General features: G+C 42.0%; 2 protein-coding genes across 2 annotated transcripts; one reads left to right on the forward strand and one right to left on the reverse strand.

The window, feature by feature from the left end:
- Nucleotides 1–24,113: 24,113 nt before the first annotated feature.
- LLPH (LLP homolog, long-term synaptic facilitation factor) lies at nucleotides 24,114–34,052 on the reverse strand. The gene is made up of 3 exons (XM_063447079.1): nucleotides 33,966–34,052; nucleotides 32,436–32,646; nucleotides 24,114–24,622 (listed from the first exon to the last, which is right to left on the reverse strand). The coding sequence occupies exons 2-3, from the start codon at nucleotides 32,641–32,643 to the stop codon at nucleotides 24,465–24,467; spliced, it is 366 nt and encodes a 121-aa protein (XP_063303149.1). The 5' UTR covers nucleotides 32,644–32,646; nucleotides 33,966–34,052; the 3' UTR covers nucleotides 24,114–24,464.
- A 593-nt stretch (nucleotides 34,053–34,645) lies between these two features.
- Nucleotides 34,646–50,939, forward strand: TMBIM4 (transmembrane BAX inhibitor motif containing 4). Its single transcript, XM_063447074.1, has 7 exons — nucleotides 34,646–34,773; nucleotides 41,016–41,124; nucleotides 44,049–44,154; nucleotides 47,471–47,504; nucleotides 47,970–48,087; nucleotides 48,854–48,899; nucleotides 50,714–50,939. Exons 1-7 carry the CDS (start codon nucleotides 34,680–34,682, stop codon nucleotides 50,918–50,920), a joined length of 714 nt encoding a protein of 237 aa, XP_063303144.1. The 5' UTR covers nucleotides 34,646–34,679; the 3' UTR covers nucleotides 50,921–50,939.
- Nucleotides 50,940–63,578: the final 12,639 nt, after the last annotated feature.

Genomic DNA, 63,578 nt, shown 5'->3' on the forward strand with positions numbered 1-63,578 from the left:
ACACTGCAGCCCCAGTAGTCAAAGCTTGACTGTGGTCTCTCTGGAGCTCTTTCCTTCCAGGTGGGTATCATCTACTCTGCCTATTCTTCCAGGTAGGTATGCACCTCTGCCTGCAATGTGATAGCTTCTGTCTTTATAAAGATACTTACAGCTTTCAGGCCTAGCTCTCTTTTTGCCCCCTGGCTAGAAGGATTGTGTGGCCAGCAAACAGGTCAGAAGACTCTGTTACTGGGATCCCTAAAAATCAATACAGGACACACAGTTCCAAAAGGAACTAACATGCACAGCTTTATTTTTAACTCAGGACTAGCCCATATGCTTATTACACTTTGATTGCTGCAACAACTTCAATAAAATGAAATGACCAAATCATATCAGACAGCATAGAGCAACTTATAATAACACAATGACATATTTTCCTGTCGCTGTAGAATCCTGCAGTGCCCCTTTCCTTCCCGCCCCCATCCCACGTCATTGAAGGGGTTAAAACCCCTTCTCTTACTTACCTGAAACCAGCACCAATGTCCCTCAGCGCTGGGTTAGACTCCACCCACGCTCCTCCGCGTAATTAGACCTCCCCATAGGAAAGCATTATTCAATGCTTTCCTACGGGGATTCTGGCCACGCTAGAGGTCCTCATGCATAGCGTGAGGACGTCCAGCGTCGTTTAGATGACCAAAAGTCGTCTAAGAACCCGGAAGTCCCTCTAGTGGCTGTCTGGTAGGAGGACTTAACCCTGCAGGGTAATTATTGCAGTTTATAAAACTATAAATGAGCCGTGTCTTGAGACTACGAGTGATCTTTGATAATTATCCAAGTCTATATAATGTGATGAAATGTGATCGATAAGATACCTATACAATCCAATATGTTACACCAATAATTTCAGATTTGATTTGGTCCTCACGGTGTTGTGTCTAAGTCAATTCTCAAGGCTTGTAGGTTGGTGTGCTGATTGGAATTCCTGAAGTATGGACTGCATCCATTAGGATCCACAGGGGAAAGATAAATAGCCCTAACAGTTTTGGTTGGTCGCCCATAAATAAAAGTAGACCTTTTTCTTCTTCTGCTTCTTCTGGATAAATTAGAGACTAGATTTTGGCAGTGGTAGATGTTGTAGGTCCCACATTGCTAGGCTTCGGTTGGTAGGTCCCACATTGCTAGGCTTCGGTTGGTAGGTCCCAAGTGTTAAATTCCAGTCAGTCACACATCAAAACTATGTGCTGCTAGCAGGGGCGGACTGACCAGTCGGGCACTTCGGACATGGTCCGAGGGCCCGGCTGGGAGGGGGGCCCGCCGCCAGAGCCGCCATCAGGGGGCACGGCGGCAGGGCCGGATTGCCCCACCGCGGCCTCGGCATCTGTGCATGTAAGTGCCACCGGGTGGCCGGTCCGGTGGCACACTGAAGGGGCCGGCCGCGGTACATGCTGGAGCCGCCGGGCCGGGTGGCAGCCTCGCCGGTCCGGCGGCACTCCTGTCAGGCTGTCAGTAACACTGAGGACGGAAGGAGGGGAGGAGCATGTCTCTCTCACATGCTCCTTTGCGGTTCCCACAATTCCCAGCACAGGATGTGGGAACCGCAAAGGAGCATGTGAGAGAGACATGCTCCTCCCCTCCTTCCGTCCTCAGCGTTACTGACAGCCTGACAGGAGTGCCGCCGGACCGGCGAGGCTGCCACCCGGCCCGGCGGCTCCAGCATGTACCCGGCCCCTTCAGTCTTCTCTTGGTAAATGGGAGGGGGGAAAATAAAACAGAGAGGGGGGAAAGATAGAGGCAGGGGAAGAAACAGACACTGGGAAAATAGAGAGACAGGGGGAGGGGGAAGGAAAGAGACAGAGGGGGGGGGGAGAGTGACACAGGGAAAGGAGGGAGAAATAGACAGGGGGGGAGAGTGAGACACAGGGGGAGAAAGAAGGGCAATAGAGAGATGGTGGAGGGGGGAGAAAGAGACAGAGGGGAAGAGAGATGTGGGGTAGGGAGAGACACAGGGAAAGGGGGGAGAAAGAGACAGAGGGGACGAGAGATGTGGGGTAGAGAGAGAGACACAGGGAAAGGGGGGAGAAAGAGACAGGGGACGAGAGATGTGGGGTAGAGAGAGACACAGGGAAAGGGGGGAGAAAAAGACAGGGGATGAGAGATGTGGGGTAGAGAGAGACACAGGGAAAGGGGGGAGAAAGAGACAGGGGATGAGAGATGTGGGGTAGAGAGAGACACAGGGAAAGGGGGGAGAAAGAGACAGGGGACGAGAGATGTGGGGTAGAGAGAGACACAGGGAAAGGGGGGAGAAAGAGACAGGGGACGAGAGATGTGGGGTAGAGAGAGACACAGGGAAAGGGGGGAGAAAGAGACAGAGGGGACGAGAGACACAGGGAGAAAGGAGAGAGACCCACAAGGGGAGGGGGAGAAAGAGGCAGAGGGGGAAGAGAGACTGGGAAGGAGAGGGGAGACATGGACACAGAGGAGCAGTGAGGGGGAGAAAGAAACATACAGAGGGACTGGGGGAGACAAAAAGGCACACAGTAGGGCTGTATATATAATTGGTGGATCGCCCCAGCCGATCTCTCTCCCCGGTCTGCAGGCACCGTGCGGGCAGCTGGCAGGGAGGGAAGAAGAGAGGACCCGGGAGCTTAGCCTGCAGCTTCTCTGGGTCCTTCTCACGCAAGCACAGAGCGTTGCCGCAGTTACCACGGCAACGCTCCGGCTCTCGCAAGAGTGAACTCTAGCCCTGGAGCTACGGGCTAGAGTTCACTCTCAACACTGCGACCACCAGGGATTCCTGGTGGTCGCAGTAGTGAGAGTGAACTCTAGCCCCATACACACACTGCCCCCCCACACACACACCATACACATTCACTCACTGCCCCCCATACACACACACTGTCCCCACACACACCCTACACATTTACACACATTGCCTCACACACACACATACACAGACCCCCATACACAGCCCCCCATACTAACATTGCCACACACACCCTATATGTTCACACACACACACACACACACACACACACACTGAACCTTTCACACACACTGCACCCCTCACACATTGCACCACTGCTCCTATACCCTACTACAGCCCCATATCCCAGCAGACCCCAGGTAAGTTTTCAAACTGTTCTTAAACGGTTTGACTACTTACTCTGGGAGGGGGTCCTGGCCCTCCTGGCACCATAACCACTACACAGAGCAGCAGTGGTTATTGTGCATGGATTATTTCTTTAAATAATCTACAAGTGCCCCCGTAGCCAGCCCACAGGCCAGCCAGCCAGCCCACAAGCCAACCAAGCCACCAGTTAGCCAGCCCACAGGCCAGCCAGGCCAGCAGCCAGCCACAGGCCAGTAGCCAGCCCACAGACTTACAACAAGCCACAGGCTTACAGCCAGCAAGCCCACAGCCTGCCGGCAGTAGCCAGCAAGCCCACAGCCTGCCGGCAGTAGCCAGCAAGCCCACCGCCTGCCGGGAAGCCACAGCCTGCCAGCTGCAGCCAGCAAGCCCACAGCCTTCCAGCAACAGTAATTAAGGTAGGAGGAGCCAACTTGGCCTAGGTATCAGCAAGCTATGTTGTGTTGCTATATTGTAAATAGGAACCAGAGTGTTGGAGAGACCCCCCCTCCAGGCCCCCATTGTAGTCTCTAATGGGGCTCGAGTAGATTCTTTCTAACACTCTCTAAATAACACTGAGATAGCCTCTGCTAGAAAGACCCCCCCTCCATGGCCCATTAGCCCTCAATTGTAGTCTCTACTGGGGCCTTGAGGGGATTATTGCACTTTTGTTCCTTGTGTCTAAAGATTGTGTAGGGTGTGGCTGGAGGCGGGACAAGGGTGGGGCTTGCTACGGAGCATGGGTGGGGCCTGTAAGGGGGCCCTTGATTTATTTTGCCCGTGGGCCCTGAGGGTTCTCAGTCCGCCCCTGGCTGCTAGTGATGATATATTATTAGGATTCAAAGGGACACTATAGTGACCAGGGAGGCTGCTGCCTGCTGGCATGTAGAGAGGTTGAGCAGGGAGGCCAGTCACAGAGCTGCTGGCAGGGAGAGGGGTGATCAGGGAGGCTAATGTCATGGAGAGCGGTGAGCAGGGAGGCTGCTGTCATGGAGAGGGGGTGAGCAGGGAGGATGCTGACATGGAGACGGGTGATCAGGGAGGCTGCTGGCATGGAGAGTGGTAAACAGGGAGGTTGCTGGCATGGGGAGAGGGTGAGTAGGGAGGCTGCTGGCAGGGAGAGGGTTAAGCAGAGAGGCTGCTTGCATGGAGTAAGCAGGGAGTCTGCTGGCAGGGAGAGGGGTGATCAGGGAGTCTGCTGTCATGGAGAGGGCTGAGCAGGAAGGCTGCTGTCATGGAGAGGGGTGAGCAGGGAGGTTGCTGACATGGAGACGGGAGTGAGCAGGGAGGCTGCTGGCATGGAGAGGGTATGAGCAGGGAGGCTGCTGGCAGGGAGAGGGTATGAGCAGGGAGGCAGTAACAGAGCTCCTGGCAGGGAGAGGGGGTGAGCAGGGAGGCTGCTGGCAGGGAGAGAGGGTGAGCAGGGAGGCTGCTGGCAGGGAGAGGGTATGAGCAGGGAGGCAGTAACAGAGCTGCTGGCAGGGAGAGGGGGTGAGCAGGGAGGCTGCTGGCAGGGAGAGGGGGTGAGCAGGGAGGCTGCTGGCAGGGAGAAGGGGTGAGCAGGGAGATGCTGGCAGGGAGAGGGGGTGTGTTGTGACTTAGATGATGATCAGATCACATTTTATGACCAATTTATGCAGCAATCCATATCATTCCAAAGAGTTACTTTTTCTTGCAACTGTAACCAGAATAACCAGAATCAATAACGCGCTCTCGGACAACCACAAGAGAAACCACAACAGGGCACTGAGCAGGATGAGAACTGGGCCTAAATACCCCTCCTCTAGACAGGGCCGGCGCTACCTGTAAGGCGGACTAGGCAGCCGCCTAGGGCGCCCCTTGGGAAGGGGCGCCGCCAGGAGCGCCGGCCCCCCTAATGCTGCAGCCGCCCGAGCGCTCTGTAGAGAGCCTCAGGCGGCTGCAGCTTTGCCCGGGCTGGTGCGTCCATGAGGGCGCACCGCCCGGGCGCAGCATGAGGAGAGGGAGGGGGCTGACAGGAGGGAAGCGCTCAGCGCTCCCTCCTGTCACTCCCTCTCTGTAGCGTGACCGAGCGCAGTATAGTCCGCCGGTACAGGGAGCATCTGTCTCCTGTACTCGGATGGACTAACAGGAAGTGAACACTGGTGTTCACTTCCTGTTAGTCCGCCGGGTACAGGAAACAAAAGCGGACCATGATACAGAGCTCGGCCACGCTACTATAGAGGTAGGGGAGGGTGGGGGGAATAAATAGAGAGGGGGGGGGGAGATAAATAAATAATAAATGGAGAGGGAGGGGAGGAGGAGAAATCAATGAGGAGGGGGGGGGAGAAATAAATGGAGAGGGGAGGGGGGGAGAAATAAATGGAGAGGGGGGGGAGGAGAAATAAATGGAGAGGGAGGGGAGGAGGAGAAATCAATGAAGAGGGGGGCGGGAGAAATAAATGGACAGGGAAGGGGGAGAAATAAATGGACAGGGAGGGGGAGAAATAAATGGACAGGGAGGGGAGGAGGAGAAATCAATGAAATAAATGGAGAGGGGGGGGAGGAGAAATAAATGGAGAGGGAGGGGAGGAGGAGAAATCAATGAAGAGGGGGGCGGGAGAAATAAATGGACAGGGAAGGGGGAGAAATAAATGGACAGGGAAGGGGGAGAAATAAATGGACAGGGAGGGGGGAGAAATAAATGGACAGGGAGGGGGGAGAAATAAATGGACAGGGAGGGGGGAGAAATAAATGGACAGGGAGGGGGGAGAAATAAATGGACAGGGAGGGGGGAGAAATAAATGGACAGGGAGGGGGGGAAATAAATGGACCGGGAGGGGGGGAAATAAATGGACAGGGAGGGGGGGAGGACAGGGAGGGGGGAATAAATGGACAAGCAGGGTGGGGGGAATAAATGGACAGACAGGGAGGGGGGAATAAATGGACAGACAGGGAAGGGGGAATAAATGGACAGGGGGGGATAAATGGACAGGGGGGGGAAATAAATGGACAGGGAGGGGGGGAAATAAATGGACAGGGAGGGGGTAAATAAATGGACAGGGAGGGGGAGGGAATAAATGGACAGGGAGGGGGGGGATAAATGGACGGGGGGATAAATGGACAGGGAGGGGGGATAAATGGACAGGGAGGGGGGGGAATGGACAGGCAGGGTGGGGAAATAAATGGACAGGCAGGGTGGGGGGAATAAATTGAAAGGGGGGGGATAAATTGACAGGGAGGGGAATTGACGGGATTAGGAGGGGGAATGAGAGTGGGGAGGGGAGAAGAGAGTGACAACGGGGGAGACGAGAGTGACAAGGGAGGGGGAGAAGAGAGGGACACGCAGGGGAGAAGAGAGTGACAAGGGAGGAGGGGGGAGAAGAGAGGGACAAGAGGGGGGAGAAGAGAGGGACATGGGGGGGAGAAGAGAGGGACAAGGGGGGTTGAGAAGAGAGTGACGAGGGAGGGAGAGGGGGAGAAGAGAGTGACAAGGGAGGGGGGAGAGATTGACATCCATCACACACACACAATGCACCCCTTGCACACAGAAAAACACACAATGCATTACACACAGACACACACACACAAGCAATTCAACCCTTACACACAATGCATCCCTTACACACACAGAAACACACAATGCATTCCTTACACACACTCAATGCACCCCTTACAGACGCACACACTGCATCCCGTACATACACAGAAACACTCATTGCAGCCCTTACACATACAAACACAGATTCACACAATGCATTCCTTACACACATATCAGGACATCCCCTACGCCTGTGAACAAACTAATTGGTGGAACATGAAGGTGGACCCTGGGGCCCAGACCTTGAGCTGTGCAAAGGGCCTTAAAAAAAATGGAGCCTTCTTCCTGTTCTCCCAGAACACAAACAGCCTCCAGAGAGCCTGTTCTACACCAGACCAGTGGAGCCAGACTGCAGGTAGAGCCCATCACCATCCTCATCTGATTGTAAGTAGGCAATCTAGTATATTATTTGTGGCACTAATCTCTAATTTACCTCACATTAACCCCTTAAGGACACATGACATGTGTGACATGTCATGATTCCCTTTTATTCCAGAAGTTTGGTCCTTAAGGGGTTAAAGGGACACTTTAGTCCCCAGAACCACTGCAGCTTAATGTAGTGGTTCTGGTGTCTATAGCCTGTCCCTGCAGGCCTTTTAATGTAAACACGGTGGCACTGCAGCACTTGCGTTAGTTAACATGGGGCATTGTGATGTCATATCGGGGGGGGGGGATGGGGGGCGGCAAACTTTACTTTTGCCTAGGGCGGCAAAAATCCTTGCACCGGCCCTGCCTCTAGATCTGATAGGCTGTAACCGGCCTTTGACCCCAAAAGCAGTTACCATTCCATTTGCATAATTGCTGCTCAGCATTAACCCTTCTGTGGATTTGGTTACTGCTCGGCACAACTTTTCCTGTGTGGACAGTAAATGCCATTAACCACATTTTTTTATAAGCGGATGAATACGTTACAGGTTTTAACACAATAGGGTCTGGAATACATGTTTGTGTTCCTTTAACCCTCCCTGTTTATACTTGACCAAAACCAAGGTGCAATTGGATATCTGTCCATTCGACCCTTAATGCCTATGTGTAATAAATGCCATATATGCTGGTATCTTCTTCTTTATTCATATCTGCAGTGTGGCGAAACCGAACTCGCCACGTGTCCTTGGAGGGGGCTGCTTGCCCGCCTCTTGCCTTTGGACTATGGACCAGACCTTATGTGAATGTGTTAACCCAGATAGTTATGCCATGGAGCCCATTCGTGTAGTTAAAGACTTCGGCTCCGTGGCGAGTGAACTGTGTGAGTAGGATCTGCGCGCTATTCGGTAGTTTTGTGCGCGCAGATCCCAGCTATCTGGGGATATGTGAAATGTCTGTGTGTTATGGATAAAAAGTAACTTTCTGTATTTTAAAGTTCCTGTTTTACCCTCAAAGTGATGTGTCGTCTCATTATTGGGGGGAAGGATTTATTGCATGCTGTTCCAGTTGACTGCTAGGAGTACAAGCCTATTCGTATGGTTCCTATTCAATGGTCTACAGCATTCATATGCTTGGGAGAATTTAAAAGGTTTCTCGGATTCGGTGATTGTGGTGTCTGCCAGAGTGCTGTGACGGTAGTAGAAAATATCCCCGTCAAGCATTCCCTTCTTCCCATAAAAGTAAAATCACCCAATATTCCACAAGTAGAAATATCCCTGGAATCGCCGAATAATCCACACATGAGCCAAAACTTAATGCTGGAACAAGACTGATTTACTGGCACACAGAACTCACAATTTATGCAACACAAAACTCCTCCTCTGGGCCAGGCTAGATAATTGAGTTTTAGCAATATACATAGCTCAATTATCTGCTGGCCAGAACATTTACAGTTTCACATACTTTTTACCTAACATTCATAACTATAAAACCATACATCACATTCACATACAAATTACATATTCACAATCAATCCATTCAGGGGAACAACATATTAAAAAATGGCATGAATCAGACCAGGGGTTCAAAAGTTAGTAAAGTATCTTTTAAAACCCCTGTCAGCATGGCTAAATCTGGCTTAAGCAGATTTTATAGAGGCCTCTATCCTGGAGACAAAGGGGGAAGTAATTCAATTATCCAGGGCTAGAGGCAGACTCCATTAACCACATGGTTACAAAAAGACATAAAACACTTTAAAATACATTCATTCGGGGCGTGGCCTGGCTACTCGAGAGAGTGGATGTGTGAGTGACCAGCTCCGTCGAGGGTGAACGAAAAAACAGCGATTAGCAGAGCGATAGAGACACGAAACCACTCAAAGTGACTATCGGATACCTACCTGAGGTAGCCATGTCCCAAAGATCCACTAAAAAAGCGAAACTGCGCCAGCCAGCGTTACAAGTTGCGGCCTTAACATCGCCGCGACGAATCCCACAAAATGGCGCCGACGGCCCTTCATCTCCTGCGGCATGCTCAGACAGGAGCGACAACACCTCTGTCTCCCTAGACAATCTGACCCCTGCATCAGAGACCGCACTATTCAAAATGCTCAAAGATATGCAGCATACTCTACAAGCTGAATTTGCTAAATTAGCTCGAGATGTACGAAATGACATTAAAGAAATCGGTGAGCGCACCGCCAAATTAGAAGATAAAGCGGATGAAATCATAGAAGCTCACAATAATTTAGCAGACACCTATGAATCACTTGCAGAAAAAGTGAATTTCCTCACTGCTAAGGTGGCAGACCAGGAGGACCGCGACAGGCGCAACAATATCCGCCTGCGCGGCATCCCCGAAACTGTCACAGCGATGGAACTCAAGGCCTACGCTCAAAATTTCTTTAAAACTCTATGCCCGCAACTTGAAGATAACGATTTATGCATAGATCGCATCCACCGACTACCAAAGCCACGATTTCTGGCGGATACTGTACCGCGTGATGTTATTGTCCGAATACACTATTTTACCACGAAAGAAGCGATTATGCGCAAAATCAGAGATACCACGGACTTACCAGCGGAATACACTGGGATCCAACTTTTCACTGACTTGTCCGCGGCCACACTTGCTAAGCGGAAATCGCTCATAACCATCACTAAAGCACTACGCCAAGCAACTATCCTCTACAAATGGGGATATCCTACTCGACTAATAGTGAGGAGGAACGGCATCGAACACCAGATAAAAACCGAAGCTGAAGGGATTCATCTCTTAACGGAATGGAAAATCCCGTTTGCTCAGAATACTGGAGAAGATCGCCCTATTGAACACCGCAAATCACCGGCAAAAATCTCGAAGGACTGGATTCAAGTTCCGAGGCCTAAATGAAAGACTACTGCGAACAAGGTCGATAGACCCGCTAGTAACTTGCCTGTCAGAGCCGACTTGACCTGACATCACGTGAGATTCCTACTGTATATATGTATATGATGATTGGTTGTGATTATGTTGTTTTATAGCCCGTTTGGCTACTGTACTGTCAGGCATCGGCAAGTCTCTACCGATACCGATAACAATGCTAACTGATAGTTTAACTCACCAATGGTGAGGACTTAAGGTAATATCAATACAGTACTGGTATAAGTCCCTACCTATATAACACGTTCACCCTCCCCCGATTTGGCTACATGTGGCCGATACTTCTTACTAAGACACTGGACGGTGAGTCCTGGAGTGTCTTGTTGTACTTAGTTGCCTTCTGGCACCTCAAATCCCTTCCTCCCCTTCCGTTTCTCCACCCTTCCCCCTCTCCTTTAAGGTCCCTGAATGACCACACTGATCCGAAAGTTGTAAAGTTGCGATGCAAACATATATGGGTCAATAATGTATTATGGCACTTACAATGGTTTAATCTTCTTTTCCTAAGCCCCCTCAAATATAAAGAGCCACAGGATAACTCACGAAACCACAAACAAAAAAAGGGCAAGGTATTAATTCAATGTTATGGTTATATTGGCAGAGCTTATATTTTGGGTATGGATGAAGTTCCTCTCTTCACTCTCATGACCACTAACATGGGTGTGTTGAGACTACAGACCCCCCCCCCGGAATTACTCCCGGGTTGAATACATTTCACTTCCTAGTAGACACTTTTCAAATTTTTCTGATGCCTTTAAACATACTCTCCCTTAATACTAAGGGTTTAAACTCTCCGCATAAGAGGAGATTAGCCCTAACAGAAGCCACAAAACATCAAACAAATGTAGCGTTCTTCCAAGAGACCCACTTTTTGAAATCACACATGCCCAAGTTCTCCTCTAAACAATTCCCGATTGGTTTCCATGTGGGATATGTAAAGAAAAAAAGGGGAGTCTCAATCTTGATAGGTAAAGATGTGGTATTCTCATTTCACCATAAGGTCATTGATAGAGAGGGTAGATTCTTATTGTTGCAATGTTATTTGAACAATGAGCCCTACACACTGCTAAATGTTTATAGCCCCCATGACAATCAACTGCAATTTGCTAACAAAATGATCGCATTGGCACAAGCGCACCCATTTGGAACATTAGTTATAGGGGGGGACACAAACTTTGTATTAGATGAGACAATAGATACGACTTCAACCAATAATGTAACTCAGGCCACAGCCCGCAAACGTTCGATTGTGGCGTCCAATCTCAGGAAAGCTATTCATTCCTCGGAACTTGTAGATGCCTGGAGGGTACTCCACCCCTCAGACAAAGATTACACATTTTACTCGCAAATACACAATTCATATTCGCGTATAGACAGATTCCTAGTCCATTCCTCCACGATACCAAAAATACATGCTGTAAATATAGGGATTATTACATGGTCGGACCATGCGCCCATCACTATCTCACTGCAGGAACGTTTTCCCTCTAAGGGACGCGGCACCTGGCGTCTCAACGAAACCTTACTGAAAGACCCACTTATCAAACACCAAATTGCAGAAGACCTTAAGACATATTTTGAACTAAACACCACCCAAGATACCACTATAGAATCGATTTGGCAGGCTCATAAAGCCGTAATTAGAGGATCTTTCATCAAACATGCTAGCCGAGCCAAAAAACAAAGGGACAAAGAATATTCCACCCTCATTAATGAAATTGCGGCTCTTACGCACGCTAACAAGATAAGCCCTTCTGTAACACGTAGTGACGCACTTAGACGCCTTCAAATTAAATTAAATGATATCGATATAGACAAAGCGAATTTTATTCTCCAACGCTATAAACATAAGTTCTTTGCACATGGAAATAAGGCGGGCTCTGTATTAGCGGCCAAATTAAAAGCTAGAATGGCCAACTCTAGGGTGGCCTGGATTTACTCCTCAATGCACAAAAAATTAATGAATCCACAGGATATTGTGGACGAATTCGCTCGCTATTATAGTACCCTGTACAACCTTAAAGAAGATAAAACCACTCCTACTCCATCCCTTTCCCAAATACAATCCTTTTTGAATAAGGTTGATCTGCCCACTCTACAACAATCTGAAATTGATTCACTCATCCAACCAATCTCTGAGCAAGAATTGGGCCAAATTATCAGACAACTACCCCGACATAAAGCCCCGGGCCCAGATGGTCTCTCTAATATTTATTATCAGACGTTTTTTACTACCCTAGCTCCCTCCCTGACGGAATTTCTTAACCACTGCTTTACTAACGGGGCTATGCCACCCGAAATGCTACAGGCACATGTGTCTACTTTACCAAAACCGGGCAAACCGGCCACATTGTGCCAAAACTTTAGACCTATATCACTTCTAAATTGTGACACCAAGCTCTATGCTAAAATCCTAGCTGATAGATTGAAAAACATTCTAACTCGAATTATTCACACTGACCAATCAGGGTTTGTGACATCTAGACAAGGCTCCGACAATACGAGGAAAATTCTTAATATAATAGCCCATATGGAATCATCTCACATGGAAGGCCTTCTCTTAGCGCTGGACGCGGAGAAGGCCTTCGATAGATTGAATTGGCTATATATGGAGCAAGTTCTAATAAAATTTGGCTTCCCCGACCCATTTATTAAAGGGATTCTGGCCCTCTATGGCAAACCATCAGCCAAGGTAGCTAATGCCGGTTTTATCTCACAACCCTTTTGGATAACAAATGGCACACGTCAAGGCTGCCCGTTGTCGCCCCTTTTATTTGTATTATCCTTAGAACCCTTAGCAGATAGGATACGGAAAAACAATGATATAACAGGGATATCCATTTCCAACGCGGAATGCAAACTCTCTATGTTTGCGGATGACGTTCTCATTACCATGTCAAACCCGACCCACTCCCTACCTCATCTTATGAATACACTACAAGAATATAGCGCCATTTCTTATTATAAGTTGAACCAAACGAAGACACAAGCCTTACCATTGAGACTTCCACAAACCACTGTCCAATCGCTGAAAGACAGATTTTCCTTCGACTGGAGACAGGCACATATCACATACCTAGGTATAAAGATATCTACCACGTTAAGAGAAATCATTAAACATAACTACTCGACACTACCACGACTGTGTACTCAAACGATATATAAGTGGAAAGATGTAATGCTGTCTTGGTTTGGGAAGATAAACGTAATTAAAATGGTACTTCTTCCCAAATTACTATATGTGTTTCGGATGATACCAATCCCGATCTCCCCGACTCTAGGCAAACAAATCCAAAGAACTATAACCACATATATATGGGGAGGTAAAAAACCCCGTCTGGCTTCTAGTCTCCTCCAAGTCCCGACCTCAAAAGGTGGACTGGGCACCCCCAATATAATACAGTACCAGAAAGCGGCCCTGTTGGAAACAGCAATTAAGCTCCATGCAGCTAAGTCCACATTACAATGGGTGGATATAGAAAACAATTATACCCCACTGGGGTCCCCAGTAGAGATCATGTGGACACCTAAACATTTGAGGAAACATACTCACACATTGTTGCCACTATCTAAATTCTCAATTCAAGCGTGGGATAGGTTACACCATAAATACATACCTGATCGTAAGTTTCTGCCGTGGGCACCATTAAAGGCACTAGCCGCGGTTTCTCCTTGGCTGTCTATACACAAATGGAAGCAGATGGGTAATCCCCGAATAATTGATATTTGTAGATACGATGAGATCCTACCATTCCCCGAACTCCAAACTCTTTACGACTTACCCCACTCATTTATATTTCCTTACCTTCAATTGAAGGACGTCATAGCTACTAGAGTGGCCACACTAGTAGACCTAACCCCAGGGCCAAGCAAGAACCTTCTTAAACTATATGATAGATGCTATAAATCCCCAATAAAAACCAAGACTTTGTCCTTAAGCTATCTTACCTTGATTGAGCAATCCCCTGAACCGAAGGCTGCTTATAAATCCCAGTGGCAGAAAGAAAACCCTCAAAACTTCACGGATGATCAATGGCTTCATTCGCTCATGGCATTAAAAGGGGTTACCTCCTGTTACTCTCATATAGAGTCTCACAAAAAACTTATCTATCGGTGGTATCTCACACCGGACAGATTACACAACATTTACCCTAACGCTCCAGATAGCTGTTGGAGATGTCTCCAATCCAAAGGTACCATGACCCACATATGGTGGGAGTGCCCCCTTATTTTACCTTTATGGGAAGAGACCCAAAACTTATGGAATGAAGTAGGCTTTCAGCCCTTAACTCTGACATCACGAATTGGTATATTTTTAATGACACCGGATACTCTGTCACATACGGATAAACAGTTATTAAGCATATTAATCCTAGCTACCCGTAGTCTTATTGCTGCTAATTGGAAACAGACCACATGCCCGCATCCTAACTTACTACACCATAAGACTAGGCAGTTTCTAAGGTATGAACTAATGTCAGCACACTCGGCTACACAAATATCTACAGCCCAATATAACTGGAACCAATGGAACTCAAATGCATATATAATACAGAAAGATAAGGGCTCGTAACACAATTGTGACTCCTATCAGATATGTAACAGGTCAGAGAGCATTGGACCATATGGGATAGTGTATAACACACTCCGGCCAAGCTCGACACACCTCTGAACCGCTAGACTAGGCCTACAATAACTATACACAACATCTACTTTAACTGTCTTATTCAATGTATGCAATTTATGAACTCCACTACCGCACTATGCTCAACAGGGAACTTAGTATACGAAGATCGATTTGTTGGACGATCACTATGCTTCGTGGGTCTTCACTCACTGTGTCAAGGTGTCCTCTTGTAATGTACCGTTATACTATACAGTATTGCATACCGCAATCTCTCCTTGCAAGGAACCATAAGACACCCATACCGTAACAGGAGAGACTAAATTGTGCCAGTAGCACCTTTGGGTACTCAACACTGTTGTGAAAATGTTTCTAATGTTATGTTGTCATCTAGGAATGCTTCCAATCCACGGATCCTATTGTAATTTGCTGTATGACTTTATGACTTAATGTATGCCACTGTTATGTATTCTACTGGACCTTATATATGTTTTCCCCTCCCCTCCCCTCTCCCTCTTTTTTTTCTGTACCCTAATCCCAATGAAAATCTTTCAATAAAAATTCAAATTTAAAAAAAAAAAAAAAAATACATTCATTCTTGACATTTGGAACCGAACAATATAGACCTTAAAATAGCAGGGAGATAATTAAACTGGAGCATATAGGCAATTGCATAAAAGTCCTTCACAATGGCCCCCCTTTTTCTCCCTGCTCCGGCAACTCGGTTGGACCTTTCCTGGTCCAGTAGGGTTGACGGGTTCAGAGCTTTTAGTCCGAGGTTAAATCCGTTTGGCGTGACAATCCATCGGCATTCCCGTTTTGCTTGCCTGGGCGATAATGAATCGTAAAGTCATAGGGCTGTAAGGCCAAGCTCCAGCGTAGCAACCGGGCGTTGTCCCCTGAAACCCGGTTAAGCCACACCAAGGGGTTGTGATCGGTGATGAGAGTGAAAGCCCGGCCATAAAGGTAAGGTGTGAGTTTTTTGAGTGCCCATACTAAGGCCAAACACTCTTTTTCAATGGTGGCATAACTGACCTCCCTTGGTAACAGCTTCCGACTCAGGTATGCCACCGGGTACTCTCCTCCATCCTCCCCGATCTGGCTTAGTACTGCCCCCAGTCCAAACATTGAAGCGTCTGTGTGGACAATAAATCTTTCGTTAGGATCTGGGGTAACCAACACCGGAGCATTAACCAGAGCAGTCTTTAGTGCTTGGAAAGCCACCTCGCATTCCGGGGACCACAGGACTTGTCGGGGTAGCTTCTTTTTGGTCAAGTCGGTCACGGGTTTGGCCAGGGCGCTATAGTCGGGTACAAAGCGTCTGTAATAGCCGGCTGTGCCCAGGAAAGCCATGACTTGTGTCTTGGTGTGGGGAGTGGGCCAATTGGCAACGGCCTCGATCTTAGCCGGCTCCGGACGTTGCTTACCACATCCTACTCGGTGGCCCAAATATTGTACCTCCGCCATACCCAAATTACATTTGTCGGGTTTCAGGGTCAGCCCGGCCCCCCTGATCCTATCTAATACTACCCCTACGTGCTCTAGGTGCGCTTCCCATGTATCGCTGTGGATAGCGATGTCATCCAGGTAAGCGCATGCAAAGCTCTGGAGACCCCCAAGTAACTGATCCACCATCCGTTGGAAGGTGGCCGGGGCGTTCGTCATCCAGAACGGCATAACTCGGAATTGGTATAGACCGAACGGGGTGATGAAGGCCGACTTGGGTATGGCATCTTCTGCTAGGGGAATCTGCCAATATCCCTTGCATAGGTCTATTGTGGTCAGATACTTCCCTGCAGAGATACGGTCAAGCAGCTCGTCCATCCGTGGCATCGGATAGGCGTCCATAACTGTCTTGTCGTTGAGGCGCCGGTAGTCTACACAGAAGCGGGTTGTCCCATCCTTCTTTGGCACTAAGACTACCGGCGAGGCCCAAGGACTTTCTGAGGGTTCGATTACGCCTAGCCGAAGCATCTCATCTATTTCCTTCCGCATCCCTTCCCGGACTGCTTCGGGGATACGGTAGGGAGGCTGTCTCAGGGGTGCCTGCCCTGCAGTCTCTACCTTGTGTATGGCTAGGAGTGTGTATCCAGGCTCCTGAGAGAATGTGACCTGTTTTGTTTTTAGTAAGCGGACAGCTTGAGCCCGCTCTTGCGGCTCCAGCTGTTCACCTAGTTGGACTTTCTCTATCTGGGTCATCCCTTCGTTACTGCCCAATAGGTAGGGAAGGGGTAGGGTCTCTGTGTCTTCTCCTGCTGGTGCACAGATAGCGGCTACCTCCTCTGCCCGTTCCCGATAGGCCTTGAGCATGTTGATGTGAAAGGTTCGTTTCACATCTTCATCCTCGCAGCTGGCTATCGTGTAGGTAGTGTCGCATATCTGTCCTATAACTTTATAGGGGCCCTGCCAGGCGGCCTGGAGCTTGTCTGTTCGGACCGGCCTTAATACCATGACCTTTTGGCCTATCTGAAAGCTCCGGTGCCTAGCCCGTCGGTCATACCATACCTTCTGGCGCTGTTGGGCCGCCTGGAGGTTCTCTCGCACTGTCTGGGCTAATTCCTCCATGCGGCCCCTCAGCTCCAGGACATAAGGTACAACCGGGGTCCCCTCAATCTCTGTCTGCCCCTCCCAGTGATCCTTGATGAGATCTAAGGGCCCCCTCACCCGCCAGTCTAGAGGTGGTATGGGGAGCTAGTCAGGGATTTAACTCCACAGGTTTTCCATATCTGCTGGGTTATCTCGGCCGTGAATTGGGTACCTTGGTCGGACAGAACCTCCTTGGGAAAGCCTACTCAGGAAAATACTTTAACTAGGGCCTCTGCTACGGTCTCAGCCTGTATGTTCGAGAGAGCTACCGCTTCGGGGTAACGGGTGGCGTAGTCTACTATGGTGAGTATATACCGCTTGCCGGAACGGCTAGGTTGGGCCAGGGGCCCTATAATGTCCACGGCTACCCTTGTGAACGGTTCTTCAATAATGGGCATGGAAACTAGTTTAGCCTTTGGGTGGTCTCCCTTTTTACCTATACGTTGGCATACCTCGCACGTTTGACAATACGCTCTGACGTCGTCGGATACGCCAGGCCAGAAGAAGTTCTGGGTTATCCGATACCCTGTCTTGCGTATTCCCAAATGGCCTGCCAAGGGTACGTCGTGCCCAATCCTCAACAACTCCTGCCGGTATTTCCGGGGAACTACCAGCTGGCGTTTTTGCTTAGGCCCTGGTGCATTACCCCGGGTCTCGGTGAGCCTGTACAAGCGGCCTTTCTCCCAGATAAATTGCTCCTTCTCCAACCCCCCTTGGCCCCTCCTGGCTTTCTCTCGATACTTTCTGAGGGAAGGGTCTCTGGTCACCTCCCGCCCAAAGTCTTCTGGGGTGTCCCAGGGTAGGGGTTCTACAGTCAAGGGTAGGTTGGGTTGGCTTACCTGGGTCTCAGTAGGAAGCGGATGGCTCTCGGCAGCACGACTTTGTGCTCTGGTGGTTACTGCGTGGGCCTCCTGAGCGGGGGTAGAGGCAAACGTCGAAGTCAGGGGGCCAATGTCGTTGCCCAAGATGACTTCAGAAGGTAAGTCTTTCATGACGCCCACATGAACATTGCCAGCTCCCGCACCCCAGTCTAGGTGTACCCGTGCAGTAGGAATACGGTATACTGCCCCCCCTGCCACTCTCACAGCAATTGATTTCCCCGGTCTCTCTGATGCCTTAATAAGGTGTCTTTGTACCAACGTGATGGTTGCCCCACTGTCTCTTAATCCCCGGGAGGTTTTTCCGTTAACCATGACCAGCTGACAATGGTGTTTCCTGTTGTCCGTAATAACAGTTTGTACCATGAGGGCTTCATAAAGGGTGCCCAATGGTTCTTCCTGACCCAGCTCCTGGGGATCCCAAGCCGAGTCTACACAATGGGCTGCTGCTGGTGGGCGGTAACCAGGTCGAGACCAATTTGACCTGGTGTTGTTGTCCATGGGGCAATTCTGCTTGATGTGACCCACCTTTTGGCACCGGAAGCAGCGTTGTTCCTTGTCCTCCTGGGGTGGATAGCGAGGGTTAGATGTCACCGGTCTGTTAGGAGGTCGGTATCTAGCGGCTGGTGGGTGGTAGGGCACCGTTGGTCATGGAGGTTGTACCCGTGGCGTGACTGGGTTTGTCTTGCGGGTATCCGCATATTCATCCGCCAACTTAGCGGCCTCTGGTAGAGTCATGGGCCTGCGATCTCTCATCCAGTCTTTGACATCCGTTTGGATGTTATCGTAAAATTGCTCCAGGAGCATTAGTTGCAAAATGTCCTCTGCGGTGGTGGCCTGGCTGCTGTTAACCCAGTTAGAGGCCGACAGGGATAACTGGCATGCCCATTCCACGTAAGAGTCTTTCGTGGTTTTGCGTGAGTCCCTGAACTTTTGTCGGTAGGACTCTGGGGTTACTGCATAACGAGCCAGGAGCACTTCTTTAACCCTGGCGTAGCTATGGATCTCCTGCTCTGGCACGGTCCGGAAAGCATCAGAAGCTTTGCCTGACAGTTTGCCGGCCAATATGGAAACCCACTCTCCTCTATCTATTCGGTGCAGGTTACATTGTCGCTCAAAATCTGCCAGGTAATTATCAATTTCACAGTCTTCTTCATTAAAAGCTTTAAAAGCGCTAAACGGAATCTTCCTTGTGTCTGCTGTGCTGTACTCACTGTTTGGAGAACGTGTGGCTGCTTGTTGGACTGCTGCCAGTTCTAACTGTAGCTTTGCGTCTCTTATTTGTTTAGCCTCCTCCGCTAACAGGTTCATCACTTTCAGCACCACATCCGCCGTTGGGTTCGGACCGAACCATGCTAGCTTTTCTCTCATTGCCTTGTTGGCTGGTGATTCCTCCTCCTGAATCACTGGTGTCTCCATCTCTTGTACTGCTGGCGTTGCTGCAACCAAGTTCTCCTGGTCTAGCTCCATTAATTCTGCTATGATGACCCGCTTGGTTTTGTTGCTAGCAATCCTTCCACGGACTTCCAGTAGTTCTTTCAGTGTATTTCTTTTAAGCAGGGTGTACCAGCCTTCCATTCACTGTTCCCAGTGTCTGCTTGGAATCCTGGTGTAAAGGGAAGTAGAAGGGAAAATCCCGCCGCTGCCAACCAGTTGTGACGGTAGTAGAAAATATCCCCGTCAAGCATTCCCTTCTTCCCATAAAAGTAAAATCACCCAATATTCCACAAGTAGAAATATCCCTGGAATCGCCGAATAATCCACACATGAGCCAAAACTTAATGCTGGAACAAGACTGATTTACTGGCACACAGAACTCACAATTTATGCAACACAAAACTCCTCCTCTGGGCCAGGCTAGATAATTGAGTTTTAGCAATATACATAGCTCAATTATCTGCTGGCCAGAACATTTACAGTTTCACATACTTTTTACCTAACATTCATAACTATAAAACCATACATCACATTCACATAAAAATTACATATTCACAATCAATCCATTCAGGGGAACAACATATTAAAAAAATGGCATGAATCAGACCAGGGGTTCAAAAGTTAGTAAAGTATCTTTTAAAACCCCTGTCAGCATGGCTAAATCTGGCTTAAGCAGATTTTATAGAGGCCTCTATCCTGGAGACAAAGGGGGAAGTAATTCAATTATCCAGGGCTAGAGGCAGACTCCATTAACCACATGGTTACAAAAAGACATAAAACACTTTAAAATACATTCATTCTTGACATTTGGAACCGAACAATATAGACCTTAAAATAGCAGGGAGAGAATTAAACTGAAGCATATAGGCAATTGCATAAAAGTCCTTCACATGCAGTTCCTACAGGAGTCATCTGCTAGAAGCAACAATCACTACTCTACTTGTAGACGTAATATTCCTGCATAATCAATGAAATAAAAACCTTGATGTGTTCAGGTCCACTTTAGCTTTATTTATCTGCTAAAGAATGTATCACTGAAACAAAGTAGAGATTATGGATAAGTTTCCTGTTCCGTTATCAAGCAGCTGCAAACTCTTAGGAATAAAGATCACCAATTACTAACACCCAATTCCATCAAGTCACTGTAGAATTGCTTCAAAACCAAACACACACACACACACTCTGCATTGCAAAATTATTGGATCTAAAAGAAACCAGGGATATTTAGTTGCAGTACTTCAAGGAGCCTAAACAGAGGGAGCTGAGCAAAAAAGAGAAATATCTTGATTGAAAGCATCCTGCCCGAGCTGAACTGAAAATACAAAGCATCTGGAACCACAGCAAATAAACATTAAGTAACACACTATCTCTACAAAAGATCAATAAAAATGTCACGACCATGCTGAGAAAAGTAATGAAAATTCAGGACAGTGAATCAAAACATCTGAAAAGTATTAACATATTTTCTTATTTGTCCTACTTCAATACAAATAAGCAAGGCCACATGTAACAGGAGAGATTGTCTTTTGCCGATGTTTAGATTTAAGAAGGGGTCTGGTATTTCCATAAACCTTTATTCTTGATGTTTTCATTACATTTGCAACTAGTATTTTATAGCGATAAAAGAACTCCGCTGTATTTTGTTCTGCATAATAAAATCATGGTAAACGTGACAGATACAAAGTTATTTATCAACATTTTGACTGTTTACTAATGGAAAACTTATTTTACAAAAAATGCTTTGGAGTTATCTAATGGGAACATCTTCTCGACTTTTTTTTTTGTTAGATTTTTTTTGTTCTCCTTCATTCACCCTTTTTATTCTTTCAGTATTTATGTTTTTGTGTGCATTTGCAAAAAAAAAAAAAAAAAAATATTCCGTTAACAGCAAATTGTAGTGAAATAAACTGCAATATTCATGTCAAAATAGCCAAATTGAAGAATGTTTCAAATCAGCCGTTTTGACCTAAATGTTACAATCCAGTTTACAGTTCACAATTCTTGTGAATAAGCCCCACTGGTATTGAGGAGAAATGAGGTGGATGTATTGAAAGTATGTACAATTTAAATTCTTCTTTGATGATCTTTTGAAAGTCATGATACAAATGAGTAGAGCAAAAACATGTATATACAATGTGATTAGTAGCATACAAACACAGTGACAAAACAAATGAAAAATAATGTATTTACAAAAAGATTAATCAGTTAGATTCTGTATATATTCCAGAGAAATATTTACTTTGTCCATTGTATCACTGTTAATGTATGTTCTAAACATACTGTATATACACTTTGCTCTACTCAGTAATTATCTTCAAAAGATCATTTTAAAACAAGTTATTAAAAGGTACATTTTATGAAATTCAATACAGCCACCTAATTTTTCCACCTTTTGCATTATTCCGGCTGCCTACATTAAAAGAAGACTATAGTATAGTGTCATTAATACAAACATGTATTTCTGAAAATATACAGGCAAAAACTAAATTTACATGTGTGCACACTGCAGCACTGACACAGGAAGCATCCTCTAATGGCCTGTGAGTGACTGCCTCTAGAGGTGTTACTAGGCAATAATGTAAACACGTTTTTTTCTATAAAAAGGCAGTGTTTACATTAAAAAGCCTGTAGGGACAAGCTGTAGATACCAGAACCACTACATTAAGCTATAGTAGTTTTTTGCGGACTATGGTGTCCCTTTAAGCCAGCCCCACTACTCTCTAATCATTAGGATTGTAGAAATATATAGATAAATTATACAATTGCCAATATAAGCCAAAATATCTCCAGTCTACAGGTCACCTGTTTTGACCCAGGATTCTCCATTTATCTATTAATTCTTCACTATTCAAGATTCACCATTTACTATCACTTACTTGGTAGTGTCTAAACACTATATTTAAGTCTTATTTGAAGCAATTGAATGTCTAGTTTAGGTTGCTTCGAACTTGAAATTTTTTCATTTGGTTGATAATTTGAATGGATTACCAACAACAAAGGCTTTCTCCTTTGTAGAAACCATATATTCTGTTTTATGTATCAATTTACGTATTGAATTTGCCCATTTAAATAGATCATATGAAAAAAATGTGTTGTGGACATGAAGTTGAATTTGGCACAATTTAGTTGAAATTACTAAATCTCAAAGCTGCCCCAAATACCCTGTGACAAATTCAGGTTTTAGTGTGCCATTTTAATTTCAACACATATGGTCAAAATATAAACAAAACCTGCAAACTTAGGATACGGCTTTAGGGCGACTGCCGCTAAACTGTTAATATGCCTGGTTTCCCTGCTGTGTGTGTGTACTGTCTTGGGTGCAGGGGTTCTCCCTCCCTTTCGTGTAGTTCTATCGTGCTCCTGTAGTTCCCGAATGAGGACCTCCCCAGTGCCCCTTAGAATGTTCGCACCAATCAATTAGAACGTTTGCAGCTCGCATCATAAGTGTGAAACCGCAAGGGAAGTAATTGAGTGCTTCCCTGGGTGGCCGCCGTTTGTACAGACAAACGCCAGCCTGGTGGAGTATTAGTTTCCCTGAGATTGGTGGGGATACTCTTTGGGGACAATGGCGGTTTGGCAGGCTTTCTGTAGCTAGGAGTCAAAGAGGTGGGAAACTTTCCCTCGCTGGGGCTCCCAGGTACTGGGCTCATGGGATGAAGACCCCTTGTCACCGGAGGTGGGAAGCCCTGAGGATGGGTGGCAGGAACAGGGGACAAAAGGGACTGGAGACCCCTGGGAGGGGACACGGAGTGGCAGGAACAGGGGGACTGGGATTCCAGATCCGTTATACGACCCCTGGGAGGGGACATTGTCTTTATGTGTGATCCACCCCTTGCATGGGGACAAGTATAAAGCAGAGTGTGTCCAATAAAGTTGTTGTTGTACCCCTGGAACTGTGTGTCGTCCGGTTACTGGGGGGGGGAAATGGGACTCTTCATTCATTAATAGCGGAGGTACTCAGCAGGGTTACCCAGGGTCTGCTACAACGGCATTGCCACTTAGAACATTCTTACAGAGAAACAGGTCTTGCCCGCTAGGTCTCTCGAAGCAGTGGGGTTTCTGCTCTTGTTAATTTGCAAAATGTTTATAAGCAAGTTGGGAGGAACATATTCTACAGTGGTTGGTCTACTTACTGAAATAGTACATTATTTTTAACTGGTCAGCATTCAGGCTGCAACCAGCTTCCCCCCTCCCCCACCACCTTTCTGCCACAATGGTATAGACCACAAAAAATTGAATATCTCCCCAAATAATGGTAATAACAGGAGATCACAGATTGGCTTCTGGCATTAATCTCTAGCATAGTTCCCTCAAGGCTAGATTATCAGGTGGTGCTAACCTTATGGAGGTGCTTTGGCTAAAGTGGTCAGTAAATCTATGTACTCAACAAATAAAAATATTATACATTTTTATACAAACCTATTTTTTTAGGTAGTCAACGTTTCAGTTCCCTATAGGAACTTTCATCAGGACAACATAATGTTAAGTATTACTGAGCACCAAGTAACAAAAAAAAGCAGTGTGTGCGCGCGTCCCCCGGGGAGAAGCAGCACCAAAGTTTGGCACACAGACTGGTGCAGTTAGAGGTCATGAGTGAATCAAACCAGTTAAACACAGAAGAGAGACACAGTAAAATGACAGCAAGCATTCATTTTATTCAACTCCCTGTCAATCAAGTCTCAGGGGCAGAAAAAACTGATCAACATCTCACTTATTAGGCAATGTGTGCATAACATTACAGAAAAAGGCTTAACACCCTAATGCCTTACAGGAAGGCACTCAAGTATACTAAAGGCTTAATTATACTGTAAAATAAAAGAAAGTCAGGCAACTACAAAAATATAGATATATTCTTGATAGTGTTCTGTCCGTCAGGCTTGGTGTTACTTCATTCTGCACATTTAGAAGATCTGGTAGCCAATCCTTGTTAAACACCAGCATGTAGCCAAACAGTTAAAGTCCAATAAAATACTCTCGAAAGACCATCTACCACGCTAATCCTTTGTGGGGTTTTGTCTTCCCTTTCTTCTTTCCTCGTTGAGTTCTCAGCTTCTTTTGATGCCTTGGGTTCATCCAGGCTGGATACTGACCGTGTTCGTTAAGGAGGCTTTTCTTGGTTCGTTTTGCATCGGTTTCCATCTTACCTAAAAAAGGACAAGATATATTCTATGAAATCAATGGAAAGAAATTCAATACACAAGCAAAAAAAAAAAGGCAGCGTTAATATTAAATATATAAATGGCACAGTAGTCACAGTTTCCCATTAGTATATAAAATGTACTGGATACTAGATATAAAAAAAGTCTAGATCATAACTCTACCAGAACAATTATTTTGAATAGTCTTTTAGAGAATGAGGATATTTATCAAGTCAGAACTTGTGCTATTTTTAGGTGTAAAGCACTAAATGTTGAGACATTCAAATGATTTTCATGGATTAACGGAGGCAAAGAGCACCTATGGTTGGAGGTTTTTGCCTCAGTTTCTCCATACTCCTTTTAAAAATGTACTGCAGCGGTATGTACACAAACAGTAGAGAGGCTGACAGATCAGGTAGAGACTGCAGGTTCCTCTCATACCAGTCTGTTGATCTCATCCAAGAAATTTCTGTCCAGCAGGCAGGGCTCAAAATTTCCTCTGAACCACTTCCAAATCATTTGTGGAGCTCTGGAGAGTGAGTTAGAAATGTAAGCAAGTCAAAGCTGAATGCAAGCATGATTCCGTGGGGTGAACTGGAAGCTTTCAAACAAGAGCAGCATCACGTGCTTTACCTACCAATCAGTGCGACACTGTGCGGCTCAGTCTGTAACTGCACATGCCTCCTAAAACTTAGCACTGTGCAGCATACACTGAACATATTCCTTGCCCCTGCTGTCACACTCCAACAGAGGCTGATACCTCTAACATTTAGTACAAGAGAGAATGAGCTTTTATCAGCTATGGAGGATGGGTTACCTACTAAGGGAAAATAGAGTGCGGAAGAATTGTAGTGCAATCGTGTGATCTAAAACGGCAAATGCTACTTTTTGGCAATATCTGGCTGTAGTAGGATCAGTTTTCTATTTTGGTACAGATGTCGCGCACATACACAGACCCTAATCGTGACAAATGTGCTTCAGCATATGTTTAGCCATCCTCTACTATATGTGTCACTGCTTCTGAAGAGAATGCAAAATAAGTCTATAAAAACAGTTCTAGCAGCATACACTGCAAGCTTCGCTGTGTATTTTGGCTAATGCACAATTCTTGCCAAATGGTCACTGTTTAATAAAAGCAGTAAGCGAGTGCAAATTATTTGTGGGTTTATTCGTTTCTAATTTATACCTTAGAAAAATAAATCTTTGGAGAGAGAGAAAGTAGAAACCACTAAAAAGTTGAGCTATTAGTGTTAAAATAAACACACTCCAGGGCATAGTCACACATACAAGCGAGAGCAATCCTAATTGCCTTCCTGCATTATTGACTCCTACGTGGCCTTTCATTTCTCCATCTAGGTGCATATTTGCAAACATTCTATAGTTAAAAAATAAATAAATAAATAAAACAGTCTGTGGCTTAATGAAATGTACAAGATAAATGTCAACCACTATATACCCAAACCGGTATCCTGTGAGTCTGCAATTTGTGCAGAGAACCCCCCTTCCAGGTGACATGTATGATTGATGGAGGGACCTAGTGGGAGATATCCTAATCTTTGGTTCTCCTTTCTTGGTACCGACATCACCCTCTCCAACATTTTTTTTTTTTTTTTTAAAGATTTGTTAAGGGGTTACATAAAAACACTCTACTTTGATTTAATTAAACATTTTAATTGTTCAGGAATTTAATTTCCAAGACAGGAGCTAACGCAGCTCAAGGGGTATGAACACCGAATGATTGTGACCGATCCCACTGCCATGTGTATGCACTGCTGGTCTAAGCAGGATGGTTGCTGGTTTGCTAAATGTATGCTACTAATCAAAGATCACTAAAATAAGCACTGCTCATGGAGAAGACACCAGAGCAGTTTTCTTTCAATGTTAAGCTACTTCAATACAGTCTTTTTTTTAGCAGATCACATACAAAACTAGCTTATAAAAATGAATTATCAGAGGACTACCCCACACCTAAATGACAATGTCATATCCCAAAATTACTACAGTGCACCTGCACGGGAGGATTAATAGGATGCAGACGGAGTCATTTGGGGACACATTGGCTCCATCCAGTCCAAGGGATTACACTGCTTGCAGTAGAAGTGTGCATGGAATGATTTTCAACCAAGTATATATATTTTTTTATCTATATTCTTGCTGGTGATTTCTCCAGTACAGGGTACTACCTGAATGTAACTCTGCCAGCCACATGACTAGACATTCCACAACGAGGTACCCCCATAAATATTTGACACTTTTCTAGTTGTGTATGCTCTTCCCAAAGGATTGTGGAAATAAATACGCTGTGCCCTTTAAAACATAACAATGAGTAACACTGGCAGAGACATAACGCTGATTTCATAGCACATACTTCACATTTAAACATCATCATGACAAAGATTTCAACTGCCTCTTAAATAGCCTATTTTTCCTCTTTGAATTTTGTTTTGAGACTATATCCAACTAATCCGTATTTAACCAAGTAATATACTATATGGAACTTCACTAATCAGAAAAGACAAAACATAATATATTACGATATTTGTCTTGCAATTTGTAACACCACAGAATGCCCAGAAAACGTCAGTTTAATTTCTCTGGAGGGGTCAGGAAACCACCACATATCACATGCCCAGGACCCGGACAAAAAACAAATCTTCATTACAGGAGGAGATGAAAACGGATACTGTTAAAACTAGAAAATCTTCAAATGCAAGAAAAGCATTATAACCGGTTATTTAAGTAATTTGTAGAAATGCTTTATGGAAATTATTGCTGGGTGCAATAACTGGTTACTCGACATTGCTAGTTTTTGGATTATCGGTTTAGTACCACATTTTATTAGTTGTGCATAGATACAAGATATATCTTACAGTTTTATTGTGGGTATAATTATATTTAAATTGTAATTAGAAAATTAAGACCACCCACACAAAATCCAATTGTTATTGCAAATAATTGTGGAATTATTGGGAACACTAGCAACATGGATGCAAATTATTTTTTACTATTAAAGTTATTTTTGCCTAAAACTTGCAAGCTCTCTGGTCAATTTTCAACAATTACCAATTTTGTGAAAGACACAGTAAAAGAGACCCTCTAAGCACTACAACTACTTATCTGCTATTTAGGAGTTAAATCACTTTGTTTACACAGCCCTAGCTAGACCTCCCCTTGTTGAGACTCACAGCCTTCCTACAAATTTCCTAAAGAATAGGAAAGAAGAAAAAAATATATATATATAAATATATATTTATAAATGTCCTACTTCCTGCTTTGTTAATAGCCTGCACACGCCTCTGTAAATAGATTGTGCTCCAAGATTGGATCCTGCACAAGATAACAAGGCTGTAGAGCAAATGGAATACAAGTACCCCCGTGAGCAAAACCCACTTATAGAGTTTTATAGCTACAATCACTGCCGCAGTGCTATGTCACTTCACAGGGTGACACGGTGAACCTGCTGACACCAAACTCGACAACCTTGATCCTGGTGCGCACTGTTCCAGCCTACTCGCGGACAGGCAGGAGAGGGGCGGCCAATCTTGATGAACCGGTTTGTGAGTGGCACGGCAGTCATGCGCTCCTACCGCCCCCTTTGGACCGGTGGGGGATATCACAGTCCCCACTGGGGATACGCTAAGCAAACTTCAGTACAGAGACTTTTACATACCTATCCTGTACACGCCACGCGGCACACCAAAGATGGCTTCCAAACCACTTGTGTACCCAATGTCTCTGTGAGAGGCTAAGTTCAATGCAGCTTTCGACGCTCTGTGTGCAGCTCGGCTGGAGTGCCATCAGCAGCAGAAAAAGTCCCCCATGCCAGCGAAAGCGGAGATGTTCAGCGGCTTATCGCCACGCTACTCCTCCTCTGGGCCGAGAGCCAAGTTAAAGGATTCGCCCATCGGCCACACCAACCCTGTGGGACTGCTAGCCTTAGTCCTACTATTAAAGATGGAGGGCTTCGTGGGGAAAAGGGTGCAGGCTTAGAAGATGGTCTGGGCTCAAATTCTCCAGGGACACAGAACCGACACTCACGTAAACCCAGTTTGTGGTATAGGCTGAAACATGACTCACCACAACCTCTAGGTGCACTAGTATTTTTAATTTTATTTTCATTTTGTTTATAGAGTAATTTGCCTAGTTCCCTACTTGGCCTCTCACAATGCCATGGGATCTTCCCATATAGATCTTTTTTTTTTTTTTTATTCTTTTTTTTTCTGTGCACAAAGACATATACAGGCAATATGAAATAATGTTCCCCACATATCCCGCATTGTAGAGACTAAATACCATATTATACTTTCCAATGGGCATGCAGGATACATTGCATACAGTGCACATTTTCTCTCCCAGAATAACACGTTTTGTATCGGAGTGTTGTAGTGATCACAGTGGCTTTTGGTCGTCTTATGCGTAGAGGAGTCTTATCCACCTACATTTGGCCTGGGGGATCAATCTATTTAGGCCCGCTCCACCCATTCCCTCTCATGTTGGTTATTGGTCGTATTGCTTTGATCTCTCTAGCCACAACTTTTAAATATTGTTGTAGTACCTTCTGTGGGAGCGGGTAGATTTAGTGTCGTCTATAGGCCTGGTCCTACATGTCTCTGTAGCATATTGATCCTAATTTACGGTGATCCCCTAGGCTCCCTAATGCGTCTCACCATGATCTTCCCATACAGTTCTATCCAATGTTCTGTCTAGTGTGCAGTCTGCTATATAGCTTGTTCATACATGAACATAATACTGTCAGGCATGTGTTTATTCTAATTTTGTTTTATTTTATTCTTATTACCATGCAATTGCTACTCATGTCCTCTAAAGGTTAATTTCATATGGCAATCTATGGTTATCAACCCTCCTACTTCTTAACCCATGATATTATATCCCTATACTCTTGCCTCATAAACCTGTATTATGTATTCTGTTTTAAAAACTTTATCATACGCTAAACATGGCAGTTTACCTAGAACTAACTATTCTATACAAACAAAACAAAAAAAAATGTGCACAATTTCTCGATTCTCCCACTTTTGTATGATGATATGCTTGTGGTATGCTGTTGGGGCTGTTTTTGTCTATTTCTGCACTTATAAATAAAGAATAAATAAAAAAAATAAAATAAAAGACTTATCCTGGATGGTGAATGGAAGGAGCTGCTTTGCTATAAATTTAACCTGGCCACTCTTCTTCTTGAATAGGGATACTCTTTATATTCTTACCTCCTATAGCTTGGCACATTTTATTTACCTGTTATTTTAACAGTACTTTTTTTTTTTTTTTTTTTTAAATTTACTGTAAATGTAAAATAGGGTGTTTGGTTATATATTCACCAAACCAGACACCCACATGTTTTATCCACTTTACCTAAAACCCAAAAAATGTTTGGGGGAAAGCAAAAAAAATGATTTGCCATTAACCCATGAATCAGCTGAGAGGAATGTGATTTCACAGTATGTTTCTGTATCCTTTTACTAATAAATGTATTTGGGAGATCTAAAAAATAAAATGAAATGTAGAAACCAACTCCACCCTATCCTGAAACAGAGTGTCATGGTTTCCTAGCGATGGACAATGTATAACAGATATTAGAAGTAACAAACAAGTACAATCTTGTCAAATGTACTTGAAATTATGAAAAAAATATAAGTTCTTTTAAAGTGTACTTCAAGAGAATAGATTTCTACAGAGAGAAGGGTTCTTTATAATAAGATAATAAAGATGTGGAATTATGTTTCTAAAGAAGTTGTTTTATTAGACACTGTACAGATTTTTAAACAAAAATGTTTTTTCTGAGAAAAACACACCAGGCAATAATAGTTTGAGGGACTATATAGTCACCAAAACATTTTGAAGCTGTTTTTGTGTGTAGATCATGCCTCACTGCCCACCTTTCTGCTATTTAGAAGTTAAATCATTTTTGTTTCTGTTTTTTGAAAACCCAGCAGTTTAAATGATATGCTTTCCTGAAGAAGTGTGTTTTCAAAGATTTTTTTTGAAGGAGTGGAGACTGGGTGAAAATCTAACAGAGAAGGGAATTCCACAGAAAAGGTGCAGTCCTGGAGAAGTCTTGGAGGCGATGTGGGAGTACGGACACAGGATAGACGTAGGTCTTTGGCAAAGCGCAGGGGCCTCAACGGGACATATTTGTGTATTAAAGAGGATAGGTAAGAGCAGCATTATGTAGGGACTTGTAAGCAAGCACCAGAATCTTAAACTGAGCCCTATATCTAACTGGAAGCCAATGTAGGGACTGACAGAGGGGGAAGCGTGGGCGGACAGGAATTTGAGCCTCGCCGCCGCATTCATTATAGATTGCAGCGGTGCAATCTGGGAACACGTAAGATCACTGAGAAGGGGGACTGCAGTAGTCAAGACAAGAAAGAACAACGGCATGGACCAGCACCTTAGTCGCGTCTGATGTTAAATAGAGGCAGATGCAAGCTGTTTTTTGAGATGGAAACGGCAGTATTTGGCAATCGACTGGACATGAGGGGTGAAGGAGAGCCTGCGAGGTAAAGGTGATCGTGTCGCCGCTGACTTGGAGAGAGGCATGGGAGTAGCAACACTTTAGGGAGGAAAGACCAGAAATTCTGTTGTGGATAGGTTGAGTTTAAGGAAGTGAGCAGCCACCCTGTTGGAAATCGTGGAGAGGCAGTCAGAGACACGAGTCAAGATGGGTGGAGAGAGATCAGGATAGGACAGGCAGATTTGCGTGTCATCTGCAAATAGATGATAATGGAAGACAAAGCCTGATGAGTTTACCAAGAGAGGCAGTATAGATGAGAACAGTAGGGGACCGCCAACAGAGAGGGGTTGGGGAGAAGAGGCAGAGCCAGAGAAAGAAACACTGAAAAAGCACCAGGAGAGCAGTATCTCGTAGAACGAGATTACAGAGAATGAGAAGAAGCTGTTGATGATTAACAGTGTCAAAGGCAGCAGAAAGATCAAGGAGAATTAGGATAGAGTAATGGTTGCGAGATTTAGCAGCGATTAAATCATTGGATACTTTGGTTACAGCTGTTTCAACAGAGTGACGAGCGCGGAATGCAGGGTGAAGCAGAGAGTTGGATTCGAAGTCTTTCAATCTCACATACACAATGATAATCCTTCTCCCCCTACATATAATGAACAACTGAATTTGAGACTCTCACTGTTTATACAATTATAAGCTTTTCTGCTGCAAACATATGTATACTGTTATAATATATTCTGATATTGTGTGCATATTTAAACTCTTTCAATTAAAAGATTTTACAAAAAAAAAAAAAACCTGAACTTGATGGCGGACGTGACACTTTTTTCAAGCTATATTAGTATTACGGAAGCTGTAAAAAGTGTGTATGAGAAGATCCAATTTAGCTAAATAAAAACATGCAATCTATACACTACGCTGGAAAAAAAATTCCAGGAAGAGTATAGATTAAAATGTATGCAAAATCTGCAATTACATTCCTCTTCTGCAAGCATCCACTGTCAAAGTCTTAAAGGGACACTCCAAACCCTTAACCCCTTAAGGACACATGGCATGTGTGACATGTCATGATTCCCTTTTATTCCACAAGAGATCTGCAGCTTTTGCAAGTTTTTTTTACCAGCTACCCTCCCCATGGAAAAAAAATAATAATTAAATACAGGCATGTGTTCATTGGGGATATATGTACTAAACAGGGATTTATTTATTTTTGGCAGTGGAGTGTACCTTTATTATAGAATGCAATAGACATATAGAGGAGTAAAGTGTCAAATTCAAAGAGGTTGAAATAGTAATGTAAAAGTAGCCAGTCAATCCACAATCATCCCTAGCAGCACTCACCTTCCGAAGTATTGGCTTCCATTTCAGATTTTTCCTTAATTTTCTCAACAGTCACAACCGTTGCGACATCTTTCACATCTTCCATCAAAACATCTGCCTTTCCTTTGGCTACGACATTTTTTAATCGAGCAAGTTCTTTAGGCGCATTCTTCTTGCGCTTTTCTGCACGCATTTTTCGCTTCCATTTGCTTCTTAAGCTTTTAGCCATTTTCTGAGTATAAACAAAATGCCAACATGGTTACATTGCATGAGCGTGATTGTAATTATGGGTAGCGCTGGCTATAAACAGGGCTTATTCTGAAGCAAGGTACAAGGAATGGTGACAATCGCGTCAGAAGCTCCATGCATAGCCTCTCACATGGCTTCACAATGGAAGCTTTTTGAGATCAACCAGCATTAAGCTAAAGTTTTTTTGGTGACTTTAGTGTTCATTTAACTCCTTCTCCTGCAGTGTCATTGGGACATTATTAGCCAGCTGGAAAAAGAATTACGAGCCGGCTAGTGTCAGTCCTGTGCATATTGCTTCCTACAGGCATCCAATGGCAGCACGACCCCCACTCACAAAGGGCCACCCGTGTCCCCCTCCTCAGCCTGTTGTCCTCCCTGACATCCCGCCTCCTGCAGTGAGGGAGAGTGACATTATAGGAGGAGGATCAGCCTGCCTCTGCATTGGAGAGTTATTGCTTACTGGTTAGCCCGCAGCAGATATTTGCCAGTGGAACTGCTGGAGTTTTAGGAACATTAAAAGGGACTCCTCACCAGATTACTAATTTTGAGAATTCATAAATATAGAATCTTAAAAGGGACAGTATAGGCACCCAGCTCACTTAATCTCACTGACGTGGTCTGGATGCAGTATCGTTGTTCTCTTAGCCCTGTAATGTAAATGTCTACCAGACAGCCAGTAGAAGCACATCCTGCAGTTTCACGAAGTTTAACTTAAAGGGACACTGTAGGCACCCAGACCACTTCATCTCATTGAAGTGGTCTAAGTGCAAAGTCTCGGGTTCCTTAACCCTGCACAGGTAATTATTGCAGTTTTTAATAAACTGCAATAATTACCTTTGAGGGTTAACTCCACCTCTAGTGGCTGTCTAGCATACAGCCATTAGGCTTCCTGGCCGTTAGGCGACTTTTAGTCATGTAACTGACGCTGGCCATCCATACACAATGCGTGGATGTGGCGCAGGACCCAGATAACGTGGCAGATTACTCTGGGAGGAAAACATGGTACTCCATTACTGGCACCATAAGATCTACAGCAGGCTAAAGTGATTGTGGTGCTCTGAGTGTTCCTTTAAATCAGTATACTATTCAATCTAACCCAGAGCGCTCACCCTGCATTGCCAACCATTGCCACCATTCCCATGTTACTTTATAACCGGTGTTCATTATTATATATCCACAATGCCTGGAGGGTACTGCGCTGCGGAACACGTTAGCGCTATATAACGACAGACAGGTGCATGGCACTCCGCGGGGTCCGTCACACGGCTATGTACTAAGCGGCCACCTACCAGGAGAACTTACAGTGAGTTACAATGCGAGTCCTCAGCGCAGCCTCTAAACCCAAGTCACCATGCGGCCCCGTGCTCACCGGATATGGACAGCTACTCTGAGGGGCGCTGACTGGTACGTCATCAGCCTGCGACGTCACACTGTCTCCTCCCCCCCCCCCCCCCTCCCAGCCATTTTGTTGGAGCCCCAATACTGTCATTGATAGAGCCCTGTGGAGCTTTGTGTTGTACATTACTGGCAGTTACAGTCACGAGCAGTTGTTTTTTTGGGGGGGGGAATGTGAGGTGACATTTACCGGGATATCGCTGAGCTCTAGCAATACTAATAGTTTGGGCAATATCAACCAACAAAATGGCCACCAACAAAATGGCCACCAAAGGGTGTAAAGGACTTTTGCGTTTAGAACTCGGCGCCATAGCAGTAGTGCATGCATCATGCATGGTGTGAGGGGAGGGCTTCCGTGCGATGGTAGGCGTGCGGGTGATTTGATTGGCTGGCTTGTGAGGCTGACGTATAGAGAGGCATTTAACTATTGTCTGATTGGCCTTTTTCCAGTTCAGAACGAGGCTTGACGCGAAATGTTGGACTGCAAGCGAGGCGTGGAACGCACAGGTGGGCGTGTCCGGTGTGCATTGAGAAATGGCATGCTCTGTGGTTGGTTAGTGGGCGTTTCTGCGGGTGACGTCACCAGGAAGTGCTTGTGTTAACGTATGTGTTAAAAAAAAGATGGCAGCAGCTGATCGGTATCCCCGAAACTCCATAGAGGATGACTTCAACTATGGCACCAACGTGGCCTCGTCCAGTGTTCACATCCGCATGGGTAAGGTGTCACCCTCTGGGGGGGGTTATATGGGAAGCTGTCCTCACAGGAGAGTCCTGATACATACTGATCCTCTGAGTGCTAGATATATATATATATATATATATATATATATATACTGTATATACTATACATGCTAATCCTCTGAGTGATATATACGGTAAATACTATATATACACTAATCCTCGGAGTGATATATATACTATAAATACTATATACACTAATCCTCTGAGTGATATATATATATACTGTATATACTATAAATACTATATATACTAATCATCTGAGTGATATATACTGTATATGCTATAAATACTATATATACACTAATCCTCTGAGTGATATATATATACTGTATATACTATAAATACTATATATACTAATCATCTGAGTGATATATACTGTATATGCTATAAATACTATATATACACTAATCCTCTGAGTGATATATATACTATATATACTAATCATCTGAGTGATATATATATACTGTATATACTATATATACTAATCATCTGAGTGATATATACTGTATATACTAGAAATACTATATATACACTAATCCTCTGAGTGATATATATATATACTGTATATACTAATCCTCTGAGTGATATATACTGTATATACTAATCCTCTGAGTGATATATACTGTATATACTATATATACACTAATCCTTTGAGTGATTATATATATATTGTATATACTATAAATACTATATATACACTAATCCTCTGAGTGATATATATACTATAAATACTATATATACACTAATCCTCTGAGTGATATATATACTGTATATACTATAAATACTATATATACTAATCATCTGAGTGATATATATACTGTATATACTATATATACACTAATCCTCTGAGTGATATATATATACTGTATATACTATAAATACCATATATACTAATCCTCTGAGTGATATATACTATAAATACTATATATACACTAATCCTCTGAGTGATATATATATTGTATATACTATATATACACTAATCCTCTGAGTGATATATACTGTCTATACTATATATACACTAATCCTCTGAGTGATATATATACTATATATACACTAATCCTCTGAGTGATATATATACTGTATATACTATAAATACTATATATACTAATCATCTGAGTGATATATATACTGTATATACTATAAATACTATATATACTATACATGCTAATCCTCTGAGTGATATATATATATATATATATATATATATATATATATACTATATATATATATATATACTATACATGCTAATCCTCTGAGTGATATATATATATACTGTATATAGTATAAATACTATATATACTAATCCTCTGAGTGATATATATATATATACTATACATGCTAATCCTCTGAGTGATATATATATATATATATATATATATATATATATATATATACTATAAAGGGGTACATGGGGACCAGTAACTGTGTAGAAGAGTAGGTTACCATGGTTACTCTGTGTATAGTCTGTGTGTATCCCAGACATATGGACAGCTGATGACATAGAAACTGTAAATGACTTCACTGGTTAGGTCCAGATATTGCTGAACTACAACTCCCATGATTCTCAGCCTATCTATTTAATTCATAGAATCATTGGAGTTGTAGTTCATCTGGTGGGCCGGAGTTTGGGGAAGCCTGCTCTAAAGGGAGGGTTGCAGTCCGCTTCATCAGGGTCTTGTGTAAGCCACCTTCAGTATATGATCCCTCAGCCATATACATGCACCTTTGGTCAGACAGTGTTTGAAAACTGACCGTATTTATAATCCTACCTACCTGCTTCACTCCCTGCCCAGAAGGAGAGTTGTTGTCCAGTTCTGAAAGTTTTGATTAAAATTGACCTTCAAGGAAATTACAGATTACTGACACATAAAGCACTTCAGCAAGTGCTTTAGGTGTGTGGAGTGTTCTTTTAATATATTTTGAAAAGAAAACCGGAAATGAAGCATGGAAAAAGTTTAACACAAGTTATAGGTGATTTTTACATGTGGTGTAATTTTCAGAGAACTACAGGTCCCTCTTTATTAAAGAGAAAATGGAAAGTTGCATAGAAAATAAAAGCAGCTTGGTCAGTTATGTGGAAAAAATATTTATTCATTCCAGTAAGTTGGGCACATATTAGTCATGTAGTCACAGAAGCTTATACAGAAATTTCGCAGTGGGCACATTTTCCCACCCATGTAGCTGGCAATACCCTTGACCTAATCTTCACTAATGCATTTACAGTAACTAATATCTGCAACACTCCATTTCCACTCTCTGATCACCACCTCTTATCATTTGCTCTCTCGTACCCCCTCACCAAACAACCTCAGCCTAACCCCCCTCAACTCAGGAGGGACCTTAATTCTCTTGATCTCCAGCAGTTGTCAGCTGATATTAATTCACGACTGCTGTCCATCCCTTCCCTCTCCTGTCCTTCACTGGCCATCTCCACATATAACTCTACTCTTACATCTGCCTTGAACGCTGCAGCGCCACTCCAAACAAGCACCTCGAGGAGGACCCGCCCCCAACCATGGCATACTAAATCAACGCGCTACCTGCAAAGATGCTCCCGTTGTGCTGAACGCTGCTGGAGGAAGTCTCGCACCCAATCAGACTTTCTCCATTATAAATTCATATTGTGTTCATACAGTTCAGCCCTTGCCCTTGCCAAACAGTCCTATTTTTCCTCTCTCATTGGTTCATGTTCCCGCAACCCCAGGCGTCTCTTTGACACCTTTAATTCTCTTCTTCGCCCTGTTGTGGCCACCCCCCAAACTAACCTTACTGCTGATAACTTTGCATGTTACTTCACTGACAAGATTGAACAGCTAAGGAAATAATTCTCCCCTCCTTGCCTTTCTGTTTCTCAACCACACATAGATCATGCCTTTCCTACTCTTCAGACATTCTCCCCAGCTACTGACCAAGAGGTGGCTGCTCTTCTTTGCTCCTCTCGCCCCACCACTTGCCCGCTCGATCCTGTCCCATCTCACCTTATCAGATCTCTCTCCACTTGTCTCGTGCCTTCTTTAACACACATCTTCAACTGCTCTCTCTCTTCTGGCATCGTCCCTGCTGACCTTAAACATGCCACTGTAGTACCTATACTAAAAAAACCATCCCTTGACCCATCCACCCCCTCTAACTACCGTCCCATATCCCTGCTCCCTTTTTCCTCAAAGCTTCTGGAAAGACTTGTCTTTACCCGTGTGTCTCATTACCTCAATTCCAACTCTCTCCTTGACCCCCTTCAATCTGGCTTCCGCCCTCTCCACTCTACAGAGACTGCCCTTATCAAAGTTACTAACGACCTAATCGCAGCTAAATCCAAAGGCCACTACTCCATACTTATTCTTCTTGACCTCTCAGCGGCCTTTGACACCGTTGATCATGCTCTCCTTCTTCAAACTCTTCAATCGCTTGGTCTCTGTGACTCTGTCCTCTCGTAGTTTTCCTCTTATCTCTCCCAATGCTCATTCAGTGTCTCTTTTTCTAATGATACCTCCTCCCCTCGTCCTGTCTCGGTTGGAGTCCCCCAAGGCTCTGTCCTTGGTCCCCTTCTATTTTCTCTTTATACTGCCTCTCTTGGCAAACTTATTACCTCTTTTGGATTCCACTACCACCTCTACGCTGATGACACCCAGCTATATCTCTCCTCCCCGGACCTCTCCCCTGCCGTCCTGCAACGTGTCACTGCTTGCCTTTCTTCCATCTCTGACTGGATGTCCTCCCGCTTTCTGAAACTCAATCTCTCTAAAACTGAGCTCCTTGTCTTTCCTCCTCCTAATACTGATCCTCCTCTTTCGCTCTCCCTTCAAGTTTGTGGTACCAACATCAGTCCATCCTTGCAAGCGCGCTGTCTTGGCGTCATACTTGACTCTGGTCTCACCTTTGAGCCTCACATCCAACATGTTGCCAAATCCTGTAGATTCCATCTTAAAAACATAGCCCGCATCCGCCCCTTTCTTACACCAGATACTACCAAGGAGCTTGTCCATGCTCTAGTAATTTCCCGCATGGATTATTGTAACCCTCTCCTGATTGGTCTTCCCAAAAGCCGTACTGCACCTCTACAGTCCGTAATGAACGCTGCTGCTAGACTGATTTTCCTCTCTAGTCGTTTCTCTCACCCCTCTGCCAGTCCTTACATTGGCTTCCTGTATGCTATAGGAGTCAATTCAAGGTACTAACTCACACCTATAAAGCACTGAACAACTCTAGCCCTAGTCTCTCTCCGCTCTGCCCGTGACCACCTCCTGTCCGTTGTCCGCACCCGTACGGCCAACTCGCGCTTGCAGGACTTCTCGTGGGCGGCTCCCTTCCTATGGAATAGCCTGCCTACCGCCATCAGACTCTCCCCTAGTCTTGCATCTTTTAAGAAGTGCCTTAAAACCCATCTCTTTAGGAAAGCTTATGGCCTCCAAGACTAACCCCTACCTCACATACCTGTCTCTGGCCCTCTCCTAAAGGGCAGTCCACCTTATTTGATTACAAATTCCTGTCCTAATGTGTTTTACACCCCACTTCCTATAGAATGTAAGCTCGATTGAGCAGGGTCCTCTTCAACCTATCGTTCCTGTAAGTTTATTTGTTATTGTCCTATTTATAGTTAAATCCCCTCTCATAATATTGTAAAGCGCTACGGAATCTGTTGGCGCTATATAAATGATGATAATAATAATAATAATAATAAACACATGGGTAAAACATATCTGACACCAGACAGGTTAAGTAAGTTTTAACCCAACATTAGTGATCTTTGTTGGAGATGCAAGAGGGAAACTGGAACTATACGACATATATGGTGGGAATGTGCCTGCTTATTACCTTTTGGAGGTCAAGTTATAAAATAACCTCACAAATTTAACACCGTCCCATATCAAACTGACCCCCAAACTCTTTTTGTTCCATTTGGATTTCCCCAAATTAAAAGCAGAAATAAAAATGCTAATTGTGCGTATTAATGGCCACCAAAGTCTGTTTGGCGAGAAAATGGAGATCTAAAGCGATCCCTAAGTGGACTGAAATAGCCTCCCCGATAAACTATCAGGGATTCGTGGAGAAAGCTGTAAAGATCAGTCTTGAGAACTTGGGGTTTTATAATGACATATGGAGATTCTGGCCTCTGGTTAAAGACTTGACTGAGACTCCTTCCAACTGACGCCTCCATTCTCACGCCGGGACAGGTATGCATGCTTGTGTGAATGAATTTGATTTTCAACGTCAGCGTATTTGTAATCGATACTTTTAATAGAATTACACTTTAACACTTTATTAGATTTAAAATACGTTTTGGATAATGGAAAGGGAAAGGAAACTGAGGGGGGAAAGGGAAAGAGAGACTGAAAAAGAACAAAGACCACTGCAAATAAAATGGTCACTTTAATGTTTCTACGCTTTTTATCAATCCCCTTCAGTATCATAAATATTTGAATCCACTATTTTATCATTAAGGACTTGACACAATGATACACAAGAACAAAAACTGACCAGCTCTTGATTTCTAAATCTGAATTTAAAAATTAAAGAAATCTTTATGGTGTGCTAATATTGACTGTGGTCGAGTTTCATGTAATAATATTATTGAAAAAGTCAGAAAATATAATTGCAAGGCAACATTGGGCCTCTTTGCCTTATGGATTAGCCATTTCTTTTTTTCCAAATATGGTAGAGAGCAGAGCTTCAAACCACTTTGTCTGTCACGTTTAGCCATTCATAATAGCTGTGAAAGGCATTGGCTAGTCAGAAATGTCAATATGATGCTGAAGAATCTTCACAAATAATGTGCAATAAATGTCTATGGCATCTTGCCCATGGTTGCTATCCATTTAAACAAAGTCTGGTTCACTGTTTTGGGAAACTAGCTTTCTGCAGAGTTGCCGACTGAACGTACGCTCTGCACTCTTTCAGAGAGGAGAGTTCAGCCCAAGTTGTGCGTGCAGCCTGCACATGTCATTTGAACAACATTTTCAAAGGCATTCCTGTAGATAATTTCAGCTGCAGATTGTCAGCTCTGGGGGATGTCGCATATTTTTTTTTTTTTTTAACAAATCTCTCCATTGATAAGCCACTCTTTAGCTGCAATAAATCAAAGTTATGATGGTGCCAAGAGTGACCCTTGGTTATTAAAAGTAGTCAGTGGGACAGAAATAACCACTACTTACTGTGAATTGCTATAATGTTTCTATTTAATGTTGAACTAACAGAATAATTTTCTTTTTTTATTTCTAGCTTTCCTGCGTAAAGTTTATAGTATTCTCTTAGTCCAAGTTCTTTTGACTGCTGCAACATCGGCAGTATTTCTCTATTTTGAATCTATCCGGAACTTTGTACATCAAAGGTGAGTGCACGGGCAACAATAGCTGATGTGTAACCAATTCTATCACACTTAGCCTTTTTTTTTAAAAAAAAAAAAATGTACTCCAAGCACCATAATTATTTTAGAATTGGTCATGGAGCCTGAGATCTGTATGTACAATGTTTCGCTATAAAACTCTGCATGTACAGAGATTAGCCCGTCCACCTCTGGCAGCGTCATTTGCCAACCCCGATCGAAGTTCCGGGCTTGCTAATATCAATTCTGTGTAAAATTCAGAGGAGGAAGATCCGGCTGAACGGTTACTGTAATCAAAACCAGTGTTTTCTGAAAATGCTAGTTTTCAGTTGCCCTTTGAAACAACACAGGGTTGTTTATTAAATTGAGAAGTGTGGCAATTTCAAACGTAAGAACAAAGTAGCTGAACTGGAAAGTCTCCAAGTCAGCTATGTTTCCAGTCCAGTTACTTTGTCCTTTTAGCATGAAATTCACTTTTACTTCCCTTCAGTTCTCACGATAGTAAATCACCCTGTGAGTGTTAAATGGTGTTTCACAGTCATCCAGCCTCATCACGTTATGCAAATTAGAGTTTCATGCTCACTTCTGAATCACTTGACACAGTGTTGGGTAGGCCAAGTAAATTTTTAAAGGAACACTTAAGACCACTAAAGAACCTCAGCTTGTTCTATTTTTTTATTTATTTTTTTTCGTTAGAAATTGTCACTTTTATAAATTGACTTTATTACACCACCCGTGTCTGTCAGTCAGAAAACAGGTCTATTTACTTCCTGGTTGTTTAGCTCAACTGAGCTAAACTCAAGAGGCCGTCAATTGCCCGAAACAACTGCCTTACAAAGATTTCTCATATAGCTGCATTGGAAAGTCTGATGATTGGGCAGCCACAGAAAGTCTGGATTGAGTTAAATGGGGAGGGCTTCCAAGGACTCCAGACAAGAAATCTGCAGCTCTTACAAGCTGGATTTAGAAATACACAGATTAAAAAAAATAAAAAAAATACGAAACGCATGTTTTCATTGGGGTATATCTACTAACAGTGTTTTGTATATGGACAGTAGAGTGTCCATCTAAATGTGCTTACACTGCACTTGGAATGTAATACAGAGCATTGAATCCTATAGAGGAGCACATCAGCCATACTTGGCATATGGTCAGTCCTGACTGAATATCTTGCTTCCCTTTCTCTCCTATTGTGCCAGACTGGCCAAATGCATCACTAACCTTCTCGGGATCTTCTCCCACCCCATTCAAAATCTCAGACTTGCTAAACTTGTCAGCTCTGGTCATCATCAGAGTTTTAGCTGAACAACAGAAAAATAAATCTCTGTGTCTCCCACTACCACCCCCTGGCACTGTCATTCATGTTCTTTTAAAGGAACACTCCAGGCACCATAATTGCCACAGATTTACGGTTTAAAGAGAATGTGGATAAAGCTCCTCTGGGTTTTGTCAGTTGCGCAAATGGATTAATTATATTTTAAAACCAATCCTCTCTCCTGTTAGTCCATTTTACTTTATGACTAATTAAACCCTTTCAATACCTACAAGTCATAAATATTACGTTAAATAGACGGGTGTTTTTGTTTTATCATTTCTAATTTTGCATATGTTCTTCTCCATCCTCTTGTGGAGTCACCCTGTAGTACTTGTCAGAGTCCCAAACATAGAAATAAGCAGGTATAATGAAATCGAAAACAGATTTGCTTTAATTAGTACTGATTTATTGTAAAACAGTGGAGCACTATATACTTGTAAAGTGCAACCAATGTGCTTAAATATGCCTAGTGCAAAATATCAAAAGGGTAATAACTTAACTGGCAGAAATAACAGTCTGTAGTGTGCCAGCAAGTATACCTTAAACGGGAAATCAATACAAAATAGTGTAAAACCTTAATACATATGATAAAACAAGAAGTCCAATATGGAACAAAATGCACCAACTTGGTTATAGTCACTTGCCTATTATGTTTATAGTTTTAGAATTTGTGTTTTTAATTCACTATAAACCTAAATAGATGCATGCTTTAATAAGTCGCACAATAGAAATATTGACTCCTGAATAGTCGAAGGGGTTGCTTAATTAATACAGCCACTAGCCTTCTCTTGTACCTCAGCTTGTTCTTGACTTCGCTCCGACATGATCCACGTGTTACTATTACTCTGTCAGCAATAAATGGACAGTTTATTCCCCTCGAAGCACCATAACAACTTCATCTTAATTAAGTTGTTATGATGCCAGGATGCCCCTAGAGGCATTCTTACCTTCAGGGGTTAAACCATTTTTGAAGTGTTCCTTTAAGCAAAGACAACTCTAAGGACAGGTATATGTTTATTTTCTATTTCTTACCTTCTCTAGGTGTGACCTATGTTTTGAGATAATTAAATGTAAAACAAAATTCTTATTTAATACTTTAGCTTTGCAATTCGTTAAAATTAGTTGATCTTCATACATACATTGTATCTATCACCCTGTGAAGAAGAAGATAAAATGCAAAGAATGAAATGTTAAATAACTTTTCAAACACGTGGAGATAAATGCAGAATGAAAACCAGCTCTGCCAGTTTGGCTTACATTTCTCAGCTCTGTCAACATGGCTTGTTTGAGTGCTTAATTCTGCCCTTTTCTTTTTCTGAAGTAAATACCAGAGCAATTGCCAGGAAAGGTATATAAAACGTTCACCATTAGACTGTCCTGCAGAGTTTGACTTAATTATTACCCAACTGAATGGTACTGATTTTATCAACCTCGGAATGAGGAGTTGAGTCTGGTGGGCTTCGAACCTGCAGGAGGAGAACTACCCTGAAATATCTCACTTTTTTTTTTTTTTTTATTGAACTCTTTCTTATTAACAATTTGATTTAGAAATATAAAGCAGACCTGTTTGATTAATCATAATTCCTCATATCTTCTTCCTTTATCGGTTTTGTAGCCCAGCACTGCTTCTTATATCTGCATTAGGGTCATTGGGTACAATAGTTGCGCTGACAATCTACAGACATCAATATCCAGTGAACCTCTACTTACTTTTTGGATTTGTAAGTATAATTAATTTATATGGACATTATAACTATGAAATGAGTACTGATCCTCTTTTCGGGATAAGGTCTCCAAATTAGGAATCCGTGTTAATGTGAGATTATGTTCTAGCAATACCCATCACAGTTTATTTTATTGACTAAAGTCTGAATTGTCTGGAATTTTAAGATTGTCTTCACCATCCATTTGGGCCAACCTTCCAGTTCTAGCACTCATTGTCCTTACTAACCAAATCCAGATCTAAGCCGCCTGTTTCAGAGAGTCTCCACTGTGTACAGTCAACATCAGCAGCCAATTAGCAGTGTTTGTAACTTGTACAATGACACATTCCCCAATCCATACTGTTTAGTGTTTGTCCAAATCCTTATGTAATCTCAATTATGCAATCCCTGCTGCCAAAAACTGTTCTTACAATTTACTGCTATAAATGGTTATCAGATCATCTGAAAATGCTGATCACCATTAGCAGAAAAAATAATTATCACATTAGCAGAAGACGTAACCCTGAGCTTGTAGTTAATACATAGGAAATTGAAATGTGCGTTTATTACATTGGCTAATTGATCATATTATGTTGCATTGTTTTAATACCATCTACCTTGGTTACTTTACTGGAAGTTAGGCTAACAATTACAGAAATCTTAATACATCATACAGGGTTTAAATGATCAGGTCCTACACTACTAGTTAGGCCTTAAACTTGCCACTGCAGGGTCCATGACACACTTACCAGGGCTGAATTTTTATTTGCCGGGTAGTTTTTTTTTTTTTTCAAATGCTAAAGGCTAGTGACGAGTAGACTTATTTTACATTAATGTAAAATATAACATGCTATATTTTACCCTGTAACTTTCCAAAACACCATGAAACCTGTACATAGGGGGTACTGTTTGACACGTGAGACATCACTGAATACAAATGTGTATTTTATTGCAGTAAAAGCAAACCGTATTATGACATTCACAGTTAAAATGTCACATAGAACTAAAAAAAATGTCTTATTTTATTCATATTAAATTGTTTCATACATAATTATTTGATGTTAAATGAAAGCCCTGTTTCCCCTGAATAAAATTATATATAATAAGTGTGGGTGCACTTAATATGTAAGAGGTGAAATACGATTGAACAGACATATAGTCAAATTCCAGATTTTGTTTGTTTTTGATCACAACGTGTACATTTGGCTCAGTCCTTAACCCTTTAAAACCGGAGGGCGTACTATTATGCCCGTCTCTAACCGGCTCTAAACGCCGCAGGGCGTAATAGTACGCCCTCCTTTTTTTTTTTTTTTTTTTTTTTTTTTTTTTTTTTACTTACCCGGTCGCCGGCGATCACGGTTGGGGGGGACTCCCAGGGAGTCCCCTGCTGGCTGGAAATAAAATAAAAAAACTGTTAAAACAAGTGTAAAAAAAAAATATATACATACACTGTCTAGGTGTATTTTACTATTAATATATATAGAATTATTTATATATATATATATATATATATATATATATATATATATATATATATATATATATATATATTATCAAATTACACGTAGACTGATACTGATTAAATATATATATATATATATAATTAAATATAAAAAAATATGTAAATACGTTAAAAAATAAATAATTAAATATGTAGATGTGTTATTTCGTTCTAACTGTATTGTGATATTAATATATATTTATATCAAAATACACGTAGAACGAAATAATATGTATATCTCTCTAAATAAAAATATTTAAAAAAATTATATATATTAATTCTACATATATATTTATGTAATATTTTTACATAATTGGGTATCTTAATAATTACAATTAGCTGGACCTGCCTGACAACACATGCCGAAAGTATAGGGAATTTTAATTTGCTAGCACTATATTTAACCCTATAACTTTCCAAGACACCATAAAACCTGTATATGGGGGGGTACTGTTTTACTCGGGAGACTTCGCTGAACACAAATATTAGTGTTTCAAAACAGTAAAATGTATTACAACGATGATATCGCCAGTAAAAGTAAAGATTTTTGAATTTTTCACGCACAAACAGCACTTACACGGACGATATTATTGCTGTGATACTTTTTACTGTTTTGAAACACAAATATTTGTGTTCAGCGAAGTCTCCCGAGTACAACAGTACCCCTCATGTACAGGTTTTATGGTGTTTTCAAAAGTTACAGCGTCAAATATAAGGCTTGTGTTTCATTTTTTCACATTAAAATTCAACAGATTGGTTAGGTTGCCTTTGAGACCCTATGGCAGCCCAAGAATGAAAATTACCCCTGTGATGGCATACCATTTGCAATAGTAGATACCCTATTTGCAATACCTTGGGTTATGTCCAGTCTTTTTTTTAGTAGCCACTTAGTCACAAACACTGGCCAAAATTGGCGTTTTTTGCATTTTTCACACACAAACAAATACTAACGCTAACTTTGGCCAGTGTTTGTGACCAAATGGCTACTAAAAAAGACTGGACATACCCCATTTGCAATACTTTGGGTTGTCTACTATTGCAAATGGTATGCCATTATGGGTGTAAATGTAATTCCTGTCTCAAAGGCAATGTAACCAATGTGGCGAATTTCAATTTCAAATGTAACGTGCTATATTTGACCCTGTAACTTCCCAAAACACCATAAAACCTGTACATAGGGGGTACTGTTTTACACGTCAGACTTTGCTGAATACAAATGTGTATTTTATTGCAGTAAAAGCAAACCGTATTATGACATTCACAGTTAAAAAGTCATGTAGAACTAAAAAAAAGAAAATTCTTATTTTCTCCCAATTTTTTCACATTAAATTATGTTTCATAGCTAAATATTTGATATGAAATGAAAGCCCTGTTTCACCTGAATAAAATGATACATAATAAGGGTGGGTGCATTTACAATGAGAGAGGTGAATTACGGTTGGACAGACATGTAGCGCAAATGCCAGATTTTGTTTGTTTTATTTTGATCACAACGTGTACATTTGGCTCAGTCCTTAAGGGGTTAAAGAAGTTGTTTTGCTACTTAGAGGCCCTTTTTCGCTGATACATGGTAAGTGAAGTTGCCTGCATACAGACTATAGAGAAACCAGTTGCTTAGGAGATGTTTTGCTGCTTAGTGGCCCTTTAAGTTGACCGATAAGGTTTCAGGCATGTTACATCATACTACACTGGCATTTGACACATGGTAACTGGGTTTCCTATGACTCTTCACTCCTTAGTGAAGTGATTGCCTCCTGTTGCATAAGAACATGATTGTAAAGATATGGGTAACTTTTCAGTTTTTATATGATCAAAGTTCCTTTATTTTTCTAGACTCTCTTGGAAGCTATAACAGTTGGTATTGCAGGTAAATATTCCAAGTTAATTGTGTAACTTTTGATTTGTGGCATTTCAGTATATTTTGTCTCTCAATTTTACTTTTAGCAACATAAAAACTTTTACTCTGAAAATTATGGACTAAAAATCATTTTTATATTGCAACAAAAAAACAAATTAAAATAACATACATTCCTTCAAAGTTTCCTTTTAAACATGTGTTAGTGAATCTGTCTGAGGACAGACTAGAGATAATAGTTGCTCTATGTACCAACACCAACCAGTTTTGCATGATGCTTGGTGACCCTTACAATTTTTTTTCCAGATCTATTAGTACTGGGTTTAGATAGATAGACATAGATATTCTTATCCCTTGATGAGTTCGGGGAGAAGGGGGGGGAAATGCCTATAAAACAGAAAAGATTTCTATAAGACAGATGCCAATCCAATACATCAGACCTATGTGTAACATATCTGTGTGTTTTTTCTGTTTCAGTGACATTTTATGAAGTGTCTGTGGTTATTCAAGCCTTCTTACTGACCGCAGCGGTGTTCTTTGGACTGACCGTGTACACTTTCCAGTCTAAGAGAGACTTCAGCAAACTTGGAGCTGGGTAAGCTGCCCGGATAAAACTAGTAATTGATTATTGATTGTTGGTTGCAGCCTATTAATTGCTGGCACATTATGTTTGGCTCATTATAATGATCAGATGACTCACGAAGACATATCAAAATTATAATGTGATATGCAAGTTGTTTATTGACATTCTTTCAGAATTGTTTTGCATTTGTAAAATGCTTGTCATGGTGTCCAAAGGTCTGTTGAAAGATTCAGCATCCCAAACACTGTATGTGTATTTATTCCTAATAACCTTGCATGGATATTCATTCAACTAGGAATTCTTTGGGAACTGAAACTGTATTTGCAGGGGGGGGGGGGGGGGGGGGGGGGGGGGGGCATTATGGGAAATGTAGTCCAGAAACAATTTATGGTGTCAAGGTTAGCCATCACTATAATAACTAAACTGTGTTGTGCTTAAAATTATTGTTTTCCATAAATATTCATTTTGTAGCATTCAGCCCAGTAGCTTGTTTTTACATTCAAAATGAGAATTTACAAAAAATTAATATATTTAAATGTTACCTGTGTTTTGTGTTATTCAGCTATCACATGATAAAACTGTCCTAAGACTGAGATATACCCTGTTAGTGTAATGATCAACTTTACACCTAACAGAACGCCTGTCCCAGCAGGTGGTGATTGTCACTCAAAAGTGACAAAGTTCAACCTTATTGTGACATTAGAATTATTCTTTGATTTGTTAATGGGAAAAGAAGACTGACTCTGGCTTTTTTTTTGTTTGTTTGTTTTTTTTACAGACTTTTTGCAGGTCTGCTGGTGTTAATTCTTGCTGGTTTTCTGAGGGTAAGATATTACAGTCATTGTGTATTTATGAGAATAATATGAGTGCAAACACATAATGCATGGTAGATGTGCATGTCTGATGGCCACATTGTAAATTTTATCTTATTGCATTATTACCGGATCTCTACACAGCTAGTATTTAGCTTCTGTAGTGTTTAAATATCAAAATATGACCTGCCTGTCCAAGCAATTTAATCTTGTAAAACCTTTTGCTTAAAGGTCAGGTAAGGAATTTACACAGCCCAAAAAAAAAAGGTTGTTTAGTATTTGGATTATAGAAATATAAACTGTACCTTTTTTGTACTGTGTGATGTAATTGAAATGGAGCATTGTATTCCTTATTTGAAGTAGTGTTCTATGCTCCATAGCCATTGCAGCTCATTGTGGACACTATCCAGCAGGTGTGTGTTTTTTGAGCAGTTGCAAAATAGACAGCGCTCTCCTGGTGCCTACATCCTGCCACACTACCAATGCGGAAGTGGAAAGTGGACCTGTGCACTAGCCACGACATCTTTGGGTGACATTCATAGGCTAAAAACGCTGGGACTGGGTTAACACTGTTTTCACAGGCTAATATTCCAGCCCAAAACCACAACTGATAAGAAAGGGGCGGTCCTTTGATATGTGCCTTTTGGTTTTGTTTTTTGCCCTCCAACCACTCTTAAACAGTTTGACCAAAAGAAAAAACATAGGACAGCACCCACAGACTCTTTACATGACATCCTCCATAGGTAGCAATAGATGTTATGATGTATAGAGTGCTCTCTTAAGTCATCTTTTGTAAGTAAATCATTTTCTAAAGTAGATTAGGAACTGCACTCAATCCCATCAGGGTGCAACTAAACCAGGACCCAGTACTAGGTCACAGATGCCATATGCAAGAAACCAATAAAGGTTCAGGCACTCCAAGGTCCAAGAAAGGCAAATTTATTCGAACCAGATAACGTTGATTTTTGTTATCTGGTTTGAATAAATTTGCCTTTCTTGGACCTTTGAGTGCCTGAACCTTTATTTGTTATCTTTTGTAAGTTAGACTGAAATGTATCAAATTCTCTGCCTTTGTACATCTGCTGACCTTGTTGTCTACTAATTACTTGTCAATGATTTTTGGGTTGCAAAGTGTTGGTGTGCCTAGGATTAATTTCATTTAAGGCAATCAAGTCAATGGTACCTTTTTATTTCTTGCTGTACATTTTTGTGAACTCTTACTGTGCAGTAATTGCTGCGCCAATCTGTATACCCTTATAGAGATGCATTGCGTCAGTACATCTCTATGGGGAGCATTCAGCGTCTGTTTGGATGCATTGAACATAGATCATGCAATCTTTGTAGGATCTTGTCCAGGAAGTCAATCTAGTGGCTGTCTGTGTGACAGTCACTAGAAGTGGTCATAAGCAGCCATGTAAACTTTGCCTTCTCTCAGAAAAGCAAGCCTTTACAATGTTTTGCCAACAGGAACAGGCTATATGCCCTAGAAACACTACCCTAAGCTGTAGTCTTTCTGGTGCCTATTGTGTCCCTTCAAGTGCAGGTATTACATACATACATACATGGGGGGCTCACACTAGCCCCAAAATATAATTCCGAGAAATTCAGTTCACAGTACTTATCAGAAGAGTAGCCCTCATTTACACTGCAGTGTGACTTACTCAAGTCTGTAAAAATTGTATAAGGCTCTCCTGTGTATATGAAAATGGGTTTACTCTCTGGTCCTGTGGGTTTAATTTCTTGGTGTCTAATGTAGTGTTATGCTGCTTGTTTTAGTAAAAAAAAGTAATGTGTTTTTTTTTTTGGTTTTTTTTTTTTCTGGTCAGTTTTTCCTTCACAGTGAGACTGTGGAGCTGGCAATTGCTGCTGGAGGAGCCATCTTGTTCTGTGGTTTTATCATCTATGATACTCATTTGTTGATGCACAAATTGTCACCTGAAGAACACATCCTGGCTTCAATCAATCTTTATCTCGACATCATTAATCTTTTTCTGCATATTCTCCGTTTGCTACAAGCTGCCAACCAGAAATAAAGAAAAATTGCATTTTAAACATCTGATGATAAAACTTTCTTTTCATAAATAATCTAATTTTCATACTTATCTCAGTACGAATTTCTTAACTGTCTGAATGACTAACAAGACATGGGTTGCGCAATGTGACATCACTTGTCAATATGTAGGAGTGCATTAGTAACTGTAAATTACCTTGTAAGCATGGCTGCATGTCTCTCCTTCACCAGGTCACCATATTTAATTATCATGCCTATTCCCTCTGGAATTTACGGTTTTCAAAAAATTATCTGACTGCAATAGAGACATACAGAAAGATCCTCAAAATACTGGATAGGGGATCCAGAATCAAGAGTATCAGCTGGAGAAATAATTACATAAGAAATAATAAATGATGAGTAAATGAAACGGTATTGGTACACAAATTCCCAAAATAAATGGTCATAAGTGGATAGAAAATCAGTCAAGCCAAGTGGCTAGCCTCCTGTCCTAAGATCTCTAGTGGTATAATAATTGTTCCTCAGACTTTAGACTTTAATGCAATCCGATATGGTCCATGTCTGAGACGTATTGGAACTGTATGTATGAAAAATACAAATAAATACCTAGAGAGTTATCTAGAACCCGTCGTGTCTGAGTAGTCAGAGAGAAGTGGGCATAATAGTAATGTCATAGACAAATAACACACTTATGATTCTCTGACATGTTGGTTACCTTAGTGGGGTGAATGGAATTAAAGCATATTATAGTGCCAAACTACGAACTGGATAGTATATGATTCAAATCTTTGTGAAGTTAGCAGAATGTATCCAGATAGCATTTAGTTGCACAGAGGGGAACGGCTTAATGACACGCTAATGAACTTGTAGCTTTTACGATTAGATACTCTCTCTAGCCAAAGTTGCTAAGTTTGTAACCGTTACCACTGATGGCAGGAAAATACTGACTACGTGGTAGATATCTGAATAATCTAGCCAAAGAGATTGTATCAATTCAAACTGGTCGTTCTCAAAAAACCCCTAGGGTACAAGGCAAAAATGTTTAAATATCCCACTCAGACTGGGTTTAAACATTTTTGCCTTCTACTCTAGGGTTTTTTGCCACTTGGCTTGACTGATTTTCTATCCACTTATGACCATTTATTTTGGGAATTTGCGTACCAATACCGTTTCATTTACTCATCATTTATTATTTCTTATGTAATTATTTCTCCAGCTGATACTCTTGATTCTGGATCCCCTATCCAGTATTTTGAGGATCTTTCTGTAGTTCTAACTTTTAGGGGTTATGCCCCTGGACACCTCTGGAGTGTCTTATAAGGTGTTACCTTCTACGGGTTTAGTGGACTAGTCCGGTTTTGGACAGCCACTACCTGTAGACGTCGTTTCTTTTGCAATAGAGACATATCTATCAGAAATCAAATGTGATCCATCTATTAAATGTATTATTTACCTGTGCACTTTGTTTTATAGTGATCTGAAAACATAATGACCTAAAATGTATTTTCTGATTCTCATTTACTTGTATTAAGTGTAAGGAATATCTTGCCAACTTTATTATGTATATATTTGGACCATCCTGTGTTTTCTTGTTAAGAGTGGGATGTGGTGTCTGTGTTTACTCCTTGCACACTGTGACCCCAAATCTTAGCATCGCACACACCTGCTTCTGTAAATGGTTTAAAATGAATAATAATCCTATTCTCTCATATTAGCAGACCAGAATATTGCAAGTTTAATCCTAAAGAACCATCTAATGCTGTAATGAAACTCGTACCAAAGTTCCTGCAGTGTTATCTTTTATTCGATGTACACAAATGATTCCATGGGGTGTTATAAATGTATTAGTCTGCTTTAACTCTGGGGTGATTCAGACCTTGTGTGTAGCGTAGCTCAATTCTTTCTATGTGTAGGACATCATCATTGTATTCTGAAAAGTGTCTTCTCTTTTCTAAAAGTATTTTAAATGTAGAGTGTCACTATGCTACTTTATATTTTCAAACTGTTTTTTGCACCTTCACAACTGTGAGTAAGGTGCAAATTGTATGTGAGTATTTTACCTCCCTTTTTAACGAAAATAAGTGGCATAAGAGAACACCAGAACGTGTAATGTTTATGGTGCAAAAAGAGGCAAAAATATTACTAATAGAATGTAGTACAAGAAAAATAATACAAAGGGAAAAATAAAAACGATATAAAAGCCAAAGTAATACATAGTGGAAATTGAGTACCAGCCAAAAATCCAGAAAAAAAAAAACCAAGGTTATTCACTTTGATAAATCTCCCCCATTGTGTTTTCTTAATGTGTCTGAACATAAACTAATGTGTGTTGCATATTGTTTTATTTCTAATAGAAAATTATCATTGTAGCTCATTAGTTGGTGCCCTGTCATTGGCTGGATTAACCTGAATAATAGTGGACTTGCTTATCCAAGTTGCTATTGTTTAGTTTTACTACGGCTAACATATGTCTCTTGTTTAATGTTAGTGAAATTTATTGCATTTGTTGGTATGACCCACTAGAAATGTGTGTAAAAAAATAAATGCATAAAGTAGCCCTGTCACTTCAAACATACATTTCTCCTATTGTTTCATTTTCTCTTTCAGAATCTGTACTGCATTTCTGATCTAATATTTGTAAGACATATGACAAAGTAGGACTACTTTGTCTTATGTATTTTTCCTACACTTGACAATCTTGACAAACTGTGGAGCTTAAGGCAATCTCCACTTTATTTGTTAAAATAATGGACATTGCCCTAAGCTCCACCCTTTTGTCAATAATGTCAAGTGTAGGAAAAATACATAAGACAAAGTAAACCCTACTTTGTCTTCTGTTTTAACCCCTTAAGGACACATGACATGTGTGACATGTCATGATTCCCTTTTATTCCAGAAGTTTGGTCCTTAAGGGGTTAAAGAGGAATAGATCAGAAATGAATTACCGATTTTTAGAAAGAGGAACCAATTGGAGAAATGTAAGTTCGATGTGACAGAGCCACTTTAATTGCTTTTTCTTTACTAATTTCCATATACTAGTTTCTCACTACGAATATTAAAGAGGAACTGTCACTTCTATGGAATGTATACCATTGAATAAAACATTGAACATCACCTATAATGTATCTTAATTTTGTTTGTTTTATTATTTTTTTTAACTTGAGATGCTCAGTTTTTCTTTTAAATTGAAATGAAAGATTTAGCAAATTATATCATAATCTTAACTCTGTTGCTATACATATTTGATACATTTATCATCCATAATTTAAAGGGACACTATAGTCCCCAAAACAACTTTAGGATAATGAAGCAGTTTTGATGTATATATCATGCCTCTGTAGTTTTACTGCTCAATTCTCTGCCATTTAGTAGTTCAATCACTTTTGTTTCTGTTTATGCAGCCTTAGTCACACCTCCCTTGGCTGTGATTGACACAGCCTCCATGAAAACAAAATAGTTTCATTTTAAATCCGATGCAACTAATTTTAAAAGTTTGTTTTACCTCCTGCTTTGTAAATTGAACTTTAATTACATACAAGAGGCTCCTGCTGGGTCTAGCAAGCTATTAACAGGGCTGGAGATAAATTCTAAATTAAACAGAACTTGCAATAAAGGAAGTGTAAACATGAAATGACTCTTTACAAGTGTTTAAGAAGGCTGTGCAGGTCACATGCAGGGAGGTGTGACTAGGGTTGTTTAAACAAAGTGATTTAACCTAAATTGCAGGGAATTGAGCAGTGAGACTGCAGGAACATGATCTATACACCAAAACTGCCTCATTAAGATAAAGTTGTTCTGCTGACTATAGTGTCCCTTTAATAATGCCTTGCAAAACTAAGAAAATCTGTCATCTCCAAATATGTTATCATATTCAATATTTTTATTGCTCTTCTACCTACGCATTGCATGGAGGCTATCTAAACATCCTAATATGGCATTTTAATGCCTCAAATTCAGTGTTCTTATGGCAGCTCTGCTACTTTTGAGGTTTTCATAAAGATAACTTCTTGGGAAAATTGAAAACTGCTTAAGTTTCATTGATGTTCTAACACAAAAAAAGAAAGCACTGCAGTTTTTAGGTACATCAATTCTAAAAACAAATGAAAGTGTAGGTACACTTAAAAACTGGAATGGGGTGTTTGTTAATGAAGACCAGGAAAAGGCAGAAATTTTAAATAACTAGTTCTCCTCCGCATAGGAAGAACCTATGGCTATAGCTATGCAAATGATTGCTGCAAGAAACGTGCTGAAAAATTGTGATTGGATGACTTAAGACAAGGTGCTGCAGCAACAAAAGAAAGCTAATATAAAGAAAGATTCAGGGCCTGAGGGTATTCATTCACTAGTACTTAACCCCTTAAGGACAGCAGGCGTTCTATGCCGTCCTTAGGGAACCGGCTCTAAACGCCGGAGGGCGGCATAGAACGCCCAAACCGTCCTTTCTACTTACCCGGTCGCCGGCGATCACGGTATGGGGACTTACCTGGGAGCCCAGGGAGTCCCCCCATACTCTTCGGCCCCCCTGGGCCATGTGATTGCAAGGTCCTTGCGATCACATAGACGGCATAGCCATCCATAACAATGCCAGCAGGGGGAGTGCCTGTAATGACAGGTACTCCCCCTGCTGCCTGGAAAAAACTTATGTTAAATCAGTGTAAAATACAATTATATATACTTAGATTAGGGATCGACAGATTATCGGTTTTACCGATATTCTGTATTTTCCCTTCGTATAGTGGCAGTACATACAAGTGGGATGTTCCTTATGGTTCTGGACAAGAAGCTCCCCCTTCTTAGAATTTAATTGCTGTGCTCCGCCTGCTGCCTCCATATAACCTGCAAGCAAGAGTATCATACCAGTTCTTCTTGTCCCGGCAACGGGACGGACAGATGCCCCACAGTGCAGGTGGAGAATTGGTGCGGTCAGCACAGGTTGCTGACCGGGGAGGTGAGTGCCCGATAGCTTCCCTGGTGGGAACTGAGCGGCAACAGTACTTACGGAACGCAACCGGGTACTTTTTGTGGCATTTCTGTGAGTTCCCGGGCGGTTCTCCTTCATTCATCATTACGCACGCGGTAGAACGCACGCCCAGGAGGGGTTGCGTTCCACCAAACACAGAATCGTGCTATTGAGCATGCGCGAAACGGTGTTTGGCGCCAAATTCAAATTTTGCACTTATAAAGCTGTGCAGAACCTTCCTGACCCCAAGGGTGGGTGTACAGTCCTGGTTCTCCGTGTCACCAGCCCTCCTACACGGATCTTAGGTGATTTGAGGTGAGATTTAATTCTTAATACTCTCCTTTTTCACCTATCATTATGCATGCTCTTAAAATTATTACATTCTGGTGTTTTTTCCACAGATATGTCCAGTTCTATATCTCCGGATAAGACAGATAAAGACAAGATGTCAGCATCTGTTCCTAAGAACCTCCTGTAGATCTTATTCCACAAATAGTTCAGAAGATAAGATAGTTCAAGGCACTAACAGGGGTTGTGCTGTCTCCGGACGCTCTTTGGCCAGATGGCTCACAAATACCATCAGGTTGGCTTATCAATCCAAAGGGATTCCCGTTAAAGGCTCATTCTACTAGGGCAGGGGTGGGGAACCTTCGGCTCTCCAGATGTTTTGGACTACACCTCCCATGATGCTTTGCCAGCATTATGTGTGTAAGAGCATTATGGGGGATGTAGTCCACAACATCTGGAGAGCCGAAGGTTGCCTATCCCTGTACTAGGGCTATGGCGACCTCCTGGGCTGAAAAAGCAGCTGCCTCACCTGAAGACATCTGCAAAGCTGCTACTTGGTCTTCCTTACATACCTTTTATCAAGCATTATAGGCTGGACGTATTCCCATCATCTGAAGCTGCTTTTGGGCGTAAGGTGCTGCAAGTAGTGGCCTGCTTAGTCCCCACTCTTTGTTTTGTTGCAGGGATCTTGCTATTTCCCACTTGTAAGTACTCCCACTATACGAAGGGAAAAACAGTAATTTTACTTACCGTAAATTCCCTTTTTCTTAGTATAGTGGCAGTACTGGCTTTCCCTCCTCTTTCATATGGATTACATGAATTTGCATTATTCAGTCTCCGTTTGGTTCTTTTGTATTACTGGTATGATACTCTGGCTTGCAGGTTATATGGAGGCAGCAGGTGGAGCACAGCAATTAAATTCTAAGAAGGGGGAGCTTCTTGTCCAGAACCATAAGGAACATCCCACTTGTAAGTACTGCCACTATACTAAAAAAGGAATTTACGGTAAGTAAAATTACTGTTTTTCGGCAATATCGGTATCGGCCAATATAGATACCGATACTGCCGATAATACATACCATGACCGCCGTGCTCATTACAAGCCCAGCGGTACTGGGGTCCCGCAGCAAGCTGTTACCTTCCCAGCAGCTCCATTCAGCCCCCCTGTGTAAATCTCGCGAGTCCCGTGGCCGTCAGAGCGTTGCCACGGGTTACCATGGCAACGCTCCGCGCAGTACACAAACGGAGCTGCTGGGAAAGTAAGTAACAGCTTGCTGCGGACCCCCCCACTGCTCAGCCAATGCCACTGGACCACCAGGGAATGCCATAGCCCCCTTCCCTGGGCAGGTAACAATCAGGGAGGGAGGACAAAAAAAAAATAAAACCTATAAATATTCAAAATGTAAAATAAAAAATTGCTCCCCCCTCCCGCCCATTTTACACAAATTACATCCCTTCACAAACACATACACACAGTACACACACTCTGCATTATATACACACACTACACAAACACACTCTGCATTAATTATATACACACTACACAAACACACTCTGCATTAATTATATACACACTACACAAACACACTGCATTCACTATACACACCACACAAACACACTGCATTCACTTTACGCACACTACATTTACTATACGCACAGTACACAAACACACACTCTGCATTCACTATACACACTTCACAAACACCCTGCATCCACTACACACACACACAGCTCCCCTGTCTAAACACACTACATCCACTACATGTGGCATGTATATTTTGTGCATTTACATTTAGAAATAGTTTATTTTTTCAAAATGGTAAATGTACAGAATATCGGCACGTTATCGGCTATCGGCCCTAAAAAAACAATATCGATCGATCCCTAACTTAGATCATATATATTTATTATATATATATATGATCTAAGTATATATACACATACACATAAACTGTCTAAGTGTATTTTAATATTAATATATATATTAATATCAAAATACATGTACAATAATACTGATTAAATCTATATATAATTTATTATATATATTTATATATAATAAAAATAACTAAAATTTTTAAAAATTAAAAAAAATAATATATATGTGTAAATACGTTCTAACTGTATTTTAAAATTAATATATAGTTAGATATCAAAATACATATAGAACAAAATAATATATATATATCTATATACATAAGTATATAAGTATATATCACTATACAGTTGCAAGAAAAACTATGTGAACCCTTTGGAATGATATGGATTTCTGCACAAATTGGTCATAAAATGTGATCTGATCATCATCTAAGTCACAACAATAGACAATCACAGTCTGCTTAAACTAATAACACACAATGAATGAAATGTTGCCATGTTTTTTATTGAACACACCATGTAAACATTCACAGTGCAGGTGGAAAAAGTATGTGAACCCTTAGATTAATGACATCTCCAAGAGCTAATTGGAGTGAGATGTCAGTCAACTGGATTCCAATCAATGAGATGAGATTGGAGGTGTTGGTTACAGCTGCCCTGCCCTATAAAATACACACACCAGTTCTGGGTTTGCTTTTCACAAGAAGCATTGCCTGATGTGAATGATGCCTCGCACAAAAGAGCTCTCAGAAGACCTACGATTAAGAATTGTTGACTTGCATAAAGCTGGAAAGGGTTATAAAAGTATCTCCAAAAGCCTTGCTGTTCATCAGTCCACGGTAAGACAAATTGTCTATAAATGGAGAAAGTTCAGCACTGCTGCTACTCTCCCTAGGAGTGGCCGTCCTGTAAAGATGACTGCAAGAGCGCAGCGCAGACTGCTCAATGAGGTGAAGAAGAATCCTAGAGTGTCAGCTAAAGACTTACAAAAGTCACTGGCAAATGCTAACATCCCTGTTAGCGAATCTACAATACGTAAAACACTAAACAAGAATGGATTTCATGTGAGGATACCACAGAGGAAGCCACTGCTGTCCAAACAAAACATTGCTGCACGTTTACATTGCTGCACAAGAGCACCTGGATGTTCCACAGCAGTACAGGCAAAATATTCTGTGGACAGATGAAACCAAAGTTGAGTTGTTTGGAAGAAACACACTACACTATGTGAGGCGAAAAAGAGGCACAGCACACCAACATCAAAACCTCATCCCAACTGTGAAGTATGGTGGTGGGGGCATCATGGTTTGGGGCTGCTTTGCTGCGTTAGGGCCTGGACGGATTGCTATCATCGAAGGAAAAAGGAATTCCCAAGTTTATCAAGACATTTTGCTGGAGAACTTAAGGCCATCTATCTACCAGCTGAAGCTCAACAGAAGATGGGTGTTGCAACAGGACAATGACCCAAAGCATAGAAGTAAATCAACAACAGAATGGCTTAAACAGAAGAAAATATGCCTTCTGAAGTGGCCCAGTCACCAGTGACTTAGATGATGATCAGATCACTTTTTATGACCAATTTGTGCAGAAATCCATATCATTCCGAAGGGTTCACATACTTTTTCTTGCAACTGTATGTATATATATATATATATATGTATATATTTATATTTATATATATATATATACACATACATACAAGAAAGAATCTAGGATGCACTCTCAGGGCTTGTGAAGAAAATATATTCCGTTTTATTTTACATCTTTTGTTCGCACATGATGTAAAATAAAACAGAATATATTTTCTTCACAAGCCCTGAGAGTGCATTCTTTCTTGTTTATATATGGAATGCACAACTGTTTGCACCCAGGCAGATTTACTGGAATACAAGTAAGGAGAGTGCCAAGCTATTTATCTTTTTATATATATATATATATATATATATGTAATAATTTTACATAATTAGGTCATTTTATTAATTACAATTAGCAGGACCTGCCTGACAACCCAGGCCAAAAGTTCAGGGAATTTAATTTGCTAGCACTATATTTAACCCTGTAACTTTCCAAAACACAATAAAACCTGTACATGGGGGGTACTGTTTTACTCGGAAGACTTTGGTGAACACAAATATTAGTGTTTTAAAACAGTAAAATGTATTACGACGACGATATTCTCAGTGAAATTTGTTGGATTTTTCACACACAAGTGGCACTTACACGGACAATATAATTGTTGTGATACGTTTTACTGTTTTGAAACACTAATATTTGTTTTTAGAGAAGTCTCCCGAGTATAACAGTGCCCCTCATGTGCAGGTTTTATGGTGTTTTCAAAAGTTATAGAGTCCAATATAAGGCTTGTGTTTCAGTTTTTTCACATTGAAATTCGCCAGGTTTGATATGTTGCCTTTGAAACCATACGCTAGCCCAGCAATGAAAATTGGCATACAATTTGCAATAGTAGACAACCAAAGGTATTGCAAATGGGGTATGTCCAGTCTGTTTTAGTAGCCACTTAGTCACAAACACTCTGTTGTTGTGCGCTACTAATAATCCCAAGGAAAAATAAATTTATGTTAAGTAAAATTTTGACTATACATCGCAGAGGCAAAGTTCTATCTCTTCCGATCTTCCTCCAATGACATCACATCAAATGTACAGTTTTAAGAATCGGGAGCTACTGATCGACTTTGAGCGTCAGCTGACCGCTCTAAGCCACTCTTGCCTAATGCTGCCGGAGCCTTCCTTTCTCTAGGATTTTGGACAGTGGAAGGACTGGAGGGGCAGGGTGATTCAGAGCTGGAACATAGATTTGGGGTTTAAACCATTTGTGAGCCAGTGCCAGGAACCTCCTGGCACCATAACAACATTGTTAAAGTGAAGTTGTTATGTAGAACCACACCTTTAAAGAACATTAATAAACATTTCTTACATATCAAATTTTTTTTTAGGATTAAATGTATTAAATATTGTTGATATTAGTGAGATTGTTCAATGAATTTAAAGGAGAGTTGACGAATTGACAAAAGATTGCAAAATTTAGGCCAAAATAGTTAATGTAAAATAAAGTGTATTATTCAGTTATTTTCCAGATAGACAATTTTGTCTGAATATTTTCTTTTTCAATGCCCTTTTTTTTTTAACTTTCTGCTCAAATCCTAGTAAATTGTCATTAATTACTTGTACATAGTTTACTTTCATATACAAATATTTATGTATATTTTATTCGATTGCTTGTTTAGTTTTGTCAATGGTTTGTAAGTCATTATATATATATATATATATATATATATATATATATGCCGATGTTGTATGATATATTATATTATGTTAAAACATGAATAAAAAGTATTTGACATATAAAGAAAAAACAAAAAACCCAGGTAAATTGCATCATCTACTCCCTTGATCTTCGATGAACAATAAAACTACCCATAATAGCATCGTTTTATGACAAGCTTGGACAAATCTGTAACAAAACCTTCCTGAGTATTTCTAGGAACTAACAAAATCGACAGAACTCACACCTAGTTATTTTCAAGTGTTCTAATTGCAGAGTATGAAGCGGTATTAGAGCCTTCATTATCCTTTTGTATTGTGACAGAAAGACATGTTTGAATACAAAGCAAAAATTGGTTGCTAAGTATTTGCTATACTACGGAGGAAAATTATTTTGCCCTCTACATAATTAAAGGACCACTAAACTGAACAGCTCGTTCAGCTGATGGACAGCTTACGTTCTCAGCCAATGAATTAGCCCTGCAGGGCTAACAGTAGCTCCTTCTTAGAAGCTTCCGGCTCCCTTTGGTTACTACTTGGAGCTTGGAGCAGAGCCTGTCAGACCCAAGGTAAGTTGTCAAAATGGCACTCACACACACAAACAAAATACTTACTGCAATGAGGTGTAGTGTTTATGGTGTTTGGAGTGGTTCTTATAATTAAAGAGAAATTTACATTGAAATTAAGATTGTATTGATTTATGCAATTGACTATAATTTGATTTCTTTTTTTATATACATTACAAATCTGTGTGTTTTTTCATGGTTGCTTTTGCATATCATACCAAATTTACAATTCAAGAAATTTTAAAAGCAGCAATGGGTGACTATGATTGGCTGAACGTGTCAGCGGACTGCTTTCAGCCAATCACGGTGCCCATTGCTGCTATGAATTGGTATTGCTAGAATCAAATGAGTTATATTTGCCTTAGCCATACCTCCAGTGGCAGCCAGGATTCCTGACATAGTGTTTAACGGTTTGAAAATGTTATATCCTGAATGTAGGAACAGTGCCAGTGAACTCAAGGTACTGTAACCAATTCAATGAGGTGAAATTATAGTACCTACAGTGTCCCTTTAAACACTATCCAAACATACAGTAATCTGACTGTTCCATGTGTGAGAGGGGTATCCACTGTACTGGTGAAGGCAATGCCACTATTATAGACAATATATTGTATGCAGTTGCAGCCAAAGTGAATATGATGAGTCTGTTCCAACCACTAGGGACCCACACAAATTGCATTTTGATCCCAACACAGTGGTTAAAAGGATAATCCACTACCCAAGCTGGGATATAAGAGACGTAAGAGACACATACTGGGGAGTCTGGGGAACATAAAAAACACATAACGGCGGCTGCGTGAGGCGTAAGAGACACATACAGGCGGCTGCGTGAGGCGTAAGAGACACATACAGGGGTCTCTGGAGACGTGAGAGACACATACAGGGGGCTGCGGGGATGAGCGATACACATACAGGGGGCTGCAGGGATGAGCGATACACATACAGGGGGCTGCGGGGATGAGCGATACACATACAGGAGGCTGCGGGGATGAGCGATACACATACAGGGGGCTGCGGAGATGAGCGATTCACATACAGGGGGCTGCGGGATGAGCGATACACATACAGGGGGCTGCGGGGATGAGCGATACACATACGGGGGCTGCGGGGATAAGCGATAGGCATACAGGGGGCTGCGGGGATAAGCGATAGGCATACAGGGGGCTGCGGGGATGAGCGATAGGCATACAGGGGGCTGCGGGGATGAGCGATAGGCATACAGGGGGCTGCGGGGATGAGCGATACACATACTGGGGGCTGCGGGGATGAGCGATACACATACAGGGGGCTGCGGGGATGAGCGATAGGCATATAGGGGGCTGCGGGGATAAGCGATACACATACAGGGGGCTGCGGGGATGAGCGATACACATATGGGGGGCTGCGGGGATGAGCGATAGGCATACAGGGGGCTGCGGGGATGAGCGATAGGCATACAGGGGACCACAGGGATGAGCGATAGGCATACAGGGGGCTGCGGGGATGAGCGATACACATACGGGGGGCTGCGGGGATAAGCGATAGGCATACAGGGGGCTGCGGGGATGAGCGATAGGCATACAGGGGGCTGCGGGGATGAGCTATACACATACAGGGGGCTGCGAGGATGAGCGATAGGCATACAGGGGGCTGCGAGGATGAGCGATAGGCATACAGGGGGCTGCGGGGATGAGCGATACACATACAGGGGGCTGCGGGGATGAGCGATA

Source organism: Pelobates fuscus, chromosome 3, assembly GCF_036172605.1.
Source record: "Pelobates fuscus isolate aPelFus1 chromosome 3, aPelFus1.pri, whole genome shotgun sequence".
NCBI lineage: Eukaryota > Metazoa > Chordata > Amphibia > Anura > Pelobatidae > Pelobates > Pelobates fuscus.

Excerpts from the sequence above, each read along its gene's own strand:
- TMBIM4 (XM_063447074.1), top strand. The coding sequence starts at position 34,680 with ATGGCAGCAGCTGATCGGTATCCCCGAAACTCCATAGAGGATGACTTC. Across the intron at positions 44,155-47,470 it reads TCTACTTACTTTTTGGATTT|ACTCTCTTGGAAGCTATAAC; the intron begins GTAAGTATAATT and ends TTATTTTTCTAG. Across the intron at positions 48,900-50,713 it reads TTCTTGCTGGTTTTCTGAGG|TTTTTCCTTCACAGTGAGAC; the intron begins GTAAGATATTAC and ends TTTTCTGGTCAG.
- LLPH (XM_063447079.1), bottom strand. The coding sequence starts at position 32,643 with ATGGCTAAAAGCTTAAGAAGCAAATGGAAGCGAAAAATGCGTGCAGAA. Across the intron at positions 24,623-32,435 it reads GGAAGCCAATACTTCGGAAG|GTAAGATGGAAACCGATGCA; the intron begins GTGAGTGCTGCT and ends GTCCTTTTTTAG.